Here is a 72,089-nt window from a genome sequence, read left to right on the forward strand (position 1 = left end):
GACCTGAACCCTTCTAGACCTAAACCCTTCCAGACCTGATCCCATCCAGACCTGATCCAGACCTGATCTCTTCCAGACCTGATCCCATCCAGACCTGATCCAGACCTCATCCCATCTAGACCTGATCCCTTCTAGACCTGATCCCTTCTAAACGTGATTCCTTCCAGACCTGATCCCACCCAGACCTGATCCCTCCCAGACCTGATCCCATCCAGAGCTGATCCCATCTAGACCTGATCCCATCTAGACCTGATCCCATCTAGACCTGATCCAGACCTGATCCCATCTAGACCTGATCCCATCTAGACCTGATCCCTTCTAGACCTGATCCCTTCTAGACCTGATCCAGACCTGATCCCTTCTAGACCTGATCCCTCCCAGACCTGATCCCATCCAGACCTGATCCCATCCAGACCTGATCCAGACCTGATCCCATCTAGACCTGATCCCTTCTAGACCTAAACCCTTCCAGACCTGATCCCATCCAGACCTGATCCAGACCTGATCTCTTCCAGACCTGATCCCATCCAGACCTGATCCAGACCTGATCCCATCTAGACCTGATCCCTTCTAGACCTGATCCAGACCTGATCCCTTCTAGACCTGATCCCATCCAGACCTGATCCCATCCAGACCTGCACCGAACCTGATCCCATGTAGACCTGATCCCTTCTAGACCTGATCCCTTCTAGACCTGATACCTTCCAGACCTGATCTCTTCTAGACCTGATCCCTCCCAGACCTGATCCCATCCAGACCTGATCCCATCTAGACCTGATCCAGACCTGATCCCATCTAGACCTGATCCCTTCTAGACCTGATCCAGACCTGATCCCATCTAAACCTGATCCCATCCAGACTTGATCCCATGCAGACCGGATCCAGACCTGATCCTTTCCAGACCTGAACCCTTCTAGACCTGATCCCATCCAGACCTGATCCCTTCCAGACCTGATCCCATCCAGACCTGATCCCATCCAGACCTAATTCCATCTAGACCTGATCCTGTCCAGACCAGATCCAGACCTGATCCCTTCTAGACCTGATCCCATCCAGACCTGATCCCATCTAGACCTGATCCAGACCTGATCCCATCTAAACCTGATCCCATGCAGACCGGATCCAGACCTGATCCTTTCCAGACCTGAACCCTTCTAGACCTGATCCCATCCAGACCTGATCCCTTCAGGACCTGATCCCATCCAGACCTGATCCCATCCAGACCTGATTCCATCTAGACCTGATCCAGACCTGATCCCATCAAGACCTGATCCCTTCTAGACCTGATCCAGACCTGATCCCTTCTAGACCTGATCCAGACCTGATCCCATCCAGACCTGATTCAGACCTGATCCCATCTAGACCTGATCCCTTCTAGACCTGATCCAGACCTGATCCCTCCCAGACCTGATCCCATCCAGACCAGATCCAGACCTGATCCCATCCAGACCTGATCCAGACCTGATCCTGTCCAGACCAGATCCAGACCTGATCCCTTCTAGACCTGATCCCATCCAGACCTGATCCCATCTAGACCTGATCCAGACCTGATCCTTTCCAGACCTGAACCCTTCTAGACCTGATCCCATCTATACCTGATCCCTTCCAGACCTGATCCCATCCAGACCTGTTTCCATCCAGACCTGATCCCATCCAGACCTGATCCAGACCTGATCCTGTCCAGACCAGATCCAGACCTGATCCCTTCTAGACCTGATCCCATCCAGACCTGATCCCATCTAGACCTGATCCAGACCTGATCCTTTCCAGACCTGAACCCTTCTAGACCTGATCCCATCTATACCTGATCCCTTCCAGACCTGATCCCATCCAGACCTGTTTCCATCTAGACCTGATCCTGTCCAGCCCAGATCCAGACCTGATCCCTTCCAGACCTGATCCCATCCAGACCTGATCCCATCCAGACTTGATCCCATGCAGACCAGATCCAGACCTGATCTCTTCCAGACCTGAACCCTTCTAGACCTAAACCCTTCCAGACCTGATCCCATCCAGACCTGATCCAGACCTGATCTCTTCCAGACCTGATCCCATCCAGACCTGATCCAGACCTCATCCCATCTAGACCTGATCCCTTCTAGACCTGATCCCTTCTAAACGTGATTCCTTCCAGACCTGATCCCACCCAGACCTGATCCCTTCCAGACCTAATCCCTCCCAGACCTGATCCCATCCAGAGCTGATCCCATCTAGACCTGATCCCATCTAGACCTGATCCAGACCTGATCCCATCTAGACCTGATCCCATCTAGACCTGATCCCTTCTAGACCTGATCCCTTCTAGACCTGATCCAGACCTGATCCCTTCTAGACCTGATCCCTCCCAGACCAGATCTCATCTAGACCTGATCCCTTCTAGATCTGATCCCTTCTAAACGTGATTCCTTCCAGACCTGATCCCACCCAGACCTGATCCCTTCCAGACCTGATCCCATCCAGACCAGATCCAGACCTGATCCCATCAAGACCTGATCCCTTCTAGACCTGATCCAGACCTGATCCCTTCTAGACCTGATCCAGACCTGATCCCATCCAGACCAGATCCAGACCTGATCCCATCAAGACCTGATCCCTTCTAGACCTGATCCAGACCTGATCCCTTCTAGACCTGATCCCATCCAGACCTGATCCCATCCAGACCTGTTCCAGACCTGATCCCAACTAGACCTGATCCCTTCTAGACCTAAACCCTTCCAGACCTGATCCCATCCAGACCTGATCCAGACCTGATCTCTTCCAGACCTGATCCCATCCAGACCTGATCCAGACCTGATCCCATCTAGACCTGATCCCTTCTAGACCTGATCCAGACCTGATCCCTTCTAGACCTGATCCCATCCAGACCTGATCCCATCCAGACCTGCACCGAACCTGATCCCATCTAGACCTGATCCCTTCTAGACCTGATCCCTTCTAGACCTGATACCTTCCAGACCTGATCTCTTCTAGACCTGATCCCTCCCAGACCTGATCCCATCCAGACCTGATCCCATCTAGACCTGATCCAGACCTGATCCCATCTAGACCTGATCCCTTCTAGACCTGATCCAGACCTGATCCCATCTAAACCTGATCCCATCCAGACTTGATCCCATGCAGACCGGATCCAGACCTGATCCTTTCCAGACCTGAACCCTTCTAGACCTGATCCCATCCAGACCAGATCCCTTCCAGACCTGATCCCATCCAGACCTGATCCCATCCAGACCTAATTCCATCTAGACCTGATCCTGTCCAGACCAGATCCAGACCTGATCCCTTCTAGACCTGATCCCATCCAGACCTGATCCCATCTAGACCTGATCCAGACCTGATCCCATCTAAACCTGATCCCATGCAGACCGGATCCAGACCTGATCCTTTCCAGACCTGAACCCTTCTAGACCTGATCCCATCCAGACCTGATCCCTTCAGGACCTGATCCCATCCAGACCTGATCCCATCCAGACCTGATTCCATCTAGACCTGATCCAGACCTGATCCCATCAAGACCTGATCCCTTCTAGACCTGATCCAGACCTGATCCCTTCTAGACCTGATCCAGACCTGATCCCATCCAGACCTGATTCAGACCTGATCCCATCTAGACCTGATCCCTTCTAGACCTGATCCAGACCTGATCCCTCCCAGACCTGATCCCATCCAGACCAGATCCAGACCTGATCCCATCCAGACCTGATCCAGACCTGATCCTGTCCAGACCAGATCCAGACCTGATCCCTTCTAGACCTGATACCATCCAGACCTGATCCCATCTAGACCTGATCCAGACCTGATCCTTTCCAGACCTGAACCCTTCTAGACCTGATCCCATCTATACCTGATCCCTTCCAGACCTGATCCCATCCAGACCTGTTTCCATCTAGACCTGATCCTGTCCAGCCCAGATCCAGACCTGATCCCTTCTAGACCTGATCCCATCCAGACCTGATCCCATCCAGACTTGATCCCATGCAGACCAGATCCAGACCTGATCTCTTCCAGACCTGAACCCTTCTAGACCTAAACCCTTCCAGACCTGATCCCATCCAGACCTGATCCAGACCTGATCTCTTCCAGACCTGATCCCATCCAGACCTGATCCAGACCTCATCCCATCTAGACCTGATCCCTTCTAGACCTGATCCCTTCTAAACGTGATTCCTTCCAGACCTGATCCCACCCAGACCTGATCCCTCCCAGACCTGATCCCATCCAGAGCTGATCCCATCTAGACCTGATCCCATCTAGACCTGATCCCATCTAGACCTGATCCAGACCTGATCCCATCTAGACCTGATCCCATCTAGACCTGATCCCTTCTAGACCTGATCCCTTCTAGACCTGATCCAGACCTGATCCCTTCTAGACCTGATCCCTCCCAGACCAGATCTCATCTAGACCTGATCCCTTCTAGACCGGATCCAGCCCTTATCCCCTCCAGACCTGATCCCATCCAGACCTGATCCAGACCTGATCCCTTCCAGACCGGATCCAGACCTGATCCCTTCCAGACCGGATCCAGACCTGATCCCTTCTAGACCTGATCCCTTTCAGACCTGATCCCTTCCAGACCTGATCCAGACCTGATCCCATCCAGACCTGATCCCTTCTAGACCTGATCCAGACCTGATCCCTTCTAGACCTGATCCCTCCCAGACCTGATCCCATCTAGACCTGATCCCTTCTAGACCGGATCCAGACCTGATCCCTTCCAGACCTGATCCCATCCAGACCTGATCCAGACCTGATCCCTTCCAGACCCGGATCCAGACCTGATCCCATCTAGACCTGATCCCTCCCAGACCTGATCCAGACTGGATGCCATCCCGACCAGCAGGTCAAACACCTGATCCCTTCCAGACCGGATCCCTTCCAGTCCTGGGTTCCGGAAGTATCTATTTCCTTCATTAATTTCTTTCCAAACTTGTTTTTCATCCAGGAAAACAAAAGAAAATCAGGAAGAGGTGAGGTGTAGCCCAGCAGCGCCCCCTGCCGCCTGGACACTAGATTACACAATATCTGCATCACTTAAACTACAACTCCCAGAATCCCCTGCAGGTCCTGGTTAACATCTTTACATCTGTATGTGCATCAACAGTTCTATAAAAGCAAAAAATTTTGGAAAAACTGGAATAAAATTAAAGACAACTACAGATATATTTAGAATTAAAACAATAAAGAGAAATTATTAATTTATATTTTAAAAATGATTAAGTAAATATGAGTGAAAAAACATAAATTTGCTATAAAGTACAGGAACATAGAACTCTGTCTGTTTTTAATCAGTTATAAAAAATAATAAATAATTTTCATTCAGGTTAAATTTAAACAATAAATAAACTTTTATTTAATTGTTTTATTGTAAAAGTTTAAATAATAAAGTCAAATCTTTTTCAGACAGTAAACAACATGCAGAGACATCTGGAGAATTTGATGCTCCAGAAAAGTCCACCGTCTCCATGGAAACATGCTCTTTAAGGAGACAGGAAAACAAGCAGAAGGGCTATTTAACCCTGAATTTGTCTGTAAGGCAGCAGAAACTGTTCCTTCCCCTTCTGCTTTAGTCCTGTACGTTCACACGGCGCTTCCGTTACATTAAATGCAGTTTTACAATATTACTCAATCAATTGATCAGGATAAATTTATATATATATATATATATGTGAGGATTAAATAACTCAGAGCTGAGCATTAGACGCTTATAATGCACAACTTGGAGTCTAGAACACTACGATGAACAGCAGAAGTGCATTATAACCGTTTAATGTACGGATCAAAGTAGTTTAATCTGCTTATACAACCATGGTCCCACACAGTAAAAATTTTATAACAAACGTTTATTTCTTTTTAAACAGCTTGCTAAATATGCTAAAGTATATGAACTATTTTATGTTGTCCTCCTAGTTTTTATGCTAGCCAACCGCTGTCAGGCTGCAGCTCGTTGTTCTCATTCACCTGTTAAAAGACAGCTGATCTGAACCAGCTGGTTCACATTTAGAAGGTTTTGTGACAAATAAATAAACATTTGTTGTGAAATGTTTACTTTGTGGGACCACAAGCGGACTAAACAATTCGGACCGCTGCGTGATACACTTCGGGGAGCACTGCGGGTCGTGCCGTTCTGGACTCCGGGTTGTGCAGTAAAACCGTGTAACGCGCCGCTCCTCATTGTTTCATCCCGACTTGCAGACATCAGATCCGACGCCACCTTCAGGACGACCTGACTTCTGCAGATCTTTTGAAAAGGTTTAAGTTCAATCTGTTAAAGGCTAGGTGTGTGTTGGCTGAAGGGGCGGAGTCAGCACCTTTTAAACCATAAGCTCCTCCCCTTTTGTGTGTGACATCACCTCCTCTGACATCCTCGAACCAATCAGCTGCTGTTGCTGGATGATCTTATCTGCTTCGTTGTGGTGACAGTTAGGCAGGGCGGGGTCAGGTGAGGGGGTGTGATCACTGTTATGGGCGGAGTCAGGGACTGGAACAGAGTCGGTTTCTGGGACTGGGTCCGATCGGACCTCGGTCCGGTCACATGACCCCTGCTCCGCCTGCATCTCCGCTCTAAGCTCCACCCCTCTTTCTTCCACCAGGCCAGGAAACCCAGCACACACGGAGCAGCTCCTGCTGTGCTGTGGCCCCTCCTCCCCACATCTAACACCCCTCCTCCTGCTGTTCCTCCTCCTGGGCGGGGCCTTTCTATTTCTACGGCTGTGATTGGCTGAAGTTATTTGATTGGAGCAGCGCCGACTGGCCACGTGGCTCTGGTTCTGGATAAGTTGTGCCCTCTGCAACGCCAGGGCGGCCAGGTCCGAGTGAGACGACGTGCTGTCAACCATCCTCCTGCCCAGAGCGAGTGGCCTGACGGGCAGCGCCAACCGGAGACGCAGCCAGAAGCGGGAACGCAGCGGTTCCGATCGACTTCCACGCCATGTCACAGTGCAGACGGATGCCTGATGGAGCTGAGCGACCTCCACGCAGGGCAGCTTCCTCACGGAGCGGTAGACCACTGCCACCATGGAGGTCCGGTGTCCATGCTGGAGGTACAGACCCAGGCGACACTCCAGGAGGCTGAAGCTCTTCTCGGTCAGGAAGTTGGGACTGAGGACGAAGAGGAGACGCCGGCTTCGCTGCATCAGCTGAAGGATGTCCTCCGATGGGTCTGATGGACGAAACACAAAAGTCAGAAACGGAAATTAAACACAAACAAGGTTAATTATAAAGTCTCGTTTAGAGTCGTTCATCCAGACGGCAAGCAGGAGGTTTTCCTTTCCGGTTCTGGTCCTGGTGGAGGTTTTCCTTCCCGGTTCTGGTTCTGATGGAGGTTTTCCTTCCCGGTTCTGGTCCTGGTGGAGGTTTTCCTTTCCGGTTCTGGTCCTGGTGGAGGTTTTCCTTCCCGGTTCTGGTCCTGGTGGAGGTTTTCCTTCCCGGTTCTGGTCCTGGTGGAGGTTTTCCTTCCCGGTTCTGGTCCTGGTGGAGGTTTTCCTTCCCGGTTCTGGTCCTGATGGAGGTTTTCCTTTCCGGTTCTGGTCCTGATGGAGGTTTTCCTTTCCGGTTCTGGTCCTGGTGGAGGTTTTCCTTTCCGGTTCTGGTCCTGGTGGAGGTTTTCCTTTCCGGTTCTGGTCCTGGTGGAGGTTTTCCTTCCCGGTTCTGGTCCTGGTGGAGGTTTTCCTTCCCGGTTCTGGTCCTGGTGGAGGTTTTCCTTTCCGGTTCTGGTCCTGGTGGAGGTTTTCCTTTCCGGTTCTGGTCCTGGTGGAGGTTTTCCTTCCCGGTTCTGGTCCTGGTGGAGGTTTTCCTTCCCGGTTCTGGTCCTGATGGAGGTTTTCCTTCCCGGTTCTGGTTCTGGTGGAGGTTTTCCTTCCCGGTTCTGGTCCTGGTGGAGGTTTTCCTTCCCGGTTCTGGTCCTGATGGAGGTTTTCCTTCCCGGTTCTGGTCCTGGTGGAGGTTTTCCTTCCCGGTTCTGGTCCTGGTGGAGGTTTTCCTTCCCGGTTCTGGTCCTGGTGGAGGTTTTCCTTCCCGGTTCTGGTCCTGGTGGAGGTTTTCCTTCCCGGTTCTGGTCCTGGTGGAGGTTTTCCTTCCCGGTTCTGGTCCTGGTGGAGGTTTTCCTTCCCGGTTCTGGTCCTGGTGGAGGTTTTCCTTCCCGGTTCTGGTTCTGATGGAGGTTTTCCTTCCCAGTTCTGGTTCTGATGGAGGTTTTCCTTCCCGGTTCTGGTCCTGGTGGAGGTTTTCCTTCCCGGTTCTGGTCCTGGTGGAGGTTTTCCTTCCCGGTTCTGGTCCTGGTGGAGGTTTTCCTTCCCGGTTCTGGTTCTGATGGAGGTTTTCCTTCCCGGTTCTGGTCCTGATGGAGGTTTTCCTTCCTGGTTCTGGTCCTGGTGGAGGTATTTTAGCTCGGTAATTATTCTTCTGGGTTGGCTTGTATGAACACAGTGAGTAAAGTGCCAGAAGGCCTGATGTAAACAAGCTTTTATGTGAAAAATGTGTTGAGTTTTGATGGAATATTTTCTCATATCCTGTGAGGTCGAAATGTTTCTGCAGTTTGTGAAAAGCAAAGACAATAAGATGAAACTGAGCAGACTGCTAAAATATTCCTGTTGTGAAAAACTACAGAAAATCTTCCTGTCAGTAGACGCAGGAACTCTTGAGATCGTCTGTCTGCAGAGTTAAAAGTTATGTTCAAACAGTAATTTTTTTTTTACCTTCCAGGAGCAACGCTAACAACACGCTGTGGAACAAGCTGGATTAATGTGATATCTGTACAAACGTTTCACATGCACACTGTGTGTTTTTGTGCCCTGAAACATGATATGAAATGGAAAAAAAAAGAAATGAAGAATAATGCAAATGTGCAATTAGATGAGAATTTTCTTTATTCCCTTCCCACGGTAAAAAACAAGCATGTCAAAGAAATGTGCTTTCTCCCACAAACAGCAGATTATCAATTAGTTGAATAGCTTTGAATTATGATGAAATACTTAATGGATTAAAGTGAAACCAGTGACCCACAAAAAAAAAATTACAGACAGTGCAGAACCCCCCCCCCCCCTGAGATTGTAAATTCTCTTTCATTATTAAGCCTCTTTTTATCCTTTATCTCACAATGACTTTTCTCCAAATTATGACTTTAAATATCAATAATATTGCTTCAGATGTACAAATTATGACTTATTTTAAATTTATGACTTTAAATTGCAACATTAGTGCTCTGGATATAATAATGATTACTTTTTTACCTAATAATTATGACTTTTAATCACAATATTATGAAATACTTTGACATTATATTTAATTTAAAACAGGCAATAATGGGCTTCCATAGAACAATTATGTACAGTTGTGATAAACGACGGTTTCCCATCACAAGAACTATTAATAACTTCAGAAAGTTGGGCTTTAAGGGGATGCATCAGTCTAAACAGAAATAGTTTGGCTCAGTTTAAAAGTTTTTTTTTTTTTGGAAACATTCTTGAATCCACAAATCGTGCTTGTGGAAGTCGAAATTTTGGATTTTATTACAGAAACATCTTGAAACAGTTCAACCAGAATACAAATTAATGCTGCTGGACTTTAAAGCATTAAAAGGGCATTTGTAAGAGAATAAATAATACTGGAGAGGTAATGGATTAATCTGAGACAATCTGACATCTTTATGAGTGTGTGTGTGTATGTGTATATATATATATATATATATATATATATATATATATTATATACACACAGACACACTTTTTTATTAAAATAAATATTTATATACTTTGTATTGTTGTATTATTCAGTTTCTGTTGTATTTGCTCTAAATGGATGATGTTGAAGTAAGAAAGTTTTGCTCTTGATTTTGGGTTATTAGAGGACAAAAATGTTCTCTCCCAAAAACTGACTTTTTCCTTTTCTTTTTTTTTTTTGGTTAAATCTCTTTATCTAATAAAAAGTACCACATACGTAAAGTTAAAATTATATTAACCTTTTAATTTTAACTTCTGCAGAGGCTTCTTTCACCCCTGACTAGTCTAGTACCTTCCTTGAGACCAGTTAGGACTGGTTCGGATCAAAACCAAACCAGTTTTTTACAACAGAAATAATGTCTACATATGAAGCACCCAAGGTGCTAGCATAACTGCTAGCAGGAATGTAGACCAGTCTCACTGGTTTTCTAGCTCAATCTGAAACCTGTTTTGGTGTTAGATCCTACCATCCCTGAATAGAAACCTTGGTAGATGATTTTGTTCTGAAGTAAAACCTTGTTTTAAAGAATAAATGTTTCTGAGGACAGATTGCTGCGGAACATGTCTATAATTGTTGTTTTCAAAATACACATATTGTTATTAACCCTTCGGGTTCTGGTAAAACCTTCCAAACACACCATCATTAAACTAAACCAAGGGCTGTAGTCAAACCTAATTTGTCCAATAAGGTAACGTATAACGTCCTCCCACATAATGCTTTGACTAGTGAAACAACTGAGCCGCTAGCATTCCAGCTAGATTGACTCTTGCCTTTCAGTCTGACAACTTTGGTTTTCTGACTTTCAGGCTGGTCTGGCATCTATCCAAATACCCATTAGGACTGAACATTTGTACTTCATGCTGTCAGGAACAAGAACCAAACCCAAATTTGTCCAAAATAATCCATGATCTCTGATGAAATGTTTAAACTTTAAAGCATCCAAACTGCTAGCATAGCAGCTAGCATGACAGCTGTAGACTTCCAGTCTGACTGTGACTCTCTAACTGAATTTAAAACATTGCTTTGGGCTTCCTTCCTCCCAAACTCAACTAAAACCTTGTTTGTTTGTTTGAAATTTTCTAAGCAAAGAACTTATTCTGAAGAATAAAACTGTGTTTTAGCAAACTGTTGATCGGGTTTGAGTCCATCTGTTGCTGCTACGCTGCAGAGTTGAAGACTTTCTGCGGGTCTTTCAGCGTGTTACTTATGAGGCCGGTTTGGGAGTTGGTACTGTTCTGACTGGTGAGCCTCATCAGAGCCTTGTCCTTGCTGCTCCCCTCACTGCTGCTAGCCCTCCTCACTGGTAGCTCCAACCTCAGCCTCTTCCAGAAGCGAGACGTCAGCTCCCTGGACTTATCCCCCTGCCATCGGACCACCGCCAGAGCCACCCGGGCACTCCTGAGCTCCCTGACCCAGCCCTGCCTCTGGACTGGCTTGTATTGGACCAGAATCACCTGCAGGTGCCCCCCCAACGCCATGCCGTCGATGCCGGCCTTCAGCTCCAGCAGGGCCTGGGAGCCCTGGGAGGCGTAGCCGGGACTAACAACCACCAGGAGGCGCCGGCTACGAGCCACGAAACTCAGAGTCTCGTCTGTGATGGCTGCAGGGAGAGAGGAGGGATGGAGGGATGAAAGGATGAACGGATGGAGTGTGTTTCTGTATGTAGAAGTGTAACACTCACTCCCGCCGGGGAGACTGTCCCTGTCGAAGATGCAGACCGAGTATCCGAGCTCGTTCTCCAGAACGCTGCGAAGCGTGGACAGAACAAACTGCTCCTCCTCGCTGTTCCGGGCGTACGAGATGTACACGTCGAACTCCTTCTCATCTGCACAGGTTACAGCGAAAACACGTCTGGAAAGGTCAGCGGCAGGAAGCGAGACGTCGAAAGCCGCCTCAGCAGCAAATTTTTATCTGATCGGAGGTCAGTTCTTCAGAAACGCTCAGGAAACAGGAAGTTCTGCTGAAGCTCCGTTCTGATAAAGAGCTGCAGATTACATCTTACTGACGTAGAAACGACACAACCTGCGGAACGTTCCGGAAACAACGCAACGAGATGTTTGTTCAGGTGTTTTACAGAAGCCAGGCTGGCTGTAAAACCCGAGCGAGGAAACGCCACCTGGAGCCGGTGTTTCCTCCTGGCCTGTCTCACCTGTGTGGCGCTCGTCGGTGCCGAACCAGGACCGGTAGAGCAGCAGCAGCTCCAACCAGAAGACGTGGTAAACCACGAAGAGAAGCAGCATGAGAACCAGGGTGACGCCGAGACCACAGCCCAGCTCCATGGACGGCAGCAACACTGGGACAAGAAGAAGACGGCTTTAACGGAGCGGCCCGGACGGGTCCAGCTGACCGCGGGAAGTCTTCCTCACCCTCTTCCTCCAGGTGAACTCGCCGCGTCTCGAAGCTGATCTTGTTCTTCACGGAGCAGTTAAACTCCCGCCTCAGGTCCTCAGACTGGAAGTCCTGGATCCGCAGAACGCTCTCCATGGTCTGGTCTTTGAAGTCGTTTTTCACCTCCCTGCAACACGAAACACACATTTAATCTGCTGCCAATAAACCAGGAAACGACTGGCGCTCTTCTTCTTCTGGGGTTTTCACTTGATGCTTTGGGAGAACCGATGGCGATCCGGGAGCTCTTCCAGCACGTTCCCGCCCACCGTCCACCACATGTCCCAGGAAGAGTTGGGCGGGATGAAGGGAAACAGGGCTCTGCAGACCAGACGGACCTCCGAGGCTGACAGGAAACACAAACCCAGCAGGAGAGGCGGTTGTCATGGAAACCAGGGTAGAAAACCACAATCAGGTTTTACCAGAAAGAGACGAAACTGAATGCAAGTCTCACTTGAGAGGGAATAAACAATAACAATAGATAAATAAATAATTTAAAATATTAAAAAAGTGTTGTTTTCTCTTATGCCGGGCGGACACGGTGCGATCTGGAGGCGATTTCAGCAGACGTCACGCTGCGTCATGGTGGAAACATGGCAGCGTCGGGATGTCCGGTCGGGAGGTCGGGAGCCGTACAGTGTGAGAACACCCACACGGCGGAGCTTTAAACAATGACGGGCAACCCCAACTTCAGACGTGTGCGGTGGACACAGCTGCTAGAAGAGAGATTAGTAGAGCTATGGAGGGAAGACGAGGTTTTCTTTTTTTAATTTCGTTTCAGCGCACAAGACAGCGCACACAACTGCAACAACTTGCTGCCTGCTCGCCATCTTGTTGTCAGGCACGCTGTGGTTGTCATAGGAACTAGGAACCTTTGTTTTTCGTTGTTCACACTCGAGCACGTCGTGCCGTCACGCGCCGACTGACGCCGACAACTCGTCGTGGTTGTCAATAACGGTGGCTGACAGCACACAGATTTCTAAAATCGCACAGGGTCCGACGGCATAAATGAACTTAAATAATTTCATACAATAAAGGAAAAAAAAAATCTGTTCAGGTTTTTCTGAATGAACAGAATTATTTTGTAAACACCCCAAAATTCCTGTTTTTCAGATTTTATGGAAAACTTCCTGGACTGAAGCTCCTTTGATAAAAACGATTCATCCCAACAGATGGATTAGAAAATAAATATTTAACAACATCCAACCTGGACCGGATGCTTTAAAGTCTTATAATCTGAGACCAGACCATAAAAACAGCGTTAAAAAGACAGATTTAGCAGTTTTGGTTTGTTTTCCGGGAGCTGAACTTTGAGTGGCGTCGCGCAGCAACACCAGCGGCCACCACCGGGGGCAGCGTGGCGTTTTGTAGCCGACACACAACCAGCGAAAGGAAAGAGAAAAGGAACAGAAGAAGACGATGCAGAAACATGAGCTTCTTCTTCTGGTGTTTCTGGACGCAGTCAGACGTCTGAACTCAGCGCCACCCCCTGGTGGATGAACTGCCTTAACAGCATGGCGACGTGGAAGACGCGCGGGAGTGCGAGGACAGAGACGTAGGACAGCGTTTGAAACCGACATTCAGACATTTTCAGGATAAATTTGGTCCTTAAATCCTCTTTCTGCTGCTAACATGATTCGTTTCATCGTTCTGAACGTCGCTTCTTTTCTCCTCTGGATCTTCGGGTTCTGGCCGGCGAGTGAAGGATGTGCCGCGTCCGCCGGCCGATCCAATCCGTGGAAGCTCCGGTCGTAAACGGAAGTTAATGAAGCTGGGACGACCCGGTCCAGATGAGGAGGACGACCCGGTCCAGATGAGGAGGACGACCCGGTCTAGATGAGGAGGACGACCCGGTCTAGATGAGGAGGACGACCCGGTCTAGATGAAGACTCCGGTCCACAATGCTGGACATGACGGCGGAACCGTTGGACTTTGTGTGTTTTTGTTTCAATAATTTCTGATCAATAACAAACGATAGAATTTGTCGTCTCGGCGGCAACACTACTCCGTCACTGCGGCAACCGCATCCGTGGGCGACAGCCTCTGACCAACCAACGTTGCTGTCAGACGTCAACACAGCAGCATCTCCACAACGTCTGACAGGTGACGTGAGCGACGGAACCGTTAACAAAGCTGCAGTTCCAACAGCGTCCACTGGAGGGAGCCATGGGACACAAGGACAGGAAGTCCTGAGCTGAAGCGCGTTTAAACCAAGACGTTAACAAAAGATCAACCAGACGAGTCGATGCTTTAAAGCTGTGCTGACCTGAAGGGGTCTACCTGCTTTGATGGTGAAGACCTGGTCTTGGCTGGGACTCAGGATGCTGACGAGTTTGGACACGCGGGTGGGATCTGTGGGGAGAAGACGCAGCATGTTTACCTGCACAGCTTCCTCCTGCCTGATGCCACCTGGAGATCTGAGCGCTTTCTCACGGATTGCAGAGACGTTGATGCTCCTGGTGAACTGGAGCTTCCGGCCTCCTCGCTGGAACTGGACCGTGCAGTAATACAGACCCTCATACGAGGCCAGCATGACGTGGAACTGCAGGCTGGTTCCTCGCTGTTCCCGCTGGCTGTTCCAGAACGGATACCTAACACACCTCTGAGACTGGACCAGACAAGGAGGCGGCGTTCAGCGTCATTGCTCCATAAGAAGCACATTCACATCCAGGTGGATCCTTACCGAGAGGTCCACGTGGGACCAGTTGACTGTCGGCTTGATTTCTGACATCTTGAGGATGTCCAGGTCTGGACAGTCCAGCGTCTTCCCCTCCTGCAGGGGGATGTAGACGTCAGTCGGCGCCATGGCAACTGGAGGATCACAGTCGGTGGCGCGGTCCACGTCCTCCTTGTGGCGTACCGTCAGGCGCCTGGTGATCTTCGTGCAGGACGACTTGTTGCTGCGAATCAGAGAACAGAACCGGATCAGAAGCTGGACGCGATCCAGTTCATCAAAAACTCATTTCTACCCTGAAACCTGCATTTCTGATCGATCATTAGAAACAATCTTTAAAAATCTGGTTTAAACTAGACTGGTGGTACAAACGTAGCAGCGCTGCAGGACTTGCTACAGGTTTTGGTGCAAGCAAGAGGATCAGACGGAGTTCTGGGTTGGTTTTTAGTTTTGAAACGTTGCTTGCAGACGTTCTTGGTTTCTTGCGCCCTGGAACCTTTTGGCCAGAACCTTACAGCCTGGAACCTTACAGCCAGAAACCTTTCGACCTGGAACCTTACGGTCTAGTCCCTTTCGGCCTGGAACCTTTCGACCTGGAACCTTACGGTCTAGTCCCTTTCAACCTGGAACCTTACGGTCTAGTCCCTTTCAACCTGGAACCTTACGGTCTAGTCCCTTTCGACCTGGAACCTTACGGTCTAGTCCCTTTCGGCCCTGAACCTTTTGACCTGGAACCTTACGGTCTAGTCACTTTTGACCTGGAACCTTACGGTCTAGTCACTTTCGACCTGGAACCTTACGGTCTAGTCCTTTTCGGCCTAGAACATTTCGACCTGGAACCTTACGGTCTAGTCCTTTTCAGCCTGGAACCTTTCGACCTGGAACCTTACGGTCTAGTCCCTTTCGGCCTGGAACCTTTCGACCTGGAACCTTACGGTCTAGTCCCTTTCGGCCTGGAACCTTTCGACCTGAAACCTTACGGTCTAGTCCCTTTCGGCCTGGAACCTTTCGACCTGGAACCTTACGGTCTAGTCCCTTTCGGCCTGGAACCTTTCGACCTGGAACCTTACGGTCTAGTCCCTTTCGGCCTGGAACCTTTCGACCTGAAACCTTACGGTCTAGTCCCTTTCGGCCTGGAACCTTTCGACCTGGAACCTTACGGTCTAGTCCTTTTCGGCCTGGAACCTTTCGACCTGGAACCTTACGGTCTAGTCCTTTTCGGCCTGGAACCTTTCGACCTGGAACCTTACGGTCTAGTCCTTTTCGGCCTGGAACCTTTCGACCTGGAACCTTACGGTCTAGTCCTTTTCGGCCTGGAACCTTTCGACCTGGAACCTTACGGTCTAGTCCTTTTCGGCCTGGAACCTTTCGACCTGGAACCTTACGGTCTAGTCCTTTTCGGCCTGGAACCTTTCGACCTGGAACCTTACGGTCTAGTCCTTTTTGGCCTGGAACCTTTCGACCTGGAACCTTACGGTCTAGTCCTTTTCGGCCTGGAACCTTTCGACCTGGAACCTTACGGTCTAGTCCTTTTTGGCCTGGAACCTTTCGACCTGGAACCTTACGGTCTAGTCACTTTTCGGCCTGGAACCTTTCGACCTGGAACCTTACGGTCTAGTCCTTTTCAGCCTGGAACCTTTCGACCTGGAACCTTACGGTCTAGTCCTTTTTGGCCTGGAACCTTCCAGGAATCTGGGTCGTCTTCGGGGTGTGGATCCGCTGCACTTGCAGGAGCAACGTCGCTCGGAGCGGGACAAAGTCTTCTTCCCATCACCCATGCCGGTTCTCAGACCTGAACGTGTTTTCCATGTCGAGGTTTCATTTCTGTTCATGTTGAAGAAAAGAAATCCCATCGTCAGACCCTTCTGCTCACACTTCGGGGGATTTTCACACGACTTCTGTTTGTGTCAGCCTCCGGTTGTTGGAGGGCTTCGTTAGGGAGGGGGGCATCCATACAACCGGACCAGGAGGCTGCCGCAGAGCTTTAAGGGACATGCTGATGTCTCCTCTCAGGTCCAATCGGTGGCTGAGCAGCAGACTGGACGGTTTCCAGTCCCGTCTGGACCTCGGCTGCTTTCTCTCAGAGCCACTTTGTCTGATTAATGTGGAAAAGCCAAGATGGAGGATCGGAAATCAGCTGATCTCATCTATTCCAGGTCTGAGCAGCGACCCAATCACCAATCAGTATTCATCCGAGCCACTTCAGTCAGGACCTGCAGGTCCATCTGAACCAGGACCCTCAGAGCGCCAAAGTGGGAAATAAACGTTTAATCCTAAAATGCGTCCACTTTTCCTTCTGGATGATAAAAGATGTGAAAGAAACCAGTTCGGCTCTCGTGCTGCATTCACTGAACCTCAACCGGACCAAATATTTCACTAAAGCAAGCTCATCTTTTATCCAACGTCAAAAAGTGTCAAATAAAACTGTGTCAGAAAAGTTTATATTTTCACACAGGGATTAAATAAGAGTTTTCCTGAGGTCAGTGAACGCAGCATTAGAGCCAGCAGCTCTCAGCTGTTTTATAGAAGCTACAGATAAAAAATAAATTCAGCAGATTTTATTTTCATTTTATCACTTTGTGGCTGAGCAGATATTTAAAACTAAATCTAGACCAGAAAAACTCAAAGCATCAAGATTTTCCATCAGCTATAAAAAAAATAAATAAAATAAAATGAAATGAAATTAAATTAAATTAAATTAAATTAAATTAAATTAAATTAAATTAAATTAAATTAAATTAAATCAACATCTACCGCTGGTTTCTGGAGTTTGTTTTTAATGAATGATTTTGCTTCTGTTTTTATTTCATTTGATCGTTTTAGTTGTTTCTGATGATTTGACTTAAACACACGTGAAACAGAAAGGGACGTTTCTGTTTCTCCTGCAGCTTCCGGCCTGAACGCCGCTTTCTTACCGCAGCATGCAGATGTAGAGGCCGCTGTCGTTGCTGACGGCCGGCTGCAGCCACAGTCTCTCTCGCTCTTTGCTGAGTCTCCAGCTGCAGAACAGAAATCACATCAGACCCGATCATCAATCGCTCTGATCAGTTCCAGCGTCCTCCAGACGCCTAACACACACCGTACACACTCACATCAACACACTCATCATAACCTTACCCTCAAAGTAACTCCAATAAATGGTGAGGAGGAAGAGGAGGAAGCCAACATTATTCGGCTGAATTCATCATAAGATAAAGTTTCAGCTGAATGAAGGTTTTAACGTTTCAGAAATGAAAATCTAAACAAATACAGCGTAAAATTTTTAACCAGATTCTGACGTTTTTTTGTTTTACTGCAGAAAAAACACGAAAAACTTCCAATTTTTCAAGTTTTCTTTAAAAACAACAAGGAATCTTATTTTCTTGTCAATTAAAATTTCCTCCTCTTTGTCAAATTGTTTTATGTTGTCAGTTCTAAAAAGAAAAAAAGATAAACAAATAAAAAATGAATATAAAATTAAGATTAAAGTCTAAATAAAAGGAAATAAAAACAAACTAAACGTAAAGATATAAACTTAAAGCATAAAAATAACATTAAAAATAAAAAAAGATTAAAATAGAAACTGAAACAAATTTACTTTTCTGTCAACAATAAAATTATGAAAAAAATTACAAAGTAAACACAAACATGAAGTAAAAAAACAAAATGAGGAAAAGAGAAAAAAATAAACAATCATAAAAAAAAAAAATTAAAAAAAAAAAGAGTGAAAAACGGAAAATAAAACTACATAAAACGTTGCTGCCACCTATCAGAGCAGATGAAAGTTACGTTTCTGTTACTGAACTGCAGGGGTTACATCGGTCGGGCCATACCTGTAGACGATTGGCTGCTCCAGGTCGTGGCCCTCCAGGGTTCGGTACCAGAACAGGTTGTGTCCCGCGCTCTGGGTGGAGGTATAGTTGTAGACGGTGGGATGAGAGAAAAGAGGGCAGGAGAGCCAACCAGCCTCCCCTTCCAGGATCGAGACCTCCCCTTCTCTGTACTCCCCCCAGTTGTCACACATGAGCTCTGAGAAAAAAACATTTAAAGGAACATCACTACAAGCTTCGTTCTCTTTACATGGAAATAAACACATCAGCAGATCTCAGCTGTTAACAGCGAGAGCATTGAAGTGGCTGAAACATCTGTAGCTAACAGCTTTAGCATCACACGCTAACATCTGTAACCATAAACTGTATATAAAGAGATGGGCGGAGCCTCCGTGACGTCACCCGTAGGTTTCTGAAGAGCTGAATTGAAGCTCGGTGGGCGGTTCCTACCATCACCATCTTGGCAGGAGCATGTGTGTCGTCTCTCCCGGAAAATACAAATATGGGCAAAGAGGTGGAGCTGAGAGGGGGGCTGTGAGGGTCATGGTGGATGATTGACATCTACTGAACTCCGAGCTTTCTGTAGCTAAGAGCTAACAGAGCTAACCGGGAGATAACAGAAGCTAACCAGCTAATGGAGGTAAGCGGGCTAAAGCTAAGTCACGTTGTTAACCGGCTAAAAACCGCGGTTGTTCTACGTTCTTCTGACTTGAAGTGGGAGATCGGGTACCTGTCAATCAATGTTTATTCCAGCTGGATACATGTTTATTCCAGCTGCAAACGTGTTTATTCCAGCTGTAAACTTGTTTATTCCTGCTGTAAACGTGTTTATTCCTGCTATAAACGTGTTTATTCCTGCTGTAAACATGTTTATTTCTGCTGTAAACGTGTTTATTCCTGGTGTAAACGTGTATTTCTGCTGTAAACATGTTTATTCCTACTGTAAGCATGTTTATCCCTGCTGTAAACGTGTTTATTCCAGCTGTAAACTTGTTTATTCCAGCTGTAAACGTGTTTATTCCTGCTGTAAACATGTTTATTCCTACTGTAAGCATGTTTATCCCTGCTGTAAACGTGTTTATTCCTGCTGTAAGCTTGTTTATTTCTGCTGTAAACTTGTTTATTCCTGCTGTAAACATGTTTATCCCTGCTGTAAACGTGTTTATTCCTGCTATAAACGTGTTTATTCCTGCTGTAAACTTGTTTATTCCAGCTGTAAACTTGTTTATTCCAGCTGTAAACGTGTTTATTCCCGCTGTAAACATGTTTATTCCTACTGTAAGCATGTTTATCCCTGCTGTAAACATGTTTATTCCAGCTGTAAACTTGTTTATTCCAGCTGTAAACTTGTTTATTCCAGCTGTAAACTTGTTTATTCCCGCTGTAAACATGTTTATTCCTACTGTAAACGTGTTTATCCCTGCTGTAAACGTGTTTATTCCAGCTGTAAACATGTTTATTCCAGCTGTAAACTTGTTTATTCCAGCTGTAAACTTGTTTATTCCCGCTGTAAACATGTTTATCCCTACTGTAAGCATGTTTATCCCTGCTGTAAACGTGTTTATTCCAGCTGTAAACTTGTTTATTCCAGCTGTAAACTTGTTTATTCCAGCTGTAAACGTGTTTATCCCTGCTGTAAACGTGTTTATTCCTGCTATAAACGTGTTTATTCCTGCTGTAAACATGTTTATTTCTGCTGTAAACATGTTTATTTCTGCTGTGAAGTTGGTCTTTTTAACATGGGAGTCTATGGGGATTTGCTCTGTTTTGCAGCCCCTAGTGGATGAAGGGGGAACTGCAGTTTTATGAAATTCAGGCTGCATTTTTTACTGCCAGAGGCTCCGTCCATCTTTCATATACGGTCTATGATCTGTAATCAGAAACTAACAGCCGTAGCATCAGCAGCTTTTATTCCACTTTTTAAGCCCAGCAGGTCTTTATGGTTACAATAGGAGGGGGGGGGAACGTATGACTTCTCTAAGTTCCTGACACAAATACATCTTTTTATTTTATCCCAAATGTTTCGGGGAGCTGGAAACATCAGCATGGAGAAGGAAAATGTGGCTTTTTAGACATAAAGACCCTCCAGATAGTTCCATCCAGATGTCGCAGACTCTATCATGAAAAACTGTAACATCTGCTCCTTCGCCACCGCTTGTAACCTCGGATACGACCCGCAGCATCACCCTTGAAGCAGGACATGCAAGAAAAAGATCAATATTTTTTAATCCAATCAGTGATTGGATTAAATATTCCTCCTGAGCAGCATCTCTGACGGTGTCGTCAGCGTTTTACCATCAGACAGATACCAGGATGGAAAGCTTCTGTTGTCATGGTTACGGCAACAAACGCCAGCTAATCTGATTTATAATTAATCACAGATAAGTGGATTAAGCAGCTTTTTGCCCTGCAGAGGTGAGCTCAGCTTCTGGAATGCGTTTAATCTCTTTCTGAAGAAGACACGACTCCGTCTGAGACAGAAACCTGGACATCGGTCACGTCCCGGGACCACGCCTCCCCGCCTCTCTGGACCACGCCTCCCCGCCTCTCTGGACCACGCCTCCCCGCCTCTCTGGACCTCGCCTCCCCGCCTCTCTGGACCACGCCTCCCCGCCTCTCTGGACCTCGCCTCCCCGCCTCTCTGGACCACGCCTCCCCGCCTCTCTGGACCACGCCTCCCCGCCTCTCTGGACCACGCCTCCCCGCCTTGCTGGACCACGCCTCCCCGCCTCGCTGGACCACGCCTCCCCGCCTCTCTGGACCACGCCTCCCCGCCTCTCTGGACCTCGCCTCCCCGCCTCTCTGGACCACGCCTCCCCGCCTCGCTGGACCACGCCTCCCCGCCTCGCTGGACCACGCCTCCCCGCCTCTCTGGACCACGCCTCCCCGCCTCTCTGGACCACGCCTCCCCGCCTCTCTGGACCTCGCCTCCCCGCCTCTCTGGACCACGCCTCCCCGCCTCTCTGGACCACGCCTCCCCGCCTCTCTGGACCACGCCTCCCCGCCTTGCTGGACCACGCCTCCCCGCCTCGCTGGACCACGCCTCCCCGCCTCTCTGGACCACGCCTCCCCGCCTCTCTGGACCTCGCCTCCCCGCCTCTCTGGACCACGCCTCCCCGCCTCGCTGGACCACGCCTCCCCGCCTCGCTGGACCACGCCTCCCCGCCTCTCTGGACCACGCCTCCCCGCCTTGCTGGACCACGCCTCCCCGCCTCTCTGGACCACGCCTCCCCGCCTCTCTGGACCACGCCTCCCCGCCTTGCTGGACCACGCCTCCCCGCCTCGCTGGACCACGCCTCCCCGCCTCTCTGGACCACGCCTCCCCGCCTTGCTGGACCACGCCTCCCCGCCTCGCTGGACCACGCCTCCCCGCCTTGCTGGACCACGCCTCCCCGCCTCTCTGGACCACGCCTCCCCGCCTCTCTGGACCACGCCTCCCCGCCTCTCTGGACCACGCCTCCCCGCCTCGCTGGACCACGCCTCCCCGCCTCTCTGGACCACGCCTCCCCGCCTTGCTGGACCACGCCTCCCCGCCTCTCTGGACCACGCCTCCCCGCCTCTCTGGACCACGCCTCCCCGCCTTGCTGGACCACGCCTCCCCGCCTCGCTGGACCACGCCTCCCCGCCTCTCTGGACCACGCCTCCCCGCCTTGCTGGACCACGCCTCCCCGCCTCGCTGGACCACGCCTCCCCGCCTTGCTGGACCACGCCTCCCCGCCTTGCTGGACCACGCCTCCCCGCCTCTCTGGACCACGCCTCCCCGCCTCTCTGGACCACGCCTCCCCGCCTCGCTGGACCACGCCTCCCCGCCTCTCTGGACCACGCCTCCCCGCCTTGCTGGACCACGCCTCCCCGCCTCTCTGGACCGGCTCCAGGATGCGGGGGGAGCTTTTATGTGACAAACAAACAGAGCTTAGAGGATGTCAACGTTAACCGGCCAATCAGGTTGCTTTAAAGGAAAACTTCAGGGGATGATAGATAACAGGTTCTCTGTAGACCACCACAGACCCACAGACCACCACAGACCCACAGACCACCACAGACCCACAGACCACCACAGACCCACAGACCACCACAGACCCACAGACCACCACAGACCCACAGACCACCACAGACCACCACAGACCCACAGACCACCACAGACCCACAGACCACCACAGACCCACAGACCACCACAGACCACCACAGACCCACAGACCACCACAGACCACCACAGACCACCACAGACCCACAGACCACCACAGACCACCACAGACCCACAGACCACCACAGACCCACAGACCACCACAGACCCACAGACCACCACAGACCACCACAGACCACCACAGACCACCACAGACCCACAGACAACCACAGACCCACAGACCACCACAGACCCACAGACCACCACAGACCACCACAGACCCACAGACCACCACAGACCACCACAGACCACCACAGACCCACAGACCACCACAGACCCACAGACCACCACAGACCACCACAGACCACCACAGACCCACAGACCACCACAGACCACCACAGACCCACAGACCACCACAGACCCACAGACCACCACAGACCACCACAGACCCACAGACCACCACAGACCACCGCAGACCACCACAGACCACCACAGACCACCACAGACCACCACAGACCCACAGACCACCACAGACCACCGCAGACCCACAGACCACCACAGACCACCGCAGACCCACAGACCACCACAGACCCACAGACCACCACAGACCCACAGACCACCACAGACCACCACAGACCCACAGACCACCACAGACCACCACAGACCCACAGACCACCACAGACCCACAGACCCACAGACCACCACAGACCCACAGACCACCACAGACCACTACAGACCACCACAGACCCACAGACAACCACAGACCACCACAGACCCACAGACCACCACAGACCACCACAGACCACCACAGACCCACAGACCACCACAGACCACCACAGACCACCACAGACCCACAGACCACCACAGACCACCACAGACCCACAGACCACCACAGACCCACAGACCACCACAGACCACCGCAGACCACCACAGACCACCACAGACCACCGCAGACCCACAGACCACCACAGACCACCGCAGACCCACAGACCACCACAGACCCACAGACCACCACAGACCCACAGACCACCACAGACCACCACAGACCACCGCAGACCCACAGACCACCACAGACCACCACAGACCACCGCAGACCCACAGACCACCACAGACCCACAGACCACCACAGACCCACAGACCACCACAGACCGCCGCAGACCCACAGACCGCCGCAGACCCACAGACCGCCGCAGACCCACAGACCGCCGCAGACCCACAGACCCACAGACCACCGCAGACCCACAGACCACCGCAGACCCACAGACCGCCACAGACCCACAGACCGCCACAGACCCACAGACCACCGCAGACCCACAGACCACCGCAGACCCACAGACCGCCACAGACCCACAGACCACCACAGACCCACAGACCACCACAGACCCACAGACCACCGCAGACCCACAGACCGCCACAGACCCACAGACCGCCACAGACCCACAGACCACCGCAGACCCACAGACCGCCACAGACCCACAGACCGCCACAGACCCACAGACCACCACAGACCCACAGACCACCACAGACCCACAGACCACCGCAGACCCACAGACCGCCGCAGACCCACAGACCACCACAGACCCACAGACCACCGCAGACCCACAGACCACCACAGACCCACAGACCACCGCAGACCCACAGACCGCCACAGACCCACAGACCACCACAGACCCACAGACCACCACAGACCCACAGACCACCGCAGACCCACAGACCGCCACAGACCCACAGACCGCCACAGACCCACAGACCACCGCAGACCCACAGACCGCCACAGACCCACAGACCACCACAGACCCACAGACCACCACAGACCCACAGACCACCGCAGACCCACAGACCACCGCAGACCCGCAGACCCACAGACCGCCGCAGACCGCCGCAGACCCACAGACCACCGCAGACCACCGCAGACCACCGCAGACCCACAGACCGCCGCAGACCCACAGACCACCACAGACCCACAGACCACCGCAGACCGCCGCAGACCCACAGACCCACAGACCACCGCAGACCCACAGACCACCGCAGACCCACAGACCACCGCAGACCCACAGACCCACAGACCACCACAGACCCACAGACCACCACAGACCACCGCAGACCCACAGACCACCACAGACCCACAGACCACCACAGACCACCACAGACCCACAGACCACCACAGACCCACAGACCCACAGACCACCGCAGACCCACAGACCGCCGCAGACCCACAGACCCACAGACCACCACAGACCCACAGACCACCGCAGACCCACAGACCACCGCAGACCCACAGACCACCACAGACCACCACAGACCCACAGACCACCACAGACCCACAGACCACCACAGACCCACAGACCCACAGACCGCCACAGACCCACAGACCACCGCAGACCCACAGACCACCGCAGACCCACAGACCACCACAGACCACCACAGACCCACAGACCACCACAGACCCACAGACCCACAGACCGCCACAGACCCACAGACCACCACAGACCCACAGACCACCGCAGACCCACAGACCACCACAGACCACCACAGACCCACAGACCACCACAGACCCACAGACCACCACAGACCCACAGACCCACAGACCGCCACAGACCCACAGACCGCCGCAGACCCACAGACCACCGCAGACCCACAGACCACCACAGACCCACAGACCACCGCAGACCCACAGACCCACAGACCCACAGACCACCACAGACCCACAGACCACCGCAGACCCACAGACCGCCGCAGACCCACAGACCACCGCAGACCCACAGACCACCGCAGACCCACAGACCCACAGACCACCACAGACCCACAGACCCACAGACCACCACAGACCCACAGACCCACAGACCACCGCAGACCCACAGACCCACAGACCACCACAGACCCACAGACCGCCGCAGACCCACAGACCACCGCAGACCCACAGACCACCACAGACCACCACAGACCCACAGACCACCACAGACCCACAGACCCACAGACCACCGCAGACCCACAGACCACCGCAGACCCACAGACCCACAGACCGCCGCAGACCCACAGACCGCCGCAGACCCACAGACCCACAGACCACCACAGACCCACAGACCACCGCAGACCCACAGACCGCCGCAGACCACCGCAGACCCACAGACCGCCGCAGACCCACAGACCACCACAGACCACCGCAGACCCACAGACCGCCGCAGACCCACAGACCACCGCAGACCCACAGACCGCCGCAGACCCACAGACCGCCACAGACCGCCGCAGACCCACAGACCGCCGCAGACCCACAGACCACCGCAGACCCACAGACCGCCGCAGACCCACAGACCGCCGCAGACCCACAGACCACCGCAGACCCACAGACCGCCGCAGACCCACAGACCACCGCAGACCCACAGACCGCCGCAGACCCACAGACCACCGCAGACCCACAGACCGCCGCAGACCCACAGACCACCGCAGACCCACAGACCACCGCAGACCCACAGACCACCACAGACCCACAGACCACCGCAGACCCACAGACCACCACAGACCACCGCAGACCCACAGACCACCACAGACCCACAGACCACCGCAGACCCACAGACCCACAGACCACCGCAGACCCACAGACCACCACAGACCCACAGACCACCGCAGACCCACAGACCACCACAGACCCACAGACCACCGCAGACCCACAGACCCACAGACCACCACAGACCCACAGACCACCGCAGACCCACAGACCGCCGCAGACCCACAGACCGCCGCAGACCCACAGACCACCGCAGACCCACAGACCACCGCAGACCCACAGACCCACAGACCACCACAGACCCACAGACCACCGCAGACCCACAGACCGCCGCAGACCCACAGACCGCCGCAGACCCACAGACCACCACAGACCCACAGACCACCGCAGACCCACAGACCCACAGACCACCACAGACCCACAGACCACCACAGACCCACAGACCACCGCAGACCCACAGACCGCCGCAGACCCACAGACCACCACAGACCCACAGACCACCGCAGACCCACAGACCACCACAGACCCACAGACCACCGCAGACCCACAGACCCACAGACCACCGCAGACCCACAGACCGCCGCAGACCCACAGACCCACAGACCACCGCAGACCCACAGACCACCGCAGACCCACAGACCCACAGACCACCGCAGACCCACAGACCCACAGACCACCGCAGACCCACAGACCACCGCAGACCCACAGACCGCCGCAGACCCACAGACCACCACAGACCCACAGACCACCGCAGACCCACAGACCACCGCAGACCCACAGACCGCCACAGACCCACAGACCACCGCAGACCCACAGACCACCGCAGACCCACAGACCACCACAGACCCACAGACCACCGCAGACCCACAGACCACCGCAGACCCACAGACCGCCGCAGACCCACAGACCACCGCAGACCCACAGACCACCACAGACCCACAGACCACCACAGACCCACAGACCGCCGCAGACCCACAGACCACCGCAGACCCACAGACCACCACAGACCCACAGACCACCGCAGACCCACAGACCGCCACAGACCCACAGACCGCCACAGACCCACAGACCACCGCAGACCCACAGACCGCCACAGACCCACAGACCACCGCAGACCCACAGACAGCCGCAGACCCACAGACCACCGCAGACCCACAGACCGCCACAGACCGCCACAGACCCACAGACCGCCACAGACCACCGCAGACCCACAGACCACCGCAGACCCACAGACCACCGCAGACCCACAGACCGCCACAGACCACCGCAGACCCACAGACCACCGCAGACCCACAGACAGCCGCAGACCCACAGACCACCGCAGACCCACAGACAGCCGCAGACCCACAGACCGCCACAGACCCACAGACCGCCACAGACCGCCACAGACCCACAGACCGCCACAGACCACCGCAGACCCACAGACCACCGCAGACCCACAGACCGCCACAGACCACCGCAGACCCACAGACCACCGCAGACCCACAGACCCACAGACCCACAGACCACCGCAGACCCACAGACCGCCACAGACCCACAGACCGCCACAGACCCACAGACCCACAGACCACCGCAGACCCACAGACCACCGCAGACCCACAGACCCACAGACCCACAGACCCACAGACCACCGCAGACCCACAGACCGCCACAGACCCACAGACCACCGCAGACCCACAGACCACCGCAGACCCACAGACCACCGCAGACCCACAGACCACCGCAGACCCACAGACCACCGCAGACCCACAGACCACCGCAGACCCACAGACCACCGCAGACCCACAGACCACCGCAGACCCACAGACCCACAGACCACCGCAGACCCACAGACCACCGCAGACCCACAGACAGCCGCAGACCCACAGACCCACAGACCCACAGACCACCGCAGACCCGCAGACCCACAGACCACCGCAGACCCACAGACAGCCGCAGACCCACAGACCCACAGACCCACAGACCCACAGACCCACAGACCACCGCAGACCCACAGACAGCCGCAGACCCACAGACCCACAGACCGCCGCAGACCCACAGACCCACAGACCGCCGCAGACCCACAGACCCACAGACCACCGCAGACCCACAGACCCACAGACCGCCGCAGACCCACAGACCCACAGACCGCCGCAGACCCACAGACCCACAGACCGCCGCAGACCCACAGACCGCCGCAGACCCACAGACCCACAGACCGCCGCAGACCCACAGACCGCCGCAGACCGCCGCAGACCCACAGACCACCGCAGACCCACAGACCCACAGACCGCCGCAGACCCACAGACCCACAGACCACCGCAGACCCACAGACCCACAGACCGCCGCAGACCCACAGACCCACAGACCGCCGCAGACCCACAGACCCACAGACCGCCGCAGACCCACAGACCGCCGCAGACCCACAGACCCACAGACCGCCGCAGACCCACAGACCGCCGCAGACCCACAGACCGCCGCAGACCCACAGACCGCCGCAGACCCACAGACCCACAGACCGCCGCAGACCCACAGACCGCCGCAGACCCACAGACTGCCGCAGACCCACAGACCCACAGACCGCCGCAGACCGCCGCAGACCCACAGACCGCCGCAGACCCACAGACCGCCGCAGACCCACAGACCGCCGCAGACCCACAGACCGCCGCAGACCACCGCAGACCCACAGACCGCCGCAGACCCACAGACCACCGCAGACCCACAGACCGCCGCAGACCCACAGACCGCCGCAGACCACCGCAGACCCACAGACCGCCACAGACCGCCGCAGACCACCGCAGACCCACAGACCGCCGCAGACCCACAGACCGCCGCAGACCCACAGACCGCCGCAGACCACCGCAGACCCACAGACCGCCACAGACCGCCGCAGACCCACAGACCGCCGCAGACCACCGCAGACCCACAGACCGCCGCAGACCACCGCAGACCCACAGACCGCCGCAGACCACCGCAGACCCACAGACCGCCGCAGACCACCGCAGACCCACAGACCGCCGCAGACCCACAGACCGCCGCAGACCCACAGACCGCCGCAGACCCACAGACCGCCGCAGACCCACAGACCGCCGCAGACCCACAGACCGCCGCAGACCCACAGACCACCGCAGACCCACAGACCGCCGCAGACCCACAGACCGCCGCAGACCCACAGACCGCCGCAGACCCACAGACCACCGCAGACCCACAGACCACCACAGACCGCCGCGGACCGCCGCGGACCGCCGCGGACTGCACCAATCTGAAGTCAGATCCAGACCTGGATTCTCTCTAAACCCGAAATGCCTCAATTTATATAAATCAATAAAAACGTGAATAAAAATTGGTGTAAAATAAAACTAAATGTAAAATTAAATCAGGATAATTAAAAAAAAAGATAAAATACCTGCAAATAAATGAAAATAAATGAAAATATTTATTTAAAAAAGTTATAAATAAAAGAAAGTTTTAAATGAAAATGGAGTGATGAGTCATGGCGAGCTGGGACGTCCGCCATCTTCTGGTGGATTCTGAAGAACCTTCTTCGGTACTTTGGACAAAGAATGAGGAAAGTCTCCATGCTGTTTCCGTGGTAACAAGCTGAGCTGAGGAAAATGCGTCTGGTACAAAACATCCGACGTGCAGAAAGAAATCGTTCCAGTTAAACGGAGACTGGACATGGCGGCCATTGTCCTGCTGGTCTGAAGCGCTTTTACTGGTTGACAAAACTCTGTGTTTCTTATTGGGAAAGCCATGAAATGGGACTTCTCTGCTTCTGGACTCATGGCTCCCGGTGGAAGACGCCTCTCTCAACACCGCGCCGCCTCTCTGGTGAGCTTACGGCTTGACTCTAACGTGACGACGTGGAGCATCCCAACCCGTCCCAACGAGGCTTCAGGACCGGCGTCTTTCCACACGCAGAGGATGGGATGCTGAAACCTCCACTCAGTCTGCGTCTTATCTTAGAAATACTGACATTTTTCAAGACCACAGTGTTTCATGTGTGCATTACTGCGATCGTTAGGGTTATGGTTGGGGTTAGGGTTGGGGTTATGGTTGGGGTTATGGTTAGGGGTTAGGGTTGGGGTTAGGGTTGTGGTTAGGGTGATGGTTGGGGTTAGGGTGATGGTTGGGGTTAGGGTTGTGGTTAGGGTTGGGTTAGGGTTGTGGTTAGGGTGATGGTTGGGGTTAGGGTGATGGTTGGGGTTAGGGTTGTGGTTAGGGTGATGGTTGGGGTTAGGGTGATGGTTGGGGTTAGGGTTGTGGTTAGGGTTGGGTTAGGGTTGTGGTTAGGGTTGGGTTAGGGTTGTGGTTAGGGTGATGGTTGGGGTTAGGGTTGTGGTTAGGGTTGGGTTAGGGTTGTGGTTAGGGTGATGGTTGGGGTTAGGGTGATGGTTGGGGTTAGGGTTGTGGTTAGGGTTGGGTTATGGTTGGGGTTAGGGTGATGGTTGGGGTTAGGGTGATGGTTGGGGTTAGGGTGATGGTTGGGGTTAGGGTTGTGGTTAGGGTTGGGTTATGGTTGGGGTTAGGGTGATGGTTGGGGTTAGGGTGATGGTTGGGTTTAGGGTTGGGGTTAGGGTTGTGGTTAGGGTTGGGTTAGGGTTGGGGTTAGGGTTGGGGTTAGGGTTAGGCCAGAATCATCTGGAGTCCGGGACAACGTTCTTCCTTCTCCTGTTGTTCAGCCTCTTTCTGCAGCAATAAACCAGAAAGACATGATGGATTCTGACCCTCAGCAGCATCAGATCACGGCCCGTCGAGGGTCTAAAGCCTCAGTTTGAGAACCGGCATCATGGTACAGTTTCAGCTCTGCTGGTTCTCCGGATCCTGAAGACCGAGCTCAGGATTAATGGAGGCTCTTCCCACCTCTCGTACGGAGTGTAACCCAGTGTGTGTGTTGGTAATTGACCTGTCAGGTTTTCCCAGTCGGAGTATTAGTCTTTCTATTAAAACCCTCTCCACCACCCCACCCCCACTATCTATTCATCCTTTTACAGCCTCATCCCTCCATCCTGCACCTCTGAACACACACACACCATCCATCTAGAGGTAAGATGCTGCTGTTGCTCTTCTGTCCTCCGTTTCTGTCCGCTTGGTTCCAGCTGAGCAGTTTAACGCGACTGCAGCCTGAAAGGCTAAAAACCAGTTCAGGGAACGATCAGAGAGCCGCAAAAAGCAAGAGTCTGGAACTAAATCTGGACGTAAACCAGGAAATATTCAGACAAATGCATAAAACATAAATAAATGAAGCCATGGCTGTCAATCACCTGCTTTGGGGCGGGGCTTCCTGTCTACATGGAATGTGCTCTGAGCCAATCAGATTCAGCCTGAACAGTCCGCTTCTCCGATGGACCAGTGTCCATTTATTCAGCTTTATTCATCCTGCATCCAACCTGCATCCAACAACGCATCCATCTGGCATCCATCCTGCCTCCGTCCCGACCTGTTAGCTCTCTCCAGCCAGCATCAGACGGTCTTACCGTGACTCCTGTTTCGTCTCTTTCTCTCTTAATCTTCCTGCGTTTCTTTCCTGAATCGGTGACGTTCAAAACAGCCACTGTGTTCATTTCTATTTTCTAGCGTAAATCTTTGCTGCCTCTGCTGGGAAAGTTGTGCACTGCAGTTTCTCAGTCCCCCTCTTCAGTCCGCCGAGGAGACCGCCGGTTTCCAGCCGGTTTCCAGCCGGTTTCCAGCCGGACCAGAGTCCCCTACTTTTACGTTTTCAACAGAAAAGTGGCAGGAATGAGCTTAAATGAGTTATAGTTTAAAAAGACCAGAGATTTTTACACTAAAGATATTCTGATTGATCCAGATCTAGATCTGGATCTAGATCTGGATCTAGATCTGGATCTAGATCTGGATCCCTTTTTGTGAACTGGGAACTAGAAACAGAAAACTTCCTGTTTTTCTGTCTTTGTGAGGACGAGGTCACATTGCTGTTAACTGGACTCAACTCACTGCTTCTCCTAACGAGTTCCCGTCGGTCGGACCTGTCGCCTACCTGTCGGCTCTGCGGATTGCTTGACATCAGGTCGAATCCCGTCCAGCGCGCTCAGGACGAAGAAGAAGAAGGTGAAGATGAAGGCTGCCCTGCAGACACATGAAAGAAAGAAACTTTAGATCCTTGTTTGATTGATCAGATTAAACTTCGACAAATGAGCAGGGAGACCTGTCCACTGGTGGAGTCTGATCAGGTTCTGGTCGGGTCTGATTGGGTCTGATTAGAGCTCTGATTGGCTGTGAATGCTGGGTACCAGTGATGAAGATCAGAACTAAACCACAGCTTGTTGTTCCAGCTTGGATCAATGTTGCCTTCAGGTAACCTTTATCAGAGCAGGAGCTGGATTTGAACATGTTTTCATCATTTTAGCAAATAATTCACACTAAGCAATAAAAATATTTTCCTTTGCACAGGAAAAATATTTCATCTCCTGATGGTTTTCTTTTATGTCAAAATAATACATTTTATCTAGAGGTGGGACTGAATTAAAAAATAATCTAATTCATTACATGCTTTGTAATTAATTAATCACGATTAATCGCATAAAATCATTTTTAATCTAAATGGATTTTAGTCGACGACTGAATCAGATAAAAGACACACAAGTTAATTTATTTTACATTCATAACAGTAGAAAAAGAACAGATAATATCCCTTCATGGCCCAAACCTAAAGTTAAAACATCATGTTCAATATTTAAGCAAAAGTTCCATCATGTTCTCCATGTTTCCATCCACACGCTTCATCACCAGTTAACATGTTTCAGTCTGGTCCTGCAGCAGGGATGAGTTAACAACCTGCTGCAGGTTGTTTCTGAGAAATTGATTAATATTGTCGTCTGATGGATCAATTTGTGATGTTTATAAATTTTGGTAAAAGTCCCTGAATACTAAATTTATTTCTTGATGATCATGGGTGATATTCCCTGTTGAGTCTTTAATAGAAGCTATGGTGTCTTTTTCCCGATTAATTTTCAACTGATTGGCCAAATATTTCCCAGACCGGTCCCAGAACATTAGATTTTCAACAACAATAACACATGCCTTCTTAGATCCTGGTAGCTCTGCATCATTTTGCTCAGAAGAACTCATGAGGAAAATGCATCTTACTGGAAGAAGAACCGACATCCTTCTATGGACAATGGGTCAGGAGAAGTAAAGTGTCAGACCTGGAGATTGCTGGATTGGATGAAGATGTGAAATACCTGACTTATATACAGACTAACATACCTGTACATCAAGGTAACACTCCTCCATCCATCCATCCATCTTTTAGTTAATCTGTTCATTCATCCATCCATCCATCTGCCTGCAGCTGGAAGCTGCAAGAGGTCCAGGCTTCAACAGGGGAGGAGCTTACGCAGCTTCTAGAGAGTTCTGCTGGACGGGGGAGGGGCTTACGCAGCTTCTAGAGAGTTCTTCTGGACGGGGGAGGGGCTTACGCAGCTTCTAGAGAGTTCTGCTGGACGGGGGAGGGGCTTACGCAGCTTCTAGAGAGTTCTTCTGGACGGGGGAGGGGCTTACGCAGCTTCTAGAGAGTTCTTCTGGACGGGGGAGGGGCTTACACCGCTTCTAGAGAGTTCTTCTGGACGGGGGAGGGGCTTACACCGCTTCTAGAGAGTTCTTCTGGACGGGGGAGGGGCTTACGCAGCTTCTGGAGAGTTCTTCTGCACGGGGGAGGGGCTTACGCAGCTTCTAGAGAGTTCTTCTGGATGGGGGAGGGGCTTACGCAGCTTCTAGAGAGTTCTTCTGGACGGGGGAGGGGCTTACGCAGCTTCTAGAGAGTTCTTCTGGACGGGGGAGGGGCTTACGCAGCTTCTAGAGAGTTCTTCTGGACGGGGGAGGGGCTTACGCAGCTTCTAGAGAGTTCTTCTGGACGGGGGAGGGGCTTACGCAGCTTCTAGAGAGTTCTTCTGGACGGGGGAGGGGCTTACGCAGCTTCTGGAGAGTTCTTCTGGACGGGGGAGGGGCTTACGCAGCTTCTAGAGGGTTCTTCTGGACGGGGGAGGGGCTTACGCAGCTTCTAGAGAGTTCTTCTGGACGGGGGAGGGGCTTACGCAGCTTCTAGAGAGTTCTTTTGGACGGGGGAGGGGCTTACGCAGCTTCTAGAGAGTTCTTCTGGACGGGGGAGGGGCTTACGCAGCTTCTAGAGAGTTCTTCTGGACGGGGGAGGGGCTTACGCAGCTTCTAGAGAGTTCTTCTAGACGGGGGAGGGGCTTACGCAGCATATAGAGAGTTTTTCTGGACAGGGGAGGGGCTTACACAGCTTCTAGAGAGTTCTTCTGTACAGGGGAGGGGCTTACGCTGCAGCTGCTAATGCTAACAGAGATGGGTTAACAATACGTGATTCCATGTTACTCGAAAAAATAACACCTGAGACCAGTCGCGAGACTTGTTGACAGCAGTTTTTTTATTTAGGAGTCACTAAAAGGGTCTGAAAAGTTGCTAAATATAGTTGTGAAGTTGCTAAGTTATTAGCCGAGGTCTACTCTGTGCGTCAGTATAATCAGTGTTCCTGGAAACTGTACTGAACATTTTTTTCTCTCATTAATTAGAATTTACTTCCCACCATCAGTCTCATCACGATGTTTTGCAGTTTGATTTGGGAAAAATCCACAACAATTTTCAGTATGGTTTCCTGTGTGTCATGTGACAAATTATAGCCTAGTCATTGGTGCCCTGTAAATTTCAGGAAAATGTGAGGAAATCTTTTCCCACTGTGGTGTTCCCAGTGACAATCGACTCAGTCTCAGGATTTATTTTGTCACCCTGAAAAGACGTGTCCACATTGGTCCTCGTCCAATAACAACATGCAGACTGCAGCTCCTTGTTAATCTGCTGAGGCAGCAAACTGGAATCTGGAGGTTGGATTAATCCGGTCGTTACAGGCGACCATGATGATGATGATGACCTTCACCTCTCCTTTATGCTCTGCTCATTAATTCATCCAATGAACTTACATGAAATGAAAACCTGTTCATCTGTGACCAACAGAAATGAGTTTAATTTAGTCCAATCTCGTTTGGTCTTCATCATGCGTGTGTGTGTGTGTGTGTTTGTTTAACCTACACAATGGGAATAGGAGAATTGAGAATTTATGTAAAACTGTTCAAGACATCCCTTCTTTCTCTTACTTGGGTTTCATTTGTCTCTGGACACTCGCTGCTCTTTAACACAAAGTGAGTTGACAGTTTGTTTTCCAGATATGTTACAGAAGCTTTCAGACGGAGGAATGGGAGATTGGCGGCTTATCGAGATTAAAGTAATTGTTTCCACCGCTTCTTTACTTTTAACCTGCTGGTCACCATGGTAACAGATATCATAGGGTCAACTTCCTGATGACTTCCACGGAGATGTGTCGGACATACAGTACCGGGAGCAGGTCTTGGACAGACCAAGACTCTTTCAGCTTGGAACTCCTGGAGAAAAACGATGGATGGATGAAGAAAAAAAAATTCTATTAACAAACCGAGCAGAAGCTGTTGGTCTTATTCCCAGTTAGGAAGCCTCTGCAGGAGGAGAAAAAGTCCTTGGTTCAGCCGGACAGTCGTCCTAAACATCCTCTCATCTTACAGTACATGTTGATCTAATAGCTGAATTAGAACCCGAGGGAAGCTGGAAATGACCCGTTCTGCTGACAACTGCAGTTTACTGGAGATGATTAATGTCCCTGAAGAATCACCCTGCAGGGCGGCGGCAGCCTCCACGCTGTGGTTACTGAGTAACACACCGCCACACAGCTGCTGTTTACCTTCAGCCATCAGCAGCCAATCACAGCTCCTGGAGGCACGATGGCGACTGGACCAGAGACACAAGGAGACACACTGACACAAGCTTCTGTTGGCAGTCAGTGAAGGGAAAAACCAACAAAAACAGTTTCCTGAGTGGAGGTGGGACTAGGAGCCGGGACCACCCGGTACTAGAAGGTGGACCCTAGCGTCAAAGGTCTGCTTGTTTCCATGGTAACCTGATGAGAGACGACCCGGTACTAGAAGGTGGACCTTAGCATCAAAGGTCCGCTCGTTTCCATGGTAACCTGATGAGCGATGACCCAGTACTAGAAGGTGGACCTTAGCGTCAAAGGTCCGCTCGTTTGGGGGGCGCTCGTGAGATGGCTAGAGAGTAGACGTGTTTTTCGGAGCCCCTCGGGGCACAATAACTTAATTCTTTAAAACACTATATTTACCAGAAGTTTGCGCCTCCACTACAGCGTTAGAATTAGCGCCTGTCTTTTGACAGCAAAACTTGTCACTTTGAAGCAAGAAAATGACCAGTAAACGTGATGGACGCGACCGCAAAGGCGATGCTAGCCTTTCAGCTAACGCTAAAGCTAGCCATCAGAAGATTAGCTCGAACGGCGACAAAGAAGACGAGCTACCACTCGTTTGGAGAAATAAAAATCGAAAAGAGCATCCTTCAGTCTATTAACGTCCGTTTCAATGAGTTTGAACAGAAGATTCAAGGTCTCGTTTCAAGCCAGCAGGTGCTGACCGACAAAATGGGCGACATGGAAGCCCAGGCCGCAGACCATGAGCAACGTATTCAGAGCCTGGAAACAACGCTGGAGGAGTTGCGACATGAAAATAAGTCTCTCCGCTCTAAGCTTTCGGATCTGGAAGGTCGATCCAGATGCAATAATATCAAGATAGTTGGAATTGGGGAAGGAGAGGAAAAGGGGAGACCCACAGATTTTGTATCCCAATTGATCCCCAAACTACTCGGAGCGGAGAACTCTGACAAGCCAGTTGCCATTGATAGAGCTCATCGCTCACTCCAGCCCAGGCCCGCTGAAAGCTCCAAGGCTCGTACTATCATCGCTTGCGTACATTATACTCAGGACAAAGAGAAGATTTTACGGCTAAGCGTGCTTTGGAATACGATGGAAAGCGCATCTTTATTTTTCCTGACTACACAGCAGATGTCATGGAAAAGAGACGGAGCTTCAAGGAGGTGAAACAAGCGCTGCGAGAGAAAAACGTCCAGCATTACCTCCGCTTCCCTGCACGGCTTCACGTTCACCACGAAGGGCAGGTAAAAGTGTTTAACAATCCTGCTGAAGCAAAAAACTTGATTGATAACGAACTGACATAAATGAGGACACATTTTTTCTATATTATAATATATCATGTAGCTGTTTAATTACTGGCATCTCTTTTGTTTGTGTCCCCGCGAGAATGTAGGTAGCTCAGCTTCAATTTGTGAAGCTATGAGTGGGGATATTGTTTACGCACATGTTTGGTGCTATGTTCTTTTGTTTCTTTTTTTGTTTAGTATGTTACTAACTGCCAGACAAGTCCAGATCTATGTATATTACTCCATTACAAAAGCAGTTTGTTTGATATTGTGTTGCTTAACAAAGTATGCACAGTTCTGTTGATAATCTGTCCTTGGTCTCATGGAACGTTCGGGGTTTGGGTCACCCTATCAAACGTGGTTTGCCCATTTAAAGTCACTAAAAGCTGACATTGTGTTTTTGCAAGAAACGCATATTAAAGCCACACACCACAGATTGCTTAGAGCTAACTGGATCCCTCAAGTTTATCATGCTCCCCTCACATCTAAAGCCAGAGGGGTAGCGATTCTTAAATCAGTACCTTTTAATTTGCAGTCTTGTGTAACAGACCCTAATGGTCGATTGTACATGGGCATATTAATCGCTTTCCTGTAACTTTTGTTAATTTATACGGCCCAAATTAAGATGATCCAGCTTTTTTTTTTTAATTGTTTGACATATTACCAGATGATAACACAAGCCACTTTGATTGGAGGAGACTTCAACTGTTATTTGGATCCGTATTTGGACAGACTGTCAAGAGCCCCTCCACCTAACATCCTCTCTGTACAGACTCTCAATAATTTAATTAAATCTAAGAGGATAGTAGATATTTGGAGGCTGCAACACCCAACAGATCGTGATTATTCTTTTTATTCCAATGTCCACAAGTCATATACACAAATAGATTATTTTTTAATTGATTCAAATTTAATTTCCAATATTGAAAGTAGTAAATACCACAGCATAATAATTTCTGATCACAGTCCAATTACTCTTACTCTCAAACTTAATCTTCCCAAGCAAACTTATAGCTGGCGCTTCAATCCGATGCTGCTTTCTGATCCAACCTTCAATCAATACATTAATGATCAAATCTCTATATTTCTTGAGACCAACGATAATGGTGAGGTTACTGATTCAACTTTATGGGAAACTTTGAAGGTTTATATCAGGGGTCAAATAATTTCCTTTGAAGCAAGACGCAACAAGGCCAGGTGTGGCAGATTAAGGGAGATTGAGGAAGAGCTCAAAACTGCAGATCAGATTTATAAAAATTCTAAACTTCAGTCAGACTATAACAATGTTCTTAAGCTACAATATGAATATAATTGTATATTGGGAGAACAAGTTAGTAAAATGATTTTAAAACTGAAACAGAAAAATTTTGAACAAACTATTAGCAAGGCAACTGAAAGGGGAACAGGCAAAGCGCTCAATTTATAAAGTTAGATCTACTACGGGTTCAATGTTAACGGATTTACAGGACATTAATGACCGCTTTAGAGAATTTTATTCAGATATTTATTCTTCAAAAACAAATGCTACACAAGGGGATATTGACAATTTTTTTGAGCCTCTATCCTTTCCACAACTGACTGCCATGTCTCGGGAACATTTAGATTCAGACTTCACCACAACTGAGGTACTGGAAGCTATAAAAGCATTCCCTTCTGGAAAGGCCCCAGGCCCTGATGGGTATGGTCCTGAGTTTTATAAAACCTTTGGTAATAAATTAGTCCCATTACTGCTAAGAATGATGCATCACACATTCATAAATAAGTTGCTTCCACCATCACTGTATGACGCAATTGTCTGTGTCCTTTTGAAGAAAGGAAAAGATGATTCTGATCCGGGTAACTACAGACCCATTGCCTTATTAAATTATGATTTAAAAATCCTAACAAAAGTTTTGGCTACAAGACTGTCAAAAAGTATAGTGCACATCATACATCCTGATCAATCAGGTTTTATACCTGGCAGATATTCTTTTTGCAATGTGCACAAAATTCTAAACATCCTATATGCAGACTTATATAAAAATAATGGTGCTGCTATATTATCTTTAGATGCACATAAGGCCTTTGACACTACTGAGTGGCCATACCTTTTCAAAACACTTGAGAAATTTGGTTTCAGTGATATCTTTATTCAGTGGGTTAAAATTTTGTATACCAATCCCAAGTCCTCAATTCTTGCTAATGGAAACAAGTCTAAACAATTTCCTCTGGGCAGAGGGGTCAGGCAGGGGGATCCTTTATCCCCCCTGCTTTTCAATATTGCATTGGAACCACTAGCTATAGGGATTCGTGAACACTCAGACATTAAGGGTATTAAATTTGGTAAGGTAGAAACTTGTGTGACATTGTATGCAGACGATCTGCTTATCTGTTTATCGGAGCCCAAGACCTCTGGTCCCATTCTCATGGAATATGTAAAATTGTTTGGACAGATATCTGGATACACTATAAATTGTGAAAAGAGCTAATTTATGCCTTTGGGAGACAAACTATCAGAAGAATTTTTGAATTCTTTACATTTTAGCATAGTTAGCAATCACTTTAACTACTTAGGATTAAAACTCACGAAAGATCCCAAACATCTCTTTAAAGCAAATTATGTTGAACTGATGGAAAAACTTAAAAGCAACATTGAAGCCTGGAGGATATTACCTTTGACTATGATTGGACGAGTCAATGCAATTAAAATGGTTAGTTTACCGAGATTTTTGTATTTATTCCAGAATCTGCCACTCTATTTAAGTTCATCCTTCTTTAAAAAATTGGACTATAATTTTGCCTTTTGTGTGGGGATTTAAATCACATAGGATATCTAAAGCTCATGTTCATAAATCAACGGACAAAGGAGGTCTTGGGCTCCCAATTTTCAAACACTACTATTGGGCTGCCAACTCCAGGGCCCTCACCTTTTGGAAACGTGGGAACCTTATAGATATATAGAGGGGCAAAGAAGCACACCTTCTTGGTTACAGCTTGAGGTTCCGGATGTTGATGTTTCACTAAGTACATTCTTGTTTTCTAGTACTAAATTAGATAAGTCATTCAAGAAAAGTTTTGTCCTGAGGAACTCCTTGCCTATATTACAGCAGATCAAATCTGGAAATCAGTTGACTAAAGATTCAATATATACTCCAATTCGCCAAAATCCTCTATTTAAGCCTGGGCAAATGGACACAACATTTGGTATTTGGAAAAGAAAAGGCATCAGATCTTTGGCTGACCTATATATTCATGGTTACTTTGCCTCTTTTGCTCAATTACAGGATAAATACAACATTCCAAATTCACACTTCTTTCGCTACCTTCAAATTAGGCATTATGTGAAACAAACGTTTGAAAATTTTGAATCTATTCCAACCACTCACCCTTTTTATGACAATCTGCGACTTGCTCCTGACTCTAAACACTTGATTTCCAGGCTTGTAAATTGCTTTACTACCTCTGTCAATACGGAACACTTGAGGGTAGCCTGGGCTCAGGATTTAAATTCAGAGGTGTCACATGAACTTTGGGATAAAGCCATATCATTGATTCATACTTGTTCTATTAACAGCCGTTACCGACTTATTCAGTATAAAGTGATCCATCGGTTACGCTATTCAAAAACAAAATTGAACAAATTGTTTCCTGCAGTCTCCTCCCAGTGTGATAAATGTTCCTCTGCTGAAGGAACACTTGCCCGCCTATTTTGGTTCTGTCCTCAATTATTTGGTTTTTGGTCTACAATTTTTGAATGGTTTTCTAAATCTTATTCTAGAAATATTAAACCAGATCCCAACCTGGCAATATTTGGACATTTAACTGACAATCTAAGATACACGACAGACATGCTGTTGGCCTTACAGCTTGGTATGGTGGTTGCTAAAAAACTAATTCTGTTAAATTGGAAATCCTCCACTCCCCCAAATTTTGAGCACTGGCTGAAAGAAATGATTTCTGTCATTCAAATGGAACAACTCCGGTTAAACAATATGGACAGACAACATAGACATATTGCAATATGGGGACCCTTCTTGGCTCAATGCCAAATTACAACATCTATATAAAATGAAGACAGTATTTACTGTATACACTATTTGTGAATGTTGAAATGTAAACAACACATGCATAATTGTCAATTGCTTTTGTATTTCTGTCAACTTGTCTGGCAGGGTTCGTTGTTTGTGTTTTGTTGTTTGTTTGTACTCATAAAAATGTAAATTCAATAAATATAATATTTTTTAAAAAAAAGGTCCGCTCGTTTCCATGGTAACCTGATGAGCGATGACCTGCAGTTTTAACTTTCGCTGTCGACGTGTAAACGACGCTTCAGACTGAACAGAATCAGAACATCTAATCTGAAACCGCTCTGCAGCCGTTACGAGTTCTGCATCTGTTACCATGGCAACACGTGAACAAACGGCTTCCTGAGCAGCGTGAAACGCGTCGATGGCGGTTCCTCCGTCAGGTAAACGTCTTGCTGTAGCAACGACAAAACCTCAGAAAGGACCAAACCAGTCAGAACCGGTTTCTGGACCAGCTGCTCCACGGTGATCAGGCTGATGTTCAGCCAACCGCGTTGGAGCAGAGTCTGTTTGTGTCAGAGCAGCTGCTGAACCTCCGGATCTTTCACTGCAAGCCGGCGGAGACGGGCGGAGGCGGAATGACCAGGTGGATCCCTGGAGGGACATCCAGCAGCGGAGCTGTCCAACAGGCTCATCCATCGCCTGCACAGCCGAGCTGGCCGCCTTCCTGCGTGCGCTTCAGCATGCATGGAGACAGCACGCCCCAGAGGATTGTGGGAAGTTTATTAGTCATTTCCAGCTGCTTGATCGAAACAGTCAGCAGCTTTGCGTGCCGCAGGAAATTTCACGCTTTTCGCTTTCAGGGTAACTTTACTGTCTGAACAGACATTTGTCAGGGACAGTAAACGCAGCGGTTGCTGCTGCGTTTACTGTCCCTGAACGCAGCGGTTGCTGCTGCGTTTACTGTCCCTGAACGCAGCGGTTGCTGCTGCGTTTACTGTCCCTGAACGCAGCGGTTGCTGCTGCGTTTACTGTCCCTGAACGCAGCGGTTGCTGCTGCGTTTACTGTCCCTGAACGCAGCGGTTGCTGCTGCGTTTACTGTCCCTGAACGCAACACTTCCAATTCAGACCAAATGGCAGGTTGGAGCCGTTCCCCGGCCACAGAGAAGCAGATCCAGGGTGCTGTTCTAGATGTGATCAGAGTAGTCTTCATCATCATCATCATCATCCTGCTCTGAATGAAAACTTCATCTTTGAGCCAGTTTGACAGAAAAACCCAACATAGACGTCAAGCAAACTCCTGGAGAGTTGATGAAGACTCCTTCCAGCTGGTGGTGATGATGAAGATGATGAAGATGCCCCCCTGACTGACCTGATGGACAGTAATCTGATGACGTGAGCAGGATCGATGCAGACAGAATGATTCCTGCTTTAAAGAAACTTTTAACCAATTAAAATCTTCTGTAAAAACACTTATTGGTTGCCAAGGAAACGTAAACTTCCACCATCATCATCCTCGCTGCGCCTCGCGGGTCAGAGATGAAGATCCACCTGAGTTCTGCTGAATCTTGAGGGTCTAGACGTCGCGAGGCTGAAAATCTGATCAGAGATCAGAAAATCCGGATGCGCGAGACTTCGGACCTGATCTGAAGTCAGGTCGAGGTCTGTCCTGGACCAGCAGGGGGTCTGCCTTCAGACCTGATCAGCAGGATCGATCCGGACTGGAAAAAAATCAATCATAAAGAAGGACCAGTGACTCACATCTGCTTCAGGTCGGGGACGCGCGTCCGGTCCAGATGAGCCAGTCGGGTTGTTCAGAACCAGGACCGGGACCAGGACCAGGACCAGGACCGGGACCAGGACGTTCAGCAGCAGTCCTCCGCACCGGAGCCAGCGGGGCTCTGGTGATTAACGAGCCGGTGTCAGGGACCCGACCGCGGCTGTAAATCTCCGGGGCGCGCGGCGCGTGTCCCCCGGTGGTCCGGGAAGTCCTCCAGAAGCCTGTCCGCGTGATTAACGAGCCCAGATTAACATCACGTGATTAACTAATTAAAAAGTGTGAGAATGGACGCGAGCAGAGGCAGAGCAGCGCGTACGAGGCGCGTGCAAGGCGCAGGCTGCGCGTGAATGTGCGTAAAGGCGCAGAGAAGCTGCGTGTTTCCAAGTAGGAAGTAGAAGTTGGGTGGATTCCGGTTGATGCTCCTCCCTCCTGTCTCACACTGTTGCGACATGGACCTTCAGTTTCACAACAAACACGCGCGCGCGCGCGCACGGCCTCCAGCTCCTGCAGTTTTTACTCAGAAAAAAACAGAAAAAGCGGAAACCCAAGCAGACCACCGCAAGCCACACATTTCAGCCTGTTTCAGGCTCCTCTTGCCAACCTGACATTCAGGGAAACAAACCCAAAGATTTCAGCTCAGTGACGTCATCCAGCCGGAACTCTGAGGTCATAAAGGGTCAGAAACCAGGATGGATCCATGTTCCCACGATGATCCCAGCAGTTCTGGAGACTAAAGTCTCACTTTCCTTCATTCTGCTTCTCAGGTGGAACTTCTGCAAGTCTGCTGATGAAATGCTGTCACGTGATTGGCTGCTTGACACGTGAGCAGGTGATTGGAAACAAATGCGGGAAAAGATGAATAAAAAGATGATATTCATAAAGAAATCTGTAAAAACACATTTTGGATTCTACCAACCAGAGCAGGAACAACTTTTCATGACTGCAGACAACAAAGTCCACATTTAATGATAAAGTTTTATTATTATTTGCTTTTTGAGTTTTCCTCATCGATGAATTGAAACAATCCACTTTTATGTCTTTTATAAAACAATATTCATAAATAAAAAGTCTTATGTTATGAAACGCATCTGAGTTCAAACAGAAGTAAAATATTTAGAATAAAATGTTTAATTGGAGGAAAATGTGGTCAGAGCTGGTTCGCCCCCTGCTGGCGGCTTTCTGTAACTACAGCAACAGCTTCATGTTGGTTTCAGGAGTAGAGAGAAAAACAGGTGTAGAAAACCCCCTCATCTACCTGCTGCACCTGAGCAGGTGTTCCTGCCTCTCATCTGATGACCTGCTGGGACAGACTCCAGCTTCCTGCGAATTTAATTAAATGAGTTTTAATAAAAGAAGGATTCTGCAAGCTGCGACTCGTTGCTTTCGGCCCAGATCCGTCGTCGTGGTTCTGCAGGTCCAGCATGTGAACTGGAACATGGGAGGTCAGGACGTATCAGACCAGTTTATCCAGTAGGTTCAGTGTGGTGTGTTCATGGTGCTGCGGAGCAAAAGGTTTCCCCATGAGGACCCGATGTGTTGCGTCACACTTCATGATCAATACAGGAAGAAACTTTTATCTTCCGTCGCATGAAGTCATTTTTTATCTGATCCGTTTTAGAAATTAATCAATGATGAACATTTTCCATCAAGTTAATCAGAAAATAGTTTGATCAGCTGATCTGGTCCCAATTCAGGATCATGAATGTCTCTGCAGAGTCCAGAAAATCATTGATCGTGTTATTGACCTGATCGAGCCGAGCTGCATCATTCATCCTGACAGAGTTGTTTTTAGGGCTGTGTGCCACCATCATCTCCTCTTCCTCTTCCTCTTCCTCTTCTTCAGACATTAACCGGGACTGTGTGAGCCAGGTCCTCCAGTGGGAGCCCCTGGATTCAGGGCGTCTGAGGGCCCCTGGATTCAGGGCGTCTGAGGGCCCCTGGATTCAGGGCGTCTGAGGCCTGGATTCAGGGCGTCTGAGGGCCCCTGGATTCAGGGCGTCTGAGGGCCCCTGGATTCAGGCCGTCTGACGGCCCCTGGATTCAGGGCGTCTGACGGCCCCTGGATTCAGGGCTTCTGAGGGCCCCTGGATTCAGGCCGTCTGACGGCCCCTGGATTCAGGGCGTCTGACGGCCCCTGGATTCAGGGCGTCTGAGGGCCCCTGGATTCAGGCCGTCTGACGGCCCCTGGATTCAGGCCGTCTGCTGGCCCCTGGATTCAGGGCGTCTGACGGCCCCTGGATTCAGGCCGTCTGACGGCCCCTGGATTCAGGGCGTCTGAGGGCCCCTGGATTCAGGGCGTCTGAGGGCCCCTGGATTCAGGGCGTCTGACGGCCCCTGGATTCAGGGCGTCTGAGGCCTGGATTCAGGGCGTCTGAGGGCCCCTGGATTCAGGGCGTCTGAGGGCCCCTGGATTCAGGGCGTCTGAGGCCTGGATTCAGGGCGTCTGAGGGCCCCTGGATTCAGGGCGTCTGAGGGAAGCAGAAACCAGGCAAAGACGATGTTTTTATGTTTTTATTTTTATTTTTAATCATCTTTTCCATCCTGCTGCATGTTTGCGATGACAGTTTCTCCTATATGAAGCGTCGCATGAAGGTGAGTCAGAACAGGTGCAAACAACAAAAACCTTCATCCTCCAACAGTCCTCCATCAGCAGCAGCAGCGGCGCCACCTGCAGGCTGGGCATCAAACCACCGAGTCTTTCCGTCTGCACGGTGACGCTGCCTTCAGGTGACACATTTACCGTCAGGAAAAGCAGTTTCCTGACATAAGAGCTGATTTCATGTGTGAAAATGAAGATTTAAACCAGAAAGATTTAACAGCTTCTGCATTCATTTAACTGAAATTTCTTCATAATTTCATCTGAGTCCGACCTGAATGGACCCTCCAGAAGCTCAAGATGCGAAAATCATAATAATCCTTGATGAAAGTGTTGATCTAATGTTCAAAGAGCAGATCTAGAACGTTCACACTGATTTTACCAGAAAGAACTGGATCATAAATACAGACGTTTGAAGTGGTTTATCTAGATGTACAGATGGGATTAAAGGCCAGATGAGGCGGATCGGGCTTCTGCTTTGGACTTCATAGAGACGCCTTCCTAGCAACATACGTATCGCACCGGTCACGCGTTCCTAGCAACATACGTATCGCACCGGTCACGCGTTCCTAGCAACATACGTATCGCACCGGTCACGCGTTCCTAGCAACATACGTATCGCACCGGTCACGCGTTCCTAGCAACATACGTATCGCACCGGTCACGCATTCCTAGCAACATACGTATCGCACCGGTCATGCGTTCCTAGCAACATACGTATCGCACCGGTCACGCGTTCCTAGCAACATACGTATCGCACCGGTCACGCGTTCCTAGCAACATACGTATCGCACCGGTCACGCATTCCTAGCAACATACGTATCGCACCGGTCACGCGTTCCTAGCAACATACGTATCGCACCGGTCACGCGTTCCTTGCAACATACGTATCGCACCGGTCACGCATTCCTAGCAACATACGTATCGCACCGGTCACGCGTTCCTAGCAACATACGTATCGCACCGGTCACGCGTTCCTAGCAACATACGTATCGCACCGGTCACACGTTCCTAGCAACATACGTATCGCACCGGTCACGCGTTCCTAGCAACATACGTATCGCACCGGTCACGCGTTCCTAGCAACGTACGTATCGCACCGGTCACGCGTTCCTAGCAACATACGTATCGCACCGGTCACGCGTTCCTAGCAACGTACGTATCGCACCGGTCACGCGTTCCTAGCAACATACGTATCGCACCGGTCACGCGTTCCTAGCAACGTACGTATCGCACCGGTCACGCGTTCCTAGCAACATTCGTATCGCACCGGTCACGCGTTCCTAGCAACGTATGTATCGCACCGGTCACGCGTTCCTAGCAACATACGTATCGCACCGGTCACGCGTTCCTAGCAACATACGTATCGCACCGGTCACGCGTTCCTAGCAACATTCGTATCGCACCGGTCACGCGTTCCTAGCAACATACGTATCGCACCGGTCATGCGTTCCTAGCAACATACGTATCGCACCGGTCACGCGTTCCTAGCAACATTCGTATCGCACCGGTCACGCGTTCCTAGCAACATACGTATCGCACCGGTTACGCGTTCCTAGCAACATACGTATCGCACCGGTCACGCGTTCCAAGCAACATACGTATCGTACCTGTCACGCGTTCCTAGCAACATACGTATCGCACCGGTCACGCGTTCCTAGCAACATACGTATCGCACCGGTCACGCGTTCCAAGCAACATTCGTATCGCACCAGTCACGCATTCCTAGCAACATACGTATCGCACCGGTCACGCGTTCCTAGCAACATACGTATCGCACCGGTCACGCGTTCCAAGCAACATACGTATCGTACCTGTCACGCGTTCCTAGCAACATACGTATCGTAGCTGTCACGCGTTCCTAGCAACATACGTATCGTAGCTGTCACGTGTTCCTAGCAACATACGTATCATACTCGTCAAGCGTTCAAAGCAACAAATGTATCGTACCTGTCAAGCGTTCTTAGTAACATACTTATCATACCCGTCACGCGTTCCTAGCAATATATGTGTCGTACCTGTCACGTGTTCAAAGCAGCAAATGTATCGTAGCTGTCACGTGTTCAAAGCAGCAAATGTATCGTAGCTGTCACGCATTCCTAGAAGTATACAAATCGTACCTGTCAAGAGTTCCTAGCAACATACGTATCGTACCTTTCACGAGTTCTTAGCAACATACATTTCATACCTGTCACGCATTCTTGGCAACATACGTATCGTAGCTGTCACATGTTCCTAGCAACAAACGTATTGTACCTGTCATGCGTTTCTAGTAACATATGTATTGTACCCATCAAGCGTTCAATGTAACAAATGTATCATACTTGTCACGCATTCATAGCAGTATACGTATTGTACCTGTCAAGCGTTCTTAGTAACATACTTATCATACCCATCACGCGTTCCTAGCAACATACGTATCATACCTGTCACGCGTTTTTAGCAACATTTGTATCGTACCTGTTACGCGTTCCTAGCAACGTATATATCGTAGATGTCACATTTTCTTAGCAAACATTTGGCACCTAAGCTGCTCGCAGTAATGCGAGGTAACATGTCACATGTTGCGATAAGGGTTTGAGTGTGAAGGCAGTTATATGAACCAGAGCTTGGCGGTCTCGTGACGTGTCTCTCAGCTGGCCCAGAAACGTCTCAGCATCTTCTACCAACATGTTGCAGCGCTACAGAACAATTTACCTCCACTTCTGTGTGGAAATCTGGGAAAGAGTTCTGAACGGTTCCTAGCAGTGACTTTAGAATGTGGACTCATAAATAACTACGTCAGCCCGTTAAGATTTCAAATGACTTGTTGACATGTTTATTCTGACTGGATGATCCATCGGATGAAAAGTTCTCTGTTTAAACGCAGCTGACGTTGAATTGGTTCCACCTGGTTTGATACGATCCAGATCATGTTCGTGTTTCTGCGTAATTAGCAACAAGGAAGCTGATTGTTTGTGTATCAAGTCATGTGATGTTATGGTGCAGCAGTGTAGCGGAATACAGCCGGATTGGCTGAATTTGCGTCAGCAGTTGTGATCGCAGCTTTGCGAGCTCCTGGAGGGATGATTTTTGTACGTTAAAAGACTTCTAAGCCTTTATCTTCTTTTCCTTCAATCTGTATACAAACTTCTGGAAATGTGAATGAGAACTTTTGCATTTTCTGAACCAACTGGCTTTCAGCTGGTTGTGACACCATGATGATGTCATCACATGAAGGCAGCTCTAGTAGCAGCTGATGGGACAGGAAAGACTCGTGCTGACCTTCCTGTCGACTCGTTCTGGGAAAGGAAACAGTTAAACCTGCCAGCGTTCCTGCTGCTCTGCACAAACCTCACGGTCCAACAAAAAGGCAGCAAACTGGAAGACTTTCTCAGAGGCAGAACGGTGGGGTGTGATTGGTTCATTCCCTTCCCTCCATCAGTCCTTCAGGCAGTCCGTCTATAGAATCAGCATATAGAAAAGAACAAACACACACCTGGGCTCTGCGGCCCCGCCCATAAAGACTCCGCCTCCTTTCGCTTGATATTTTTACAACTTTCCATTGAGGCGGTAGAACGAGAAGCGTGTTTGTTAGCAGTGATTATTTTTCCTTCATGCGATAAGTGTTCGTGACATCGTGAAAAAAAAAGCGTAAACATCGGATTGTTTTCATTTGAGTTGTTCCAGCAGCTTCCTGTTAGCTGGTGTTGGCTGACGAGGCATCACCGGCCATCCCGAAAAATTCCTCAAACTATCGTTTTCGACACGTTAAACCAGATTTTATTTCTATTTCTTACCTGGTAAAACATCGCATTGCTTTTTTAACGCAACATTGACAAATTTTAACTGGAATAACTTGTTGGAGGTTGATCTAGACCAACGATTTCCAGCGTTCCTGCTGCCTCCCAACACAAAGCTGCGCCCAGGTTCGGGAAACGCAGCCGGCAGCGGGTGAGGTGGGTAAAGGGACTGATTGAAGACGGAACAGAACAAGGTAGGCAAGGGCAGTGCGACTCAGTCTGAATGCCACGAGTTTTCTGCTCTGAATGGCGGCTTTGTTGCCTCGTGAAGTTCAGACGACGCGGGACATAAACGTGTCGGTTTTCAGGGCAGTGATGTTCGTGTAGCCGAAGCAGGGCAGTGTTACAATGCGCCACCAAGCCGCCACGTCAGCCAACGCTTCTGCAGCAGCGTTCAGAGAAGCGAGCTGGAACTGTTCTCTCCTGTATTAGATCCGTTTCTCTGCAGTTCGTATTATTACAGCTGATCTTCTCGCATGACCAGCAATCAACAATAACAAACAAAAAATTAAACAAACAAGTTGCTTTAAAAACAAAAAAAGTTTAACATTTTCTTTGATTTCATCTCGAGGTCAGTTTGCAGAAACGTTCCTGCAGTTCAAAAACAAAAACTGTTTTATGTTACATGAAAACAAACAAAAAACGCCTGATTGGTTAAAACGGCTCTGAAATCCTCCATAATCAGCTGTTTACAACAAAAACCAATCACAAAGAGCTGATTGGTATGACATCATCAGTTGGATATGCCACCTTTTGTCAGGTCTGCGTATAAGCTGCAATCTCTTTAATATGACTGGCCAATAATCAGAAGGGGGCGTGGCTTAAGACAGTCTGCCTCTACGGCATGCATTTTAACCAATCAGAGCTCAGCGTGCTAAACTCCATCAAAACAAATATTTGTGTTTCAAGAGTCATTTAGAGGCTCCTGGCTGCATGCACGTCCACATGGCGTTGGATGTCATACTTTTATCATATCTCAGAGAGCTGCACATGCCTGGACGGGTCCACCTCAGTCCTGTTCAGACCAGCTCTGCTTTTAGCATTCCCATCAATCATTTAAATCCCGGGACGTCTGCACAGCACTGCTTTTGGACAATTAATGAATCATGCAATATTTCTGCGAACAATGTCTGAATACTGTGAAACACAAAGCTTAGACCCTGAAGGCAACACGAAGCCGATCCGGCCGACGGTTCAGAGGTCTCTAACCGCTCTGCAGCTTCCACATCAGCAGCGTCACTTCGATGAAAACCACGTAAAAACCAGTTGTTCCCATCTGGAGGTGAAACCTAAAGGGCAACCTTAAGACGAACGAAGGGAGTTCGTCAACGTTTTCTGAGCCGTTTTAAGAATAATTTCACCTAAAATAACTTGAACTGAAGTCCGAAGCTGATGGATGTCTGGATTTATGGCTCCTGATTTATGTGACAACATGAGGTTCATTCTGCACTTATTCAGGTTTATACGATAGTTCGTGTTTAATTCTTCTACTTTAACCTGACAGATCGGTGATGTAGCGCCCTCTAGTGGTAAACAATGGGAATTGCATTTTTCTTTTCCTTTGGATTTTTTCTCTCAAAATCCAATTCAAAGAAAAGAAAATAAATCTTGTGCGCACATATAAGTCGATTCTATTCGCACATTGATTCCTAAACTTTTATCTGGTGAACTTTTGGTGTTTTTCGCCATTTATCATTTTGTGCCATTAGTTTTAAACAACATACTATTTCTGGTTGTAGTTTTTATTGTTAATAGTAAAAAAATAATGAAAAGGATTTTGTACTTTTTTCTTTGTCGGAGTAAATTCTACAGAATAAACTGTAAAGAACAAACGTTTTTTATCTTTTCTCAGAAAACTGCAATTCCTCCATCGGTCACTAGGTGCTGCTCCGAAATGCCTCCAAATACTAAAGCTTGTTACGACTGTCGATGTAACAGCGAACGCTTCTCTCCTCCTGTGATTGGCTGCATGGTGTGCACATCGACATAAAGATTCAATTCTTTGATGGGACTGAACTCTCAGAACCGAACCATCGCTACTTCTTTAATTTATGACTTTCCGGGAACAAAAGTTTAATTTTTTAGAGACAATTTAAGGAAGATTTTCACAGAACTGAAGCTCAGCTGAATCGAAAACCTGCCGTGTGATTTCTAACATGCAGGAAAAAGAAGGTCATGTGATTGGTAGTAAACAGACCTTCAGAAAGCAGAAGGTGGCACTGATCCAGACTGACTCGCTCCAACAGAACCGAGCCGGTCAGGACAGAACTGGATGTGTCAAACGGCAGGGTCCCACTATGAGTCCCCAACACGTAAAAACAGAAGTTAAGTTCCAACAAATGGCAGCTGAAGAAGAGGAAACAACATTTTCCCTCTGATTGGACGGACAGCATACAGAGAAGAAGAAGAAGAAGCAGCACAGTGTGTGAAAAGTGCGAAAGTTTCAGCATTCATGAGGAAATGAAAGGAAGTGAAGTTTCTACATGGCTTAAAGCTTCCGAGTTCTCGGCACGACTCATTTTGTCGTTGCTGCGACAGAAATGATGACTGCGATGTAGCGATGAAGAGTAGATGTGCTAGCCTCCCGACACCATTTCAGCAGGGATTTTTTTCTTTTCTTTTTTTTTTGCATAAAATGTAAATCATCATCATCATCATCAACGTCCTGATTTCCAAACGAGCCCCTCCCCGGTTGATTTAAAAGATTTCATCACGAGCAGAAGATTTCCCTATTTTTTACATTTTTTAGCTTCTTTTGTTGTTGTCGTGGCGGCTGTTGTCGTCGGTGTGGTTGTCGTTACTGTAGTTGTTGAACAGAGTGTTAAAATGGAAGTTCTCCTCCTCTTCCTCCTCCTGCAGGGGGCGCTGCAGGCTACGACCCCTCCCGCTCTGTGGAGGAGTCCGGCTGCCGCGGCTCTCGGTGGAGGCTCCTCGCGCGCCCGCTGTTCAGCGTTGGGCTCCGTGACGACTTCAGCAGCTTCTCCTCGAGCTCGTGCAGCGACGGCTCCTTGTACATACAGACTTTAGAAGGACGGAAAAGTCAAGAATTCATGTTATTAACTGCAGCGGAGAGCACAAGTTTCAGGCTTTAAAAGTCTAACTTCATGATCTGAACTATAGAATGTTGTGTTGCTTTGCAAACACCAACATTTCAGCAATAAAACAAAAACAGAATAAAATGAAACACAACAAGAATTGTTGTCATTGTTTTCACTAACATGCTGCAATGCCTTCACTCTACAGAACAATTCTTTACATACAGTATATTCATATAAATAAATATAAACATGTAAAATCTCTTATTAACAAAGTTAGCATTAGCATAGTCTTGGCCATGCATAAGATTTTGCACTTTTCTGTGCAAAATCTGACTCTACGATCTAAAAAAAAAGCTTGTTTTCCAGTTCACAAATACACCCCACAGCTAAACATCTTGGAAGAAGTTTTCATACAAATTTGTTTTCAGTGTTTTCACATTAACCAATCCGGAGGATGATGATAAGATCATTGATTCTGGGAAATCTCCTCCAAAAAAAAACAAACTGCTGTATTATGACACCTTCATTCTGCTGTACAGTCGGTGACTAACTGCTAACAAGGTTAGCATAACCACAATTTTGGCTAGGTCACTATAAAGGCTGTTAACAGTACAGCCATTGATTGTTTATTCAGGTGTAAATATAAAAAAAAAACTAAGTTAGCGTTAGCATAGTTAGCATCCATTTGCCACTGAAACTAAGAAGTTAATCTGTTGCTACATGCTAAAATAGCTTGTTATCCTGTCCACATGAACACCTCACTGGTGAAAATCTTCAAGAGAAGTTTTCATAAAAATCGGCCTTTAAAAACTGTTTAAAAACTACTTTTAACCAGTCAGGAACAGAAACCATTACAGATTCCAGAATATCTGGTAAAATATGCTTCAATTTTTCTACAAATTCAGTAACTAATTATATTTTAATGAATATGTCGAAATACAAAAAGTCCTGTTAACAAGGTTAGCATTAGCATAGTCTTGGCTATGTACGAGGTTGCCATGGAAACAAATGGATTTACGGAGCACAGTCTGACATTTTGGCCCAAAATCTCAAGTTATCCTCTGGATTATCTGAAAATCTTCCTCCTGAATGTCTTCTCCTAAAAGTTTATATGCAGCGTGTTTTCATTTGAAAGGTTCGTCCTGTGGTCATGTTGGCATCTTCACTGGCCTGCATGAAACCTGGACAACACAGATCTTCAGATTCCACTCGCACATGAACACGTTTGTCATTTCTATCCGTCCCAACATGTTGCTGTTACTAGAGACTAAAACTAAAACTCACTGAGTCATTCTCTGCTAACAAACTGGGTTTCTATTTCTAAACATACTAAAGAGGCCAAGAAGGAAGTAGGGAGGTGTCAGGTGGAGGAAGCTGAGCAGGAAGAAGAGGAAGGTGAGAGTTAGATATGATTTAATAAAAGACTGGGGGAGGAGTGAGGGGTGGAGGAAGAGCAGCTGAAAGCAGAGACGGAGCTTCGTGTTTCCTGATAAACCTCCATCTGTGATATTAGAGCTTCACCTTGTCCTGAGAGGAAGTTCCTGCAGGACAACCAGTCACCTCTGAGCTTCGTAAGATCCTGCATTCAGTCAGGCGACCAAGTCAACTGACATCCCAACTCTATGTAGTAAATCCACAATGAGGGATCCACGATGACCCCGTAATTTATTACATTTTCTTCATAAAAGATCAGTGTCACTACTATGTTGCTAGACCCAGAAACAACTCCTTCTCCAACTCTCCACCAATCAGAGAGATTTAATTGATGATAATGTCTGATCAGGAGTAGATAAAGATGAACAAATGATCAGGAAAGAAAAACAATAATGGTCTTCTGTGGCTGGAATAAAGCCGAGAAGATCATTGCATAATTAACTAGAAATGAGGAAAAAATTTAAATATGTAAAAAACCTGATCTTTTTCTAGTTACCTTTATGCTGTTGTGTCCATTAATATATTCTTTTGCATCATTTTAGCTTCAAAATCTTTGAACCGAGGCTGAAAACATCACGTCTGCATGGAAACATCATGTTCTATTCTATTCTATTCCATTCTACAGTCATTTAGACGCTTTTATCCAAAGCGATATGAGTGAGAACATATGAGTGAGAACAACACAAGCAGGAAATCAAACAGTAGAGGACATCGTAGGAAGGTGCTGGTGGACTGTCCAGTTGGACGCAGGTCCTTGCATGAAGTTCTACAGGCTTTATAATACCAAGAATTAATACCATACTAAGTTCTCCAACTTGAGGAACTTCTCCTATGAAGCTGTCAGATGTTCCTCCTCCTCCTCACCCCGTCCGACCCCTTGCTGTACTGCAAGTTGGACTGAGATAAATCCTGCGACATCGGCTGACTGGGATCATACTGGTCTCACCTTCGATGGGTCTGGGTACGAAGTGTGAGCAGGGTTTGGTTTTTTTCACTCGGTTCCCCTTCATGATGATTCCTTCCTTGTTGAGACCAAGGAACCAGGCCCGACCGGACTCGTGCTGCCGGTACAGCGTGGACGAGTAGATGACGTAGTAGTTCTCGAAGACCGACTCCTTAAACTTGCACTCTGGCGTGAACACATCCTGATGCAGACACAGAAAACATGAGAACATCTGGCGGTTACAGACCAATCTCTGAGCCGTGTTTCTTTTAAACATGTATGGAAACATGTCTGTTCAGTTGCACAAAACAGCTGAAAACATTTCTGTTTTCTAAAAGCTCAGAAACTGTATGAACTATCGTATCAATTCTATGCTGATGATGTGATCATAAGTTGCCACCAAGAAGGAAATGTTTAGCAATAATCAAACAGTGTCTATAAAAACAACCAATCAGAGTCCTGATTGTTAGGAAATGTTACCCTAACCCCAACCCCAACCCTAAACCTCGGTGAACAAGGCCAAATCCATCCAGTCAGGTCTAAGAAACCATGGTGTTGTCTTAACTTCCACCATGTCTCTGTGGATCCACCCAAAAAATTAATAAGCAGATTCTTTCATTTAGCAAATATCCCAAAACAAGGCAATCCTCTCAGAAACCGACCTGGGGAAGGTTATCTGTGCTTTATTTCATCAAGCTCAGACTAAAGCAGGAGCTCAGCCATCTTCAGACACTTCACAACGCTGCTACTCCACTTTAACCCACCCTTCAGCAGGTTAACATTAGCATCAGTACAGAGACTAGTATCTGTATCGTTCAGCACCAGCAAGATAAAAATAGATATTTTTCTACATATTTTGGCTGCAAAAAGAAAGTGAATGAGAACCAACCAATAGCAGCTTTTCCTTTTGTTTAGCTCATTTGCATTGCTGACTTTATTCACATAAAACCTGAGGTCCAATCAGAGGACAGCTGTCACCTGGAGAGGGCGTGGCTTTTAAAGCTGCAGCCCCCCAGACTGCAGAGCATTTAGCTTTAGACCCCTTCATGCCAAAGAATCTGGACATTTCTATCATGTCATAATTTAGAAAATACTGTCAAAACCCAGAAAAACTCAATTTTCTGCATATTTTTGGATGAAATGTTTTAGAAATCAGCCTGTGAATCAAATAATACAAAGTCCTTCAGTAAAAACTTACAGATTACAGACAAAAGCAGGAATGTAAGGTTTAGTGGCTTTAAGTGCCGCTGAAGGGGGGTGGTTAGATCCAGAATGTCATGTGACCAAAATGAACCAATGAAATGATACAAAATAAAATCAGCCAATAAGAGTCCGTGTTTAGCAACACCTCCCTTTGACAATCAAGTTGCTAAAACATGAAGAAATTTAAAGTTTGGATGAGATCACATTTTGAACAGACAGCCAGACAAGTAAAAAACAAACTAGGTGATTTTTAAAGAGATTTGGGTCCACATGCAGACAAGGTTTTATTGAATAAATACCTAAAACAATAAAATACCGAAAGCATTTCAGCTTTATTTGTGTCTCACCAACAAGATTAGCTTCTTTCTGGTAAAATGTGGTGTCCCACAGGGGTCAGGTTTAGGACTACTTTAATTTTGATTCATTTCTAATTAAATCAAAACATCATTTGCATATAAAGAGATCTCATTTCTTTCAACTGAGCTAAAAATATTTGCAAAGATCTGAAATTAAAGACCAGCTGAGTTAAATGTGGCGTTCACTTACAGATGAATGAGGAAGACCAAAGAATGTCCCAAACTAAAGGAATCCCTAGTTTGAGGCCACAATTTCTACAGATTGCTGTCTGTAAATGTAGATGGACCAGGTGTAGAGACAGTAAGTATCTGTGACATCCTCAGTGGCTTTTACCGGGAAAATGGCTGTTTTCAAAGCATTTTTCTTTTTGTCCGGATCCGTCCTTCACGCAGCAGGAAGCCACATTCTGCTGAACATGATGATCAGACAGCAAACGTGACTGGTGGGAGTGTCCCAGTTTAACACACTGCGCTGCCCTCCAGCTAGAACAGGTGTGTGCATTACCTCGTGGCCATAACAGGTGGTCAGGGTGAGTCAATCAGAGCAGAACAACCGCCCTCCCCTCCACACCACCATCACCACAAACACACCAATTCTACATTTAGGAGCTTTTCTGTAGATTTTAATCACCATTCAGATTTGGAGGAAAGATCTTTCATCTCTTTTGTCCTATTTTCACATTTACTTGAAGGTCCATTTTTCTGTGACGTCAGTCCTTCAGCAGATCTTCATCTTCCTCAACTACTTACCAGGATACAGAGGAGCTAAACTATGAAATAATATTCCTCATCTAGCAAACAGGTGTAGTAATGTGGAAAGGTTTAGGTCATGTAAAGCCCTCTGGATGATGATCTTGCCCCACTGAGGAGAAAACACAGATACTCTTTCATTCCTTCTGCTATAAGTACCTGATCTTGGTCAATATTAAACTGTATTTATGACCTAATTGTTTATCTATTAACACATTGGTCTTTTTTTTATTACTGATGACCCTGTGACCTGATCTGTTGCACCGACGAGTCCTGGATGTCTGAACCATATTTGTGGTTATGTTGCTGAAAGACTGCGAATCATCACAGATAAATAAAGTTATTTGAATCTTGAAAAGGTAATTTGATGATTGACTCATAACCTTTTAAAAATGCCTATATTCATATAAACATTGTATTTATAACGTAGATGTTCAGTTTAATATTAGCTTAAAGATCATTGTTCTTCTTCTTTCCTCCTAGTTGATCATTCCACCCCCCCTCCCTCTGAATGAGGAGCTCCACTAGGCTCAAGTCTTGGACCACTTCTGTTACGGACAATCACAAGATGGATGGAATTAAATATTTGGAATTTTTAGACTCTTGAATTTATCTTCATATCAGATTTAACCAAAAATAAAGTCAAATATTTAAACTAAAACATTCAGCTAATGTGCAAATAGGCAGATGGTTCATTCTGGAAGCTAGCTTCACCATGTCGCACATTTACAAGCTAAGCGTGACTGTGAGGCGAGCAGTCTCACATCTAAATTACATTTCCAGGAGGTTTTTCTGGTTCCTTCTATAATTTATCACATCTGTCAGATGAGCAGCTCCTGTAGCTAATTATGACTTTTATCTTTGTTAAACTGGTTCATCTTGTCCCGTCATGTATTACAGGGACAATCTACTGGAGAAATCTTCCTCCCCTCAGAGAAAACACTCACATGCAGCGGATCATCCTTCCTGCACATCTCCATCTCGCTCCTCACGCTGTGCACAAACAACTGAAGAATTGCATTTGAAAGTTTAATGTGAAGGAGCATGCATGAATAATAGATTGTAGAAGAGCTTTCTTAGGCGAAGCAGGCATGTAACATCTGTAGCAGAAAGTTGTGTGGGTTCAGGACAAGATATCACCAGGTTTGTCTCTACATCTGACTCGAAACTTAAAAGCTGGGTCTTTTCTACAGACAGGAAATGATAGCGTGACTAAAACATCCTGAAATATTATCAGTAGAGTGAAAAGTAAAACCAGAGCAGCAACTTTATCTTGTGGTTAGCACAAAATGCTTTTAACTCTACAAGCTTGAGAAGGAAATTCAACAAATTACTGACTGAAAATGCTGCACCCTCTCCCTGAGCCGTCACCTTATCGTGGTGGAGGGGTTTGTGCGTCCCGAAGATCCTAGCAGCTATGTTGTCGGGGGCTTTATGCCCCTGGTAGGGTCACCCATGGCAAACAGGTGTCTAGGGGAGGGACCAGACCAAGCACGGCTCATAGACCCCTATGATGACAACAAACCTGGGCATGAATGTTCCCTTGCCTGGACGCGGGTTACCGGGACCCCCCTCTGGAGCCAGGCCTGGAGGCGGGGTACGAGAGCAAGCGTCTGGTGGCCGGGCCTTCGCCCATGGGGCCCGGTCGGGCTCAGCCCCAAAGGGTTACATGGGCAACGCCTCCCGTGGGCTCACCATCTGCGGGAGGAGCCGTAGGGGTCGGGTGCAGTGTGAGCTGGGCGGCAGCAAGGGGCGGGGACCCTGGCGGTCCGATCCCCGGCTGCAGAAGCTGGCTCTAGGGACGTGGAACGTCACCTCTCTGGTGGGGAAGGAGCCTGAGCTTGTGCGCGAGGTTGAGCGGTTCCGACTAGATATAGTTGGACTCACCTCGACGCATGGCTTGGGCTCTGGAACCAGAACCCTCGAGAGGGGCTGGACCTTCTTCCACTCTGGAGTTGCTCATGGTGAGAGGCGCCGAGCAGGTGTGGGCATTCTCATCAGCCCCCAGCTTGGTGCCTGTACGTTGGGGTTTACCCCGGTGGATGAAAGGGTAGTTTCCCTCCGCCTCCGGGTGGGGGGACGGGTCCTGACTGTTGTCTGTGCTTATGCACCGAACAGCAGTTCAGAGTACCCACCCTTTCTGGAGTCCTTGGAGGGAGTGCTGGAGGGTGCTCCTTCTGGGGACTCCATTGTTCTGCTGGGGGACTTCAATGCTCACGTGGGCAATGACAGTGAGACCTGGAGGGGAGTGATTGGGAGGCATGGTCCCCCCCCTCTGAACCAAAATGGTGTTTTGTTATTGGACTTCTGTGCTCGTCATGGATTGTCCATAACGAACACCATGTTCCAACAATAAGAGTGTCCATATGTACACCTGGCATCAGGATTCCCTGGGCCGCAGTTCAATGATCGACTTTGTAGTCGTATCGTCGGACCTGCGGCCACATGCCTTGGACACTCGGGTGAAGAGGGGGGCGGAGCTGTCAACTGATCACCACCTGGTGGTGAGTTGGCTCAGATGGTGGGGGAGGAAGCCGGTCAGAGCTGGCAGGCCCAAACGTGTTGTGAGGGTCTGCTGGGAACGTCTGGCTGAGTCCCCTGTCAGAGTGAGCTTCAACTCCCACCTTCAGCAGAGCTTCGAACATGTCCCGGGTGAGGCGGGGGACATTGAGTCTGAATGGGCTGTGTTCGTGCCTCTATTGCTGAGGCGGCCAGCCGGAGCTGTGGCTGTAAGGTCGTTGGTGCCTGTCGTGGCGGTAATCCCAGGACTCGTTGGTGGACACCAGCAGTGAGGGATGCCGTCAAGCTGAAGAAGGAGTCCTATCGGGCCTTCTTGGCCTGTGGGACTCTGGAGGCAGCTGATGGGTACCGGCGGGCTAAGCGGCATGCGGCTTCGGCCGTTGCCGAGGCAAAAACTCGGGCATGGGAGGAGTTTGGCGAGGCCATGGAGAAAGACTTCCGGACGGCTTCGAGGAGATTCTGGTCCACCATCCGGCGGCTCAGGGGGGGGAAGCAGTGCTCCATCAATACTGTGTACAGTGGAGATGGGGTGCTGCTGACCTCAACTCGGGACGTTGTGGGTCGGTGGAGGGAATACTTCGAAGACATCCTCAATCCTACCAACACGTCTTCCCATGAGGGAGCAGAGCTGGTGGACTCAGGGGTGGACTCTCCTATCTCTGGGGCTGAAGTCGCTGAGGTGGTCAAAAAGCTCCTTGGCGGCAGGGCCCCGGGGGTGGATGAGATCCGCCCGGAGTTCCTTAAGGCTCTGGATGCTATGGGGCTGTCCTGGCTGACACGCCTCTGCAGCATCGCGTGGACATCGGGGGCAGTACCGCTGGATTGGCAGACTGGGGTGGTGGTCCCCCTTTTTAAGAAGGGGGACCGGAGGGTGTGTTCCAATTACAGGGGAATCACACTCCTCAGCCTCCCTGGTAAGGTCTATTCAGGGGTCCTGGAGAGGAGGGTCCGCCGGATAGTCGAATCCCGGATTGAGGAGGAGCAGTGTGGTTTTCGTCCTGGTCGCGGAACAGTGGACCAGCTCTATACCCTCTCTGGGGTCCTGGGGGGGGCATGGGAGTTTGCCCAACCAGTCTACATGTGCTTTGTGGACCTGGAGATGGCATTCGATCGTACTCCGGGAGTATGGGGTACCGGACCCCCTTGTACGAGCTGTCCGGTCCCTGTACGACAGGTGTCAGAGCTTGGTCCGCATTGCCGGTAGTAAGTCGGATTCGTTTCCGGTGAGGGTTGGACTCCGCCAAGGCTGCCCTTTATCACCGATTCTGTTCATAACTTATATGGACGGAATTTCTAGGCACAGCCGAGGGGTTGAGGGGATCCGACTTGGTGACCTCAGGATTGGGTCCCTGCTTTTTGCGGATGACGTGGTCCTGTTGGCTTCATCTGGTTGTGATCTCCAGCTCTCGCTTGAGCGATTCGCGGCCGAGTGTGAAGCGGCTGGGATGAGAATCAGCACCTCAAAATCTGAGACCATGGTCCTCAGCCGGAATAGGGTGGATTGCCCTCTCCGGGTCGGGAGTCAGGTCCTGCCTCAAGTGGAGGAGTTTAAATATCTCGGGGTCTTGTTCACGAGTGAGGGAAGGATGGATCGTGAGATCGACAGAAGGATCGGTGCGGCGTCTGCAGTAATGCGGACGCTGCGCCGGTCTGTCGTGGTGAAGAAGGAGCTGAGCCAGAAGGCGAAGCTCTCGATTTATCAGTCGATCTACGTTCCTACCCTCACCTATGGTCATGAGCTGTGGGTCGTGACCGAAAGAAGGAGATCTCGTATACAGGCGGCTGAAATGAGTTTCCTCCGCAGGGTGGCCGGGCTCTCCCTTAGAGATAGGGTGAGGAGCTCGGTCATCCGGGAGGGGCTCAGAGTAGAGCCGCTGCTCCTTCGCATCGAGAGGAACCAGTTGAGGTGGCTCGGGCATCTGGTCAGGATGCCTCCTGGACGCCTCCCTGGTGAGGTGTTCCAGGCACGTCCCTCTGGGAGGAGACCCCGGGGAAGACCCAGGACACGCTGGAGGGATTACATCTCTCGGCTGGCCTGGGAACGCCTCGGGATCCCCCCGCAGAGTTGGCAAATGTGGCTGGGGAGAGGGAAGTCTGGGCTTCCCTGCTTAGGCTGCTGCCCCCGCGACCCGACCCCGGATAAGCGGCAGAAGATGGATGGATGGATGGATGGATGAAAATGCTGCTAATCAGCCAGTCAGCTGTTTAATACCAGCAAGCAAAAGATGTTTGGTTAGCTGCTAACCCATAGTAAAAGTGAGAGAAAATGATTTGAAAGAAAAAGAGAGGACTAAATCTGTCTCAAAATTTCTATAAAGCACAACATTTGCCCAAATCAAAAACATAAAAGTAAATGCAATTCCATTAGTTAAGAACAATTTTGTAGATGGACTTGTGTGGGGAAACCAAGAGCCTTGCTAATGCTAGCCAGTCCTAGCTAACGCTACTCTGTCTTTTTTTTTTTTTTTTAATTTAAATTAAATTAAAAAAAACAAAAAAAACTCTAACCAGTCTTAGCTAATTCTAGCAAGTGTTAACTAAAACTACCCAGTCCTATCTAATGCTACCCAGTCTTAGCTAAAATTAGTTAGTCCTAGCCAATGCTACCCAGTCCTAGCTAATGCTAGCCAGTCTTAGCCAAAACCACCCAGTCTTAGCTAATGCTAGCCAGTCTTAGCCAATGCTACCCTGTCCTAGCTAACGCTTCCCAGTCCTAGCTAATGCTACCCAGTCCGAGCTAATGCTACCCTGTCCTAGCTATTGCTACCCAGTCCTAGTTAATGCTAGCCAGTTTTAGCCAATGCTACCCAGTCCTAGCTAACGCTTCCCAGTCCTAGCTAATGCTAGCCAGTCTTAGCTAATGCTAACCAGTGCTACCCAATGCTAGTCAATCCTAGCTAATGCTACCTAGTCTTAGCTAATTCTAGCAAGTCTTAACTAAAGCTACCCAGTCTTAGCTAATGCTACCCAGTCTTAGCTAACATTAGTTAGCCCTAGCCAATGCTACTCAGCCCTAGTTAATGGTACCCAGTCCTATCTAACGCTACCCAGTCTTAGCTCATGCTAGCCAGTCCTAGCCAATGCTAGCTTGGCTTAGCTAAAGCTACCCAATTCTATCTAACGCTACCCAGTCCGAGCTAATGCTACCCTGTCCTAGCTATTGCTACCCAGTCCTAGTTAATGCTAGCCAGTCCTAGCTAATGCTACCCAATGCTACCCAGTCCTGGCTAATGCCACCCAGTCCTACCCAATGCTACCCAGTCCTAGTGAATGCTACCCAGTCCTAGGTAATGCTACCCAGTCCTAGCCAATGCTACCCAGTCCTAGCTAATGCTAGCCAGTCTTAGCCAATGCTACCCAGTCCTAGCTAATGCTACCCAGTCCTAGATAATGCTAGCCAGTTTTGGCCAATGCTACCCAGTCCTAGCTAATGCTAGCCAGTCTTAGCCAATGCTACCCAGTCCTAGCTAATGCTACCCAGTCCTACCCAATGCTAGCCAATCCTAGCTAATGCGACCTAGTCTTAGCTAAGTCTAGCAAGTCTTAACTAAAGCTACCCAGTCTTAGCTAATGCTACCCAGTCTTAGCTAACATTAGTTAGCCCAGCCAATGCTACTCAGTCCTAGCTAATGGTACCCAGGCCTATCTAACGCTACCCAGTCTTAGCTAATGCTAGCCAGTCCTAGCCAATGTAAGCTTGGCTTAGCTAAAGCTACCCAGTTCTAACACTACCCAGTCCAAGCTAATGCTACCCTGTCCTAGCTATTGCTACCCAGTCCTAGTTAATGCTAGCCAGTCCTAGCTAATGCTACCCAATGCTAGCCAGTCCTAGCTAATGCTACCCAGTCCTACCCAATGCTACCCAGTCTTAGTAAATGCTACCCAGTCCTAGGTAATGCTATCCAGTCCTAGCCAGTAGCTGCTACAACACACATCAGTTTTTATTAGCTCAAGCTCTGCACCAGTCTGATAAATATCCACTGATTTGAGGCAGGTGTATTGCAGCAGGGAAACTCCTAACACTAGAAAGTTGTCCCCCCGCTCTAAACCAAGACCTTGGTTTTGCTTCTGTTAGCTCCTAATAGGAAAAGTTCCTCCACAGTGGAAAGTGCAGCTGGAGTCCGGCCACCAGAACGACTCGTTTCTTCCATTAGCCTGAGTGTTTTTATCATCAGGCTGGAAATGACTGCGATTCCTCTGGACATCTTTTTATCGTGGCTTTCTCATTGATCCACTTCATCAGACTGGTGAGGTGAGAGTAGGTCAGTGTCTTACCGATGTGTAAAGGAATCCCTCGGCGTTCATGGCCACGTAGAGCGCAGCCTTCACTCCCTGGATGGCCACGACCCGCAAACCCACGGGGATCAGGTTAAACAGAGCTGGAGGGCGAGACAGACATGTTGGGTTACATGTTACATGTTGTATGACACACACGGGGAGAACATAAAGAACCCATACATACACGGGGAGAACATGGAGAACCCACACATACATGAGGAGAACATAGAGAACCCACACATACACAGGGAGAACATAAAGAACCCATACATACACGGGGAGAACATAAAGAACCCATACATACACAGGGAGAACATAAAGAACCCACGCATACACAGGGAGAACATAAAGAACCCATACATACACGGGGAGAACATAAAGAACCCATACATACACGGGGAGAACATGGAGAACCCACACATACATGAGGAGAACATAGAGAACCCACACATACACAGGGAGAACATAAAGAACCCACGCATACACAGGGAGAACATAAAGAACCCATACATACACGGGGAGAACATAAAGAACCCATACATACACGGGGAGAACATGGAGAACCCACACATACATGAGGAGAACATAGAGAACCCACACATACACAGGGAGAACATAAAGAACCCACGCATACACGGGGAGAACATAAAGAACCCACACATACACGGGGAGAACATAAAGAACCCACGCATACACGGGGAGAACATAAAGAACCCACACATACACGGGGAGAACATAAAGAACCCACGCATACACGGGGAGAACATAAAGAACCCACACATACACGGGGAGAACATAAAGAACCCACGCATACACGGGGAGAACATAAAGAACCCACACATACACGGGGAGAACATAAAGAACCCACACATACACGGGGAGAACATAAAGAACCCACGCATACACGGGGAGAACATAAAGAACCCACACATACACGGGGAGAACATAAAGAACCCACGCATACACGGGGAGAACATAAAGAACCCACGCATACACGGGGAGAACATAAAGAACCCACGCATACACGGGGAGAACATAAAGAACCCACACATACACGGGGAGAACATAAAGAACCCACACATACACGGGGAGAACATAAAGAACCCACGCATACACGGGGAGAACATAAAGAACCCACGCATACACGGGGAGAACATAAAGAACCCACACATACACGGGGAGAACATAAAGAACCCACGCATACACGGGGAGAACATAAAGAACCCACGCATACACGGGGAGAACATAAAGAACCCACACATACACGGGGAGAACATAAAGAACCCACGCATACACGGGGAGAACATAAAGAACCCACACATACACGGGGAGAACATGCAAACTCCACACAGAAAGGCCACCGTTTGCCGTGAGCAGAACTTATAGAACGTCTGTTGGAACAACGAGATCTGTCAGGGTAGAAATATAAAGCAGAGACTCGATCTGATTGGAACGTTTAAGGTACTACGACATGATGAGCTACTACAGTAGTTACGACTTTTTTAAATCGTTATGTATAAATAAAATGTTGGGATCCAACAGTACGTTCATCAGAAAAGTAATTTATTCATGTTTACCTCTCGTTGGCTGAAGACAACAGTAACTGGATCAGCTGGAATAAAACCTGGCATTGTAAATAATAATAAAAAATAATAATAATAATAATGCTATAATAATAATAATAAAAAAAGTTTATGACTTTACTTTTACGTGAAATCTTTCATTTTATTCCTGCTTTTCAAGGTTCAGTGGAAGTTGTTGCACATTTCCGCGGGAAACGTGGGATATATCGGAAACATTTAACCTCTTTCTGACGGAAACATCGGAAACTTCCATCTTTTTCTGCCGAAATATCTGAAATGTTTTCGACTTTCTGGTAAATTGTATGACGTCTTCCACTGAAAGTGAAAAAGAAATCAAAGTAAAGATGGATATTCATTTTTTTCCCAGAATTTTACGATTTCTGATGAATAAACATTGTTTTGTTGGATCATGACGTAATTATTAGAGATGTCCGATATAATCTGCATACTGATATTACTGGTATCGGTTTTTACTTTCTTAATGACGTAACTTTTACTCAACGTGCACATATTAGAATTTAAACTCTTCAGCTACGTCTCCACTCAAAATGAGGAATTGTAAGAAATGTCATGTATAGTTTTCCAGATATTTTTGTTTGTTTGGAACCAGTCGCTCCTGATACGCCAGTATCAGGTGGTATCGGTATCGGAAGTTAAGAATCAGACAAAGTCGGTATGTCAGATATCGGTAAAAAAGCCAAACATCCCTGCTAATTATTGTAATTTACTGTACTATAACGTAGTGTGAACCTTCCATCATACTGATGCGTTTCTTTTTTAATAACTAGTCAAAGGAAAGTGCAGAAAAGCTTCGTATTTCCGACACGGTTGTTCGTATCCTCCGCAGCCCGTTGACGTGCCGCCTGCAGCTGGTGAAGCGGAGAGAACGAAAGAGACGGAAGGACTGAGTGACGACGACTCATTTAATCCTCGGGGACAGAAAGCTGCCGTGTGGGTGAGGATGAGGAGGTGGAGGAGGAAGAGGCCCGTGGCGATGCTGCTGCTAATCCTCCTTTATTTAACTCCGAAACGCGTCCTCCTCCTCCTGTCCTCGTTTTCCTCAGATTCTCCAGCAGAGAAACTGGATCTGCTGCAGGAAAACGTCACCATTCCTCCAGATGGAGGTTTTCCTTCCTGGTCCTGGTCCAGATGGAGGTTTTCCTTCCTGGTCCTGGTCCAGATGGAGGTTTTCATTCCTGGTTTATGGACCTGATGGAGGTTTTCCCTCCTGGTCCTGGTCCAGATGGAGGTTTTCCTTCCTGGTCCTGGTCCAGATGGAGGTTTTCCTTCCTGGTTCTGGTCCAGATGGAGGTTTTCCCTCCTGGTTCTGGTCCAGATGGAGGTTTTCCCTCCTGGTCCTGATGGAGGTTTTCATGGTAACATGTGACTGTAAGTTGTGTATAGACATGGATGAACAGGTAACAGACCAGAAGCTGGATCGGTGGTCTCCAGCAGACCTGCCACTGATATCGGCTACTTACTGTAGTCGCTGTTCTCGTCTTTGCATCCACTGATGGATCCGTCCGGCTGCATCTGCAGGAAGAATCCCTGCTCGCTGAAGAGACGCGTCACGATGCCCTTCAGCTGCGGCTCTGCAACAAAAGCAAGACACGGGCGTCAGCTGGTTTTCCTCGGATCAGGTCTGAGCACGGTAACGTTTCGGGCACAGCGTTGGTCTGCTTAACACACACATTCACACACAGTCTACAGCTGCTCCTCCCAGCATGCTCCACGTCCACCAGAAACCAGCAGAGAAAGTCTAGTTTGACTCAACTGGAACATGAGGACACGAGACCACGATGTGGACCACATAGACTCCACAGAAACAGATCAGCAGACCGAACATCCAGACAGGACCAGAACTATTAACACCAAATGGTCTCCAGATCCTGATCCAGATCCCACCTGCAGAAACGGTTCATACCAGAGGTGTCCAACATGTGGAGTTGCTGGACTTGTTGATTATCAGTCACCAGAGGGTCTGAAAAACAGCTAGCAGCAAAGTGCTACATTGTTAATGGATGGCTACATACACAACCTCATTACCAGGTCATGCAAACTGGTCTAACACCTGCTGAAGGTCCAAATGAAACCAACAAGACCCTGTTACCCCTCTGCATCCTGACCAGAAGCCGCTGGCTGGACCAGGATATCCAGTCCAGTCTCTACTGGTCCAGGGACTGCACATAATCTGGGCTGGGTGTGTTAGCGAGCTAGCAAGACTAGCAGGTCTAGGTGAGACCACAGTGCTAACCACTACGCCACTGCGGTAAAGTTGGTTCAGCACTTATCTTATTTTTTTTACAGTGTAAAGAAAAAATTAAAAGTATTTATGGGAAAAACAGACTCAGGGTAAATCCTCTAAATCTTTTAGTAAACTTTCTGTTTTCTATCCATCCTGTTCTTGTTTCACATCTTCTTCTCAGCAGAAAACAGTTTTCCTTTTCAGTGAAGTCAGAAATCTGCGCTGTGGTTTATTTTAGTGAGATGATAAACAGGAAGTCTAAGAACATGATTAACGGCGTGTTAAAAGATGGAGACCAGGTCTGTCGTCTGATCACAAAATGATCTGAGGAGCTAAATTTATGCGCTGCAAGTTTTCCTGTCTGTGAGGGGATGAACGCCTCGTCATGCGCTGGATGTGATGAAGCCGACAGAAGCAGTCCTGTCTGAACCGGATAACAGAGAAAGCGTTTGTCATCTGCACACTTTCTCTATCGCTTCATCATCTTTTCTATTTCTAGAATCATTCATCTACAACTTTTATTTTCAGTCCATGGTGGAAGAAAGCGGTTTCACACCCAGAGCTGAAAAAAATCCAGAATCTCTCCCATATAGACCCGAATGGACCTCCGGCCAGAATAGAAACTTATTTCCAGTCTGGTGGAGGGTTTCTGTTTGAACAGGTGTACATTTTGTAGTCCAGGGCAGGGATGCTGAACTCCTGCAGGTTTTACATGTTTGCTCAGTGTTGGTTCCCTGTTGTTCAGTATCTCTATGTGGAGTTTCCCAAGGTTTCAGGTTGGGCCCCTGTTGTTCAGTATCTACATGTGGAGTTCCACAAGGCTCCATGTTGGGCCCCTGTGGTTCAGTATCTACATGTGGAGTTCCACAAGGCTCCATGCTGGGCCCCTGTTGTTCAGTATCTACGTGTGGAGTTCCACAAGGCTCCATGTTGGGCCCCTGTCGTTCAGTATCTACATGTGGAGTTCCACCAGGCGCCATGTTGGGCCCCTGTTGTTCAGTATCTACATGCTCCCAGTAGCTCAAATCATGGAAACAAGCCAGATATCTGATTATAATTTTGCTGATGATACTGTATGACTGTCTCAAATATTTGGATGTTACAGAATCTTCTTATTGTAAAAAAACATAAATCTGAAAATATTGTGTAGAACAAGAGGCATACCTGCCACCTGATTGGAATGTCATAGGTGATTGACAGATCAGTACGATAAAGGAGAATGAACTAAATAGTGTCAGTAAAAGTACCTTGTGATGACTTTATTGTGAATTTTGACAATAATAAATAATAAATAAAACTGAATTGAACTGAACTGTCTTTAAAATGACATTTATGTTTCTTTAAAGATCAGAACTGCTCTGAACACCAAACATGATCCAACTCTGTGCTTTTATGCTAAAACCCAACCTGGAAGTGATCTGGCCAGATTTTGTTTGTTGGGTTTGTGGCTGAAACGTACGAAGGAAGCCTCCAACATAAATCCCTGAGTCCTAGTTCATGGAGACTTCCTCTTAACAGATCTGAACGGACAGCTCACTGGTGGTGAAACATAAAAGCGAAGATCTGATGACGCAGCGATTCCTTCCTCATCTGCAGAAGTCAGAAACATCTCTGGACTATAAACGAGGTGATCTGATGACGCTGCATCACACGTCTTTTAACAAGTTGTCTGCTGTTTTGCCAGAAAACATGAAGCTGCAGCAGAGCTCAGAAATGTGGAAATCCCTCCTCCGACAAAAACTTCCTCAACCGGGGTTCAGGTCAACTTTTATCTGCAGCAGGAAGTTAAAAGGTTTTGCTTTAATATGCGAAGGGTCTCCAGAGGAAAGAGGCTGGAATCACTCTGCCTTCTTTCTTTTCCTTCCAGCATCAAATATTAAACATTATGGATGGAAATTATGCAACGCTTAGTACAACTGCTGGCTGAGCTGCAGATTCTTCTGAGGGATCATCTGAGGAACCTGCAGCCACCAGTTCAGTTTTATTCATTTAACTCAGAAATGGTGCATGTTGGTCCCGATCAGTGGGTGGGGTTAGGTCTTTATTCATAAACTAAAATACTGCAGAAATATGAATCACAGCCAAGAACAAAAGACAGTTTTCCAGCTAAACTTCCAGTCAGATCCAAATATCCTAGATCCTATCCCTTCAGACAACAATCAGACCTGAGGCGTCTGCATCGCTTCCTAACCCTAACCCTAACCCAAGTCCATTATCAGATGTTGGAACATGTACGTAACATTCCCATATTTTCCAAACATTCTGTCCTCTTTGATCATGGTGGAGTCTTAGCATTAGATGCTAATTTAAGAGCCCATTGTCTTAGTGTTAGCTGCTAATGTGTGCTTGCTAATCTGTGCTATCACTGTGCTTTGCTGTACGACATGGTGTGTCCATCAAAATGATGCCCCGCCCCTCCAGTTATGGATTTAAGAGAGGGAGAAGTTTTGGTTCTTTGACCGTCAGAGCCAAACTTCAAGAGAAACACATCCCCAGGTAGCGAGAAGCTTTTGCTCCAGATTTGGCTTTGACTTGACTAAATATAAATGTAGTTTCCAAAACGTCACGACTGCCACGTGGCCCGCAAGGAAACTGCCATAAGACGGCTTTCCACATCAGGACCACATCTGGACCAAACAACTCTTTACAGTGCCGTAACTGAGCCGTGAGTTCCAGAAGCTGTCTGGATTCTACCCAAAACATCTCTGTCTGGGTCGCTACTGGAAACCAGTCAAACCAACAAAATAAAACAAAATGAAAAAAGTTTAATTGGAAAAGTTTTTATCTCTGAATGTGTATGAACTCTTAGGACCTAAAGAACTACTGGAACCACATCCAGAACCCCAGCAGGTCAAACCAGAGGGTACGCAGACTGGTCGAGAACCCACCTGGTTTCCGGCGTACAGGTCTTTTCTTTCCACTGCAAAACCGAACTTTGCTAAAGACGCTGAAGATGTGTCTCTCGCACAGAGACCGGGGGTCTTTGCTGGGACTGGACCGTCTCTTGTTGGTCGCAACCTTGTCGCTGTTGGACTCGCGGGCCTGCCGCTTCTGTCTGATCAGAGAACTGGCGATGGCCGCTGCCATCCTTCCGCAGAAGGAAACGCCCGCTCTGGGTCTCAGCTCTGAGGTTGACCAGCTTTCAGCCCAGGACCAGAGACATGGTGGACTGATGGACGGAGTCCACCAATACAAGAATTCAGAGGAATTGTCTGATGGCGATGTTTTGGATTAAAGTGGATCCATAATGAGGGAGACCATAACAGCTCAGATCCACCTCACTTCATCCCCATGAGCTGGATATGGTTTAAACTAGAAATTTAGTTTGAAACAAGAGAAATCCGTCAATGTCCAGACTTTACATGCGATCATCAAAGTTTGACATCCGATAAGCAAAGTTTCAGATCTGATCGGTAAAGCTTCATATCCAATTGGCAAACCTTCACATTCGATTGGAAAAGCTTCACATCCGATTGGCAAACTTCAAAACCGATCAGAAAAGTTTCATATCCGATCGGTAAAGCTTCACATCCGATTGGTTGCAGATGAAATCCTGGTGAACTTTCCCCGTCCTGACAACGTCGGCGCGGTTCAGTCTGGGAATGAAAAAGTTCCCTTGAAGCAGGAATGAGCAGATTAGCTTTCGTTCGGATCTTCTTTATGCAACAACGATGCATCCAAGTGAGACGTCACATCTGCCTGGTAATCCTTGTCTTCAGCAGCTCAGCTGCAACTCCCAGCAGCGACGCTCTGAAGGATCCAGCAGAGGAGCCGATTCCTCTTTTCTGCTCTATTTTCCTCCTCCTCCTCCTCCACCTCCTCCTCCTCGCAGGCTGAGAGCTGCTGAATGTGACGAGAGGCAGAGAGACGGAGGAAAAGAGAGCAGCCGTCAGCGCAGCAGAGAGATAGAGTGATCGAGGGATAGAGGAGGTGGAGGTGTGGAAGAAGCTCCTAAAAATATTCTGCCTGATGTTTCATGTTGCTCCCACATCAAACCTCCACTGCATCATCCCGAGTCTGCTACAAGACTTTGCGAGCCGGACCAGAACCCGACTAGAACTGGACCAGAACCGCACGCCTCAGAAAACTCAGAGCCCCCATGCTAGCCAACCGTGCAGACAATGATGGGTATGCTGGAGGACTTTGTAGTCTATACAGAAGTGGAGGGGAAGCCAGTGCAGAGGGTGGAGGATGGGGGTGATGTGCTCATACTTGCACACCCCTCATCAGGACCCTGCAGCGCTGTTTTGAATGTACTGAAGCTTCTAAAGGCTCTTCACAGGGACTCCTTTGGGAAGTCTGTTACAGTAGTCC

General features: G+C 48.6%; 2 protein-coding genes across 3 annotated transcripts; both read right to left on the bottom strand.

Annotated features, from left to right (window-relative positions):
- Nucleotides 1-9,043: 9,043 nt before the first annotated feature.
- On the bottom strand, nucleotides 9,044-43,364 carry il1rap (interleukin 1 receptor accessory protein). Of its 2 annotated transcripts, XM_079247001.1 has the most exons (13): nucleotides 43,029-43,364; nucleotides 32,191-32,279; nucleotides 18,589-18,784; nucleotides 17,692-17,775; nucleotides 16,433-16,600; nucleotides 14,786-15,002; nucleotides 14,536-14,710; nucleotides 14,383-14,454; nucleotides 12,313-12,448; nucleotides 12,084-12,232; nucleotides 11,867-12,010; nucleotides 11,399-11,542; nucleotides 9,044-11,317 (listed from the first exon to the last, which is right to left on the bottom strand). In XM_079247001.1, coding segments are annotated over exons 1-13 (2,019 nt in total). In that variant the 5' UTR covers nucleotides 43,031-43,364; the 3' UTR covers nucleotides 9,044-10,874. The 2 variants fall into 2 exon arrangements, with proteins under 2 accessions (XP_079103127.1, XP_079103128.1); XM_079247002.1 differs by lacking the exon at nucleotides 16,433-16,600.
- An 8,933-nt stretch (nucleotides 43,365-52,297) lies between these two features.
- On the bottom strand, nucleotides 52,298-70,862 carry LOC306760906 (fibroblast growth factor 12-like; the record flags this gene model as incomplete). Its single annotated transcript, XM_079246955.1, has 5 exons — nucleotides 52,298-52,446; nucleotides 54,844-55,042; nucleotides 63,945-64,048; nucleotides 67,012-67,122; nucleotides 70,664-70,862. 5 exons carry the CDS (start codon nucleotides 70,860-70,862, stop codon nucleotides 52,298-52,300), a joined length of 762 nt encoding a protein of 253 aa, XP_079103081.1.
- Nucleotides 70,863-72,089: the final 1,227 nt, after the last annotated feature.

This window comes from Telmatherina bonti (genome assembly GCF_933228915.1).
Source record: "Telmatherina bonti genome assembly, chromosome: 9".
In the NCBI taxonomy this organism is placed as follows: domain Eukaryota; kingdom Metazoa; phylum Chordata; class Actinopteri; order Atheriniformes; family Telmatherinidae; genus Telmatherina; species Telmatherina bonti.

Excerpts from the sequence above, each read along its gene's own strand:
- il1rap (XM_079247001.1), bottom strand. Across the intron at positions 17,776-18,588 it reads GAGCAGCCAATCGTCTACAG|CTGGAGACTCAGCAAAGAGC; the intron begins GTATGGCCCGAC and ends TCTGTTCTGCAG. Across the intron at positions 11,543-11,866 it reads CACCGACGAGCGCCACACAG|ATGAGAAGGAGTTCGACGTG; the intron begins GTGAGACAGGCC and ends TAACCTGTGCAG.